The 60,948-nt window shown below is 47.7% G+C and overlaps 3 protein-coding genes across 3 annotated transcripts; 1 reads left to right on the forward strand and 2 right to left on the reverse strand.

The window, feature by feature from the left end:
* Positions 1-2,566: 2,566 nt before the first annotated feature.
* Positions 2,567-6,355, reverse strand: LOC122387335. Its single transcript, XM_043377446.1, has 2 exons — positions 4,824-6,355; positions 2,567-2,940 (listed from the first exon to the last, which is right to left on the reverse strand). The coding sequence occupies exon 1, from the start codon at positions 5,917-5,919 to the stop codon at positions 4,858-4,860; it is 1,062 nt and encodes a 353-aa protein (XP_043233381.1). The 5' UTR covers positions 5,920-6,355; the 3' UTR covers positions 2,567-2,940; positions 4,824-4,857.
* Positions 6,356-9,389: 3,034 nt separating this feature from the next.
* On the forward strand, positions 9,390-13,010 carry LOC122387336. Its single transcript, XM_043377447.1, has 3 exons — positions 9,390-9,837; positions 11,062-11,174; positions 11,622-13,010. The coding sequence occupies exons 1-3, from the start codon at positions 9,510-9,512 to the stop codon at positions 11,739-11,741; spliced, it is 561 nt and encodes a 186-aa protein (XP_043233382.1). The 5' UTR covers positions 9,390-9,509; the 3' UTR covers positions 11,742-13,010.
* Positions 13,011-32,628: 19,618 nt separating this feature from the next.
* Positions 32,629-57,459, reverse strand: LOC122387333 (keratin-associated protein 10-6-like). Its single transcript, XM_043377444.1, has 2 exons — positions 57,296-57,459; positions 32,629-34,419 (listed from the first exon to the last, which is right to left on the reverse strand). Exons 1-2 carry the CDS (start codon positions 57,426-57,428, stop codon positions 32,882-32,884), a joined length of 1,671 nt encoding a protein of 556 aa, XP_043233379.1. The 5' UTR covers positions 57,429-57,459; the 3' UTR covers positions 32,629-32,881.
* Between the last annotated feature and the right edge of the window lie 3,489 nt (positions 57,460-60,948).

A 60,948-nucleotide genomic window follows, 5' to 3' on the forward strand; every position in this document is an offset into this window, starting at 1 on the left:
TTTCTGAAATTGACATCACTAGTCCCTACTCTCTCTTCTCTCTCTGAAGAGTCGGGGGGGGGGGGGGGGGGTCGAGCCCCGTATTTTTTTACATTTTTTATGCCATCCTGACGTTTTTTGCAGTGGCCGAAATCTGGGGAGAAATCGAAATGGGGGGGGGCTATGGCTACGAAGGTCAGTCCATGTCGCTGCCCAAGTGGCCCACCAGTCAAAATTCCTTAGCCGAGGCCCTGTTACGAGCTGCGCCAAACCGGGCCGGGCTGCTCATGCTCAGACTTGTAAGCTATTTAGAAAATCGCAATTCGCTCTCGCTGGTAAAAAAAAAACACGCACACATTTAAAAGATATTTGGTGAGGCAGACCGAAGGCCTGACGCCTGACGTCTGGCGTCTGGCGTCCCATACGGTCTGATCAGGCCGAGCGTCCGACGTTCAACTTTGGCCTGAACGCCTGATTGGGCCTGATCTGGCCTGATGTGGCCTGATGTGGCCTGAAGCAATCTCATAGTCGGAACCGGGCTTAAGACGGATTATTCAAATGCCAAATGTTATATAACATTGAACTTGCAATGAAACAGAGATTAATATGTATTTTTGAAATTTCGAAAAATACGCTATTTTTGATATATGACATCGAGTTTTCTTTCATTTGTATTTTTTGGACTTTGGGACCAAATTTTTTTGAATTTTTATTTCTTTAAAAAGATATTTGGCTCGTTGTTAAGAAGTATGCAAAAAATTAGGGAGGTGTTCTTTCTATAAATGTATTTATTTTACGTCACGATAACGGTTTCGAATAGTGATTTCGGGAGGGGAGCTTACAAATGGCGTGGTAAAGCTGCCTAGTGACATCACGGGTTACTGAAATTTCAATTCAAGTCTGAGTCATCAGAAAAAGTGAAAAGAGGGTTCACCGTTCATTCAACCCTCTTTCCTATAAGCGCGAGGGTGAAAAGGCTGCTTGGTTCTGACATTGTTTTGGACGCCAATGACCATAGCTGTCCGAGATGAAAGTTACAGGACGCATACCTACATGGTGTCCTCCAGAGGTCTCACAACTTGTATATCTGGGAATTTTTCAAGGTTACATGAGGTCAGGTCGGTCACGTGACATCACTGGTATAAATCAATGGGGAAATATAAAAACTGTTATTTTGGCGCCGAGAATGATCTAAAACTATCCCACGTACATGGTATCGTGATTTCATGCACTCCTTGCAAAGTCCAATGCTTTACTTTTGCATTGTTAACCTTGCGTGACGTCATTTATGACGTCACTAGGGTCGTACGAGTTTTTCGTCAATAACTCCCGATCAAATCAAGCTAGAGAGTCGGGAAAGCCACCAATGGACTCGGGAAGACCTTCCGAATCGAATGATATGCCATATGATACCCTTTGCCCAGCTTCGTGACCTGAGGGGCTCTGACCTGACCTTGACCCGAGGTCAACTACTTAAGTTGACTTCACCCTAGCAAAAAGTATACCATTCGATGCACCTTGACTAGACCAACACAATGATGCCAAAATCGCGGCTCTGCGGCCATTTTTTGCGAAGTTATTTACTAAAAACCGAACCCGTAACTTCAGTCACGTGACCTGACCTGACGCTACCGGTTAACCTGAGACCTTAAAATCGGGTACCAATCGCTGCGACTTGTAACGGCACACACGCTCGTTTTTTCCGCGAGGCTCTAGCTCTATTATAGCGAAACGGCGTGCTGGGGTCGTATCAACCCCTCCGAAACCCATTTTGTTTGCGGGAAAATGAGGAACTTATAGAAAGAACACCTTTCTAATTTTTTGCATGTCGATTTGCAATGACATGAAGATTATTTTGAAAAAGTAAAAATGTGAAAAATTTTGGTCCCAAAAGTCATTAGAGGCAAATGAAAAAAGCTTAAGGCTTTTGCTCAACAATGAAATTTTCTCTTTGGAATTTTTAAATAGTAATATTTAATGAGTAATATTAATAACTTGAGTAATATTAATTTTTGATTCATCGCAAGCTTAGTGTTGTTTACTTTTTGTTGGTTGCTTAACCCGTTCTTGAGTTATACCTAGGCCATCAAACTCACCGTTACATACCGAAGTGAAAAAATGTAATGCAATATAACTCAAAAAGTGTAATAAGATGGCGAAGTACTAAAATGAGCAGCATTATTGAATATCGTAGAAGAATAACCTTATGCTCACTATCTTTAAACAATCCAAAAATTAGCCTTAAATCAATGAATATATTTCGGAAACATTCCTTCTTCAGTTCAAAAAGTTAACTATACAAGCCACAGAAATGTACAAATAATTGAACGTCACAAAAGCGCCGAATACACTGATCCCACCAACGAATATTAGTCACATTCTCGTGCCATATCAATATAAGTAGAACGGCCTCTTTTAATCAACGCAAGACTAAAATAACAGGTATACATAAGGTAGCGTAACCAAATACAACTGTATGAGATCACTTGTGACCCAACGAATAACTATGCTAGTCATCTTAGAAACACACAATATAATTACAACTAACATGCAAGGTGTACACAACCAACTACTCGATAGATCGATTGTCTAGCCAACAAACTAGCCATTCATCCAATTGTTCAATCAACTAGTTACACCCATTACATTCAGTCATGGAGTCGACAAACCATTCAAATATCCATTCCAAATCATTCAATCAAACGTTTTATCATACAATCAAGCAGTCATTCAATCAAACAAACAACGATTTTATCATCCAATCAAGCAACCCTTCAACCATTAAATCAATCAGACCCACAGTCGTCCATTCAACCATCTATCAATCAACCATTCAATATTCCATTTAATCATACCTATAATCAACCATTCAATGATTCATTCAAACATCGGCATTTAATAAAACATCTAACTAAGCATCTCAAAAGCCAAAAGATCTAACAGTCATGAGGCTATCCCAACATGAATTATAAGTGGAAAACAATGGGAACGTTTTTGGTTATATTACTTTAAGTTGGCTACACATGTGTTTCGATATACATCTTTTTCAAGCCATAAAGACAAAATAAAATGTAAATAATTCGCCTAAACATCAAAGTTGTCAAAATAGTTTGCGGCACAGATTAAAATTCAAATAGCAATGCTTCACACCCGTCGCTTCTCACTTTGCACTTCTAGTTTTTAGATCGTGCAAAATAAGTTCAGCCGTAAATCTGCTCAGTTTCACTTTTCCTGCATTACCATTTAGATTGTCAAAGATGTGAATATAAGCTGCTTCTACAGCCTGCCTATGCTTCTTTGTCAAACCCCTACTTAACACAGACATATCATCCCAGTTGGGGAGATGTCCCGCCTCATCTACGTGTTGCACAAGGGCGTTGGACAGACGGTGGTACCTAAGGTCACTCTTATGCTCCTTTTGCCTGGTTTTAATGCCCCTGTATGTTTCACCGACGTAACATTTATCACATGCACCACAAGGAATTTTGTAAACGACACTATCCTCATTAGTAGAACCTTTCTTCTTCGTTTGCACAAGGTTTTTAATGGTCAGGCCCGCTGGGGATGAAATATTGATAGTTTCCCTTACAAAATTGTCCACAGTTTCTACTTCTTTTGATGCTGGGACTGAGAGATACCTCCTCTTGCTATTCCTTGTGGCGTTTGAAGCTCTAGCTCGTATTTTGACGGCCCTCTTCTCTAGCTGACATAAAAGACCTGGCGGGTACTTGAGTCCAATAAATACTTCTTTAATGTAGTTCAGCTCGTCCCTGATAAATTCTTCTGAGCAAATGCGAAGTGCTCGAAGATAAAATCCCAGCACGACTCCAGTTTTTGTTCGACTGCTGTGCGCCGAGTAGAAGTGTATCAGGTCATTCTTGTTGGTGGGCTTTTCCCGAGTGGGCAACCCGAGTCTCTGGCTGCTCGGTTCTGCACGAACCGCGAACTGGAGTCGTGCTGGGATTTTATCTTCGAGCACTTCGCATTTGCTCAGAAGAATTTATCAGGGACGAGCTGAACTACATTAAAGAAGTATTTATTGGACTCAAGTACCCGCCAGGTCTTTTATGTCAGCTAGAGAAGAGGGCCGTCAAAATACGAGCTAGAGCTTCAAACGCCACAAGGAATAGCAAGAGGAGGTATCTCTCAGTCCCAGCATCAAAAGAAGTAGAAACTGTGGACAATTTTGTAAGGGAAACTATCAATATTTCATCCCCAGCGGGCCTGACCATTAAAAACCTTGTGCAAACGAAGAAGAAAGGTTCTACTAATGAGGATAGTGTCGTTTACAAAATTCCTTGTGGTGCATGTGATAAATGTTACGTCGGTGAAACATACAGGGGCATTAAAACCAGGCAAAAGGAGCATAAGAGTGACCTTAGGTACCACCGTCTGTCCAACGCCCTTGTGCAACACGTAGATGAGGCGGGACATCTCCCCAACTGGGATGATATGTCTGTGTTAAGTAGGGGTTTGACAAAGAAGCATAGGCAGGCTGTAGAAGCAGCTTATATTCACATCTTTGACAATCTAAATGGTAATGCAGGAAAAGTGAAACTGAGCAGATTTACGGCTGAACTTATTTTGCACGATCTAAAAACTAGAAGTGCAAAGTGAGAAGCGACGGGTGTGAAGCATTGCTATTTGAATTTTAATCTGTGCCGCAAACTATTTTGACAACTTTGATGTTTAGGCGAATTATTTACATTTTATTTTGTCTTTATGGCTTGAAAAAGATGTATATCGAAACACATGTGTAGCCAACTTAAAGTAATATAACCAAAAAAGTTCCCATTGTTTTCCACTTATAATTCAATTTGTCTATCTATATCAACTATCCCAACATCTATCACGTCTCAGTCTGACAGTTCACACTAATCACAGAACTGCCCAAGATGCGATGTTGGTGTTTAGGGCTGGTCGGTATGTCCTTATCCATAGCGACTCTGCTATTTTTCTGTCTCTGCTGGTGTTGCATGTCTGTAGGATCTTGGCCGCGATGTGTTGGGGCTCTGGGCGACATCGAGGGTGGTCATCTCTGAAGTGGTCGCCCCACGGCGAGTCCATACGGTGGTTCTTCGCGTCCCGTAGATGTTCATTGTAGCGAAGTCGTATGTGACGTCCGGTTTCGCCGATGTAGCTCCGGTTGCACAGCGTGCAGGTAAGTTGGTATACCACTCCGGAACTGTGGCACCGGCCCTGTAGTCCTGCAGCACACGAGTGGCAGCGTGAGCCACCAGGACACGGAGGTGGTTTCAGGGCCGAGCGCACCAGCTGGTTCTTGATGGTCTGTTTGTTGGTCCAGGTCACTCCTAGGTTCTGTTGGCCACTCTTGTGTACGATGGCCTGTACGGTTTGGGCTAGCTTGTCATCGATGAAAGGTAACACGAGCCTTGTTACCGGCGTTGCTCGTCTTCTTGGTCTTGGTCTTGAGGTCTGGCAGCAACTGGTGGCTCTGCTGATGGTGCGCATGTTGTAGCCGTTGTTCAGGAACAGGTCTTTGATTTTCTCTATGCTGCGTTCACGAGCGCTGTTGTCACTGGAGATGTTGATGGCACGTCGTATTTGGGAGTGCAGCACAGCTCGCTTGGTTTTCCACGGGTGTGCCGAGTCAGCGTGTAGTATGATACCAGCCGATGTGGGCTTGATGTACAGCTCAGTGGTGTACTTTCCCGTGGGTTCGACTGTGATGCTGGTGTCCAAGAAGGGAATGGATGGCGTCTTGTCAGTCGATTCGATGGTGAACTTGATCGATGGATGTGCGTCGTTGATGTGACGGAAATACTCTTGAAGATTGGCAGAGCCATGGGTCCACACTCCGAGTACATCGTCGATATACCTCATGTATAGGTCGGGTTTGTGTGAGGCACTGGTGTTGAAGTCCCGTTCCAAGCTGTCCATAAAGATGATAGCAAGCGGTGGGGCCACACGACTACCCATGGCGATACCGCTTGTTTGGCGATAGTATTTTTCGCCAAATCTCAAGAAGTTGTTGGAAAGGCAGTGGTTCAGAAGGTGGATGATGTCTGTAACTTCCAGGCCGAAGGTGTTGATGTCTTGATGGTGAATTTCGAGCAGACGTTTTGCACTCTCAGTCGCTTCTTTGTAGGGGATGTTTCTGCGTGTTGCTGAGTGGGCTGGAATAAACTGAAGGAGTTGGCTGAGGATTCTCTCCAGTAGTTGGGATATTTTGTCCAGTGGGTCACCACACGCTGACACAATCGGGCGCAGTGGAATGCCCGGTTTATGATCTTTTGGCAGTCCGTATAATTCAGCAGTTCGTGAGCTTTGTGGGAGGAGCGCTTGGATCACATTCTCATCAAGTTTGCCTTTAAGCGTCTCCTTGATGATCCGCTTCGTGGCAGCTTCTGTCTTGTTGGTGGGATTCCTTGGTGGGATTTCTACCTTTCATCGATGACAAGCTAGCCCAAACCGTACAGGCCATCGTACACAAGAGTGGCCAACAGAACCTAGGAGTGACCTGGACCAACAAACAGACCATCAAGAACCAGCTGGTGCGCTCGGCCCTGAAACCACCTCCGTGTCCTGGTGGCTCACGCTGCCACTCGTGTGCTGCAGGACTACGTGTGCTGCAGGACTACTCGACGCTCCCTACCCCCTACCAGGTCCGGTATGTCGGTGGACCTGTGACCCCCCCCCCCCCGCAAAACTTTCGCCTAGAACCGCCGTTGAAGACCTCCAATACATAACGAGTCACCACCCCTCGCCCGGCCGAAAAGTCGGAGTTGTTCAGCCTATGAGAGCTTTACTATGCACTTCTCTCGAAGTTAAGTTTTTTTTTGTATCAACGTATTATTCAACCCATTCGAGATGTTCGTCAGTGATGTAATCCGCATCACCCCCTCTTTGCGTTCGTCAGAACAGAACCTCCGGACTCCGAGTAGTCTACTCTCACCAAGTTTCGTAGAACTATTTCCTTACCGGAACTCCTGCCTCACTGTCCTGCGAGGGTTGGCTTTTATCTTCGAGCATGATAGTTTCTAAATCCAGACCTAGTACATATATTGGACGTTTACCCGAGCAATGCTTCTTGAGGGACTGTTGTCCCGTTCTTACCTCATTTTACTCGTAGGGGAAGCCGGGGGAAGCCCGGCATAGTAAGCTCTTTTTCATTTTTATTACATACCATACGTGCTGTATAAAATGTTGATATCCTGCTAGCTAGCTAAGTTCATTGGCCGTGTTTTCCCAAAAATTCGGTTTCGTGGAATAAGTATAAGGTTGAGAAAATCGAGTTTTAAAAAAGTGCTGATTTTTCTGGGGTAAGCCCGGCATAGGGGTAACGCCGGCCACCTCCCCAGCGCTTTACCTGCAACGAGTTGATGAAACCATTATGTGTTTTCCAAATATTAACGGAAAGTGAAATATTAAGGTACTGATTAGCTCTGGACATCTTAGAGTTTATGTCATAACTGGTATTTTAGCTAGCGTCTACTACATGTACAGTACAGGTCGATGAAAATCGTGATGCAAAATTGACAAAAAATGTGTATTTCAAAATTCCTTAAAATTTATTTTTCTTTTTACCTTAATGCATCATATTGCATATCATTCGACTCGGCTGATGAAGAAGAACACAACGACACCATTTTTTGAAGCTCTAGCTTCATTGTCTGTCGCGTTATCTGCAAAAACGTAGTTTGACCCTAGTTGACCTTACGTGACATGACTGGCTTTGTCTATGATAACATGTTTATTTTCGAAATTTATCTTTGATCTAGGTGTAAACCAAACCTGCTCAGTACCTATTATCTCATGGAAACAGTGGTTTAGTGGCATTGCTCTCGGTTGGGGGTAAGCTTGGCCACTCGCCCGGTGTTACCCCAATGTGCTAATTTTTATTTTAGAACAGCGATATTCGAAAAAATGTCAAGCCAGCCTGCCTCGTCACCCCTCACTACAAACACTTAAACGGTCCTTACATAACATTTGTATAAATATTAGTACTGTATGGTATAACATTAACCCGCGCGGGGCTGGGGGGTAAATTTTACCCCCCCCCCTCGCGAATTTTTGCGATATCTCAAAAACGGCGGCGCGCAGCGCCGCCACACTTTCAGTACCTTTTCTTACATCAATTTGACACGTTCCCTGAAAATTTGAGCGAAATCCGTCGGAAATTTATTGAGAAATTGACGTTTTAGTGACGTCATGTTCGCCATTTTCGCCTCAAAAACGGCAAAAGTTCAAACGCCGCTAACATCTTCATTTTTAAAGGAATCAAGACGTAACAAAAAAGGTTATACGTAATTTTACTTTGTCTATCAAATGGTTATCTCGTTTTTTTTTTGAAAATTTTGGATTTTGGCCTAAATTTTTCAAAAAACTGACTTTTCTGGGAAAATCATTATAAAATCCAAAATTTTGAGTCTATCGAAAAAAACGGAATATATGTCAGCGAAGTGGTCTATGTGCACCTACATACCAAATTTTAGAAGAATCGGTTCAAAAATGTGGGAGTTATTCAAAATTTTATGACGTCACGACACACAATTTTTTTGAAAAAATGGCTTTTTTGGAAGTTCTAGACCTCGTACGGAAACAAAAATAGCACCATTCGATTCGCCGTGAAAAACTGCATCAGATAGACACCTTTTTAGGCCTTAACAGCCAACTTTAAAATTTGACCTCACTTGACCTGACCTTGACCTGACCTCGACCTGAAATTCATCCAGAGGTGGTCCATATCACTTATTGAGTGTGCCTATTGAATCCTATGAGTAAAATGACCCATAAAACATGTGTCGCACATGCCCTTTTCTATATTTTGTTTTTTGGTGACCTGACCTGACCTGACCTGACCTTGACCTTGACCTCTGAATGATATTGTATGCAACGGATATTGTCTTGGTAGCCTAAGAACACGTTTTGGGCGATCAGTCTCAGTCCATGACTCCATTCTTCGGCAACTACGGTGCAAGGCCGATACTGTAGAAACTTGCAATTTGTACCCTTGACCTGACCTTGACCTTGACCTCAAACTTTAAATTAAGTACATGTTTTTATTAGTTCGTGATGAGAGCTTTCGATTGGCGTTTGAATTTTCCAAATCGGACCATTAGTTCGGGAGATAACAGGGGGGGGGGGTAAAATTTACCCCCCCCAGCCCCGCGCGTTCGGCTGGAGACCCCAGCCCCGCGCGGGTTAACAGTGCAACATATCTCACTTTTTAGCTAAAAACCCTTAAAATATCATTTTTGCGCTATAACTTTAACAATATGCAATTTTTGTCAGTCTTAACTTTTTTGCTGGCGTTACCTTAGCTGCCACGCTGAAAGGACAAACAGTTGAGCATTTTATTGTGAATAATTTAGCCGGAAACGGGGTGGCCGGGCTTCCCCGCGCCCGGGCTTCCCCCGGCTTCCCCTACTCGGTACCTACTCGGGACGTGTTGGGCAAAATCTTGTCGGTGGCTGTGGCTTTCGTCCTGTTTGGATGGTGATGGTCTGTCTGTGCGAACTGCCAGGTATGCGCCGTCGCCGGCCGATGCCGTGCGGTTCGAGCTGGAGATGGCCGAGGTGCCGGCCGGCCGGCCGGCCACGCGGCCCATGGCAATCCCGCGCCGGCCGGCCGGCCTGGCGGCGCCCGCCGAGAGCGTGCTGCTGCGCCGGCGGTACCAGCTGAGTCGCAGTGCGGCCGCGGCCGAGCTGGTGCGGCGCCACCACTGCAGCTCAGAGGACGAGGACGAGCGCGAGCACCGCCGCCGCTTTGGCGAGGAGGGCGCCGCGGCGTGCGACCAGTCCGATGGCGACCAGGTGGACGGCGGCGAGGCGGCGCACCACGGGCACATCCGGCGCCGCCAGGGCGCCGAGCCGCCGGCCCCAGCTGCCTTCAATGGTGAGTCAGGGCGCCTGAGCCGCCAGGGCGCCGAGTCGCCGGCCCCAGCTGTCTTCAATGGTGAGTCAGGGCGCCGAGTCGCCGGCCCCAGCTGCCTTCAGTGGTGAGTCAGGGCGCCGAGCCGCCGGCCCCAGCTGCCTTCAGTGGTGAGTCAGGGCGCACAAAATGTGCTTTTTAGGGGAACGGGTACTTCCCTTGATATAGTTTTTGTTGTGCTTGTGTTGGCACTGGCGGATCCAGGGGGGGGGGCGGCAGGGGCTAAAGCCCCCCCCCCCCCCACTCGAAACTCGACAGGGACGGCAATATAAATTAGCCCCCCCCCCCCTAAATGTACCGGGATTGGTCATTTAAATGACTAATTGCTGGTAAGTTCCAGCCTTCGATAGTGAAGTTCCTGAGGTTCGGCCGGAGTAAGATGCCGCAGCTAGCCAGAGTAAAACCAAATACGGCCCAGACTTATTTTGTTGGCTGAGGCAGACCTTGCCAGTTCTTCGGCCAGAGTGAAAATGCTGGAGCCAGCCAGAGTAAAACCAGATACAAACCAATTTTGCTGGTTGGGAGGTATCTGATCAGCTAATAGAATGGATAAATAAAACTATTCCTTATCTTCTCAGACTCGCCTTTTCTTCAACCAAATTCTGTGTGAAACAGGTACGTTTCATCCTATGACAAAAATCAAGACATGTGAGCTGTCACAACTAAAAATTCATAAGTACCGCTGTCATATTTTTCAAAATTTGTGCGTCATTGAAGCACATTGGAACCTTACTATGCTCCGGCCCACCGGCTGTTTCTAAGCTCATATCCGGCCCGCACCCAAAAATGTTGCCAACCCCTGCTCTAGCTTGATCAGGGGCCAAACGGCAGGGGTGTCCAACAGACACCTCCCGGCCCGTGAAGGCTGCGCCAAGTACCGACCCGGCCGGAGTGGGCTAACTGGTCAACAAAAGCAATTTTAAGTGTTTTTAAAGTAATATAAAGCACGGGTCGGGTGGGCTACCATTTTGTTTTAGTTAAAAAGTATCGTTTCAGGGCTGTGACAAAAATAAGTGGCCTAAATCCGATGAGAAAACAGGATTTGGGGTACCCTAGGTTTGACTCCTGTCATGAGTTGCCCCCCTCCCCGCCCCTAAACGCAGGTCTGGATCCGCCAGTGTGTGTTGTTTTTTTTTCGACTGCCTCGTGCTGCTGACTGACGCGGCTACCATGTGTGTGTGGGCGCAGCCGAGCTGCCGGAGGAGGCGCGTGGCCCGGCGCTGGCGTCCAGCCTGCCCGTGGAGCTGGACGTGGGCCAGGAGCTGCGCCAGCTCGCCGACTCCCTGAGCCTCTCCCGCTCGGTGAGTGGGCCGCCCGCCGACTCCCTGAGCCTCTCCCGCTCGGTGAGTGGGCCGCCCGCCGACTCCCTGAGCCTCTCCCGCTCGGTGAGTGGGGATCGCCGACTCCCTGAGCCTCTCCCGCTCGGTGAGTGGGCCGCCCGCCGACTAGTCTGACCTGGCCGGGCCAGTGGGGCGCTCTCCACGGACCGAGAGGACCGCGCTGTCCGAGGATGGGGCTCTGTGGGACGTAGTTACGTACCTTGGGGTGGAGCTTCAAATAGAGTGTTGGTGAATCATTCCCTTTTCGAATAGTTTTATTTTTCAATCCATGCTATTTACCGTGACAGTTGTTATCGTCCATTTCATCTTCCTTGGTGTGGTTGGCCCTTGTTGCTGGTCCATTCAGCTGCCATTTGGCTATGGGCCGCCTGAGAGCCGGCTGACTGACACCGCCGCGGCCGGCCGCAGGCACCCGGCGCGCTGCCGGCCCGACGCCACTACATCTGGACGCTGATCGGGCGACCGTTTGAGTTCGGAACGGTCCGAGGGGCGACGGCCCGGCCGCGGCCCGCCTCTGGCCGTCCGTGAGCCGCCAGCTCGCCGGGCCGGCGACCAGGGAGCGGCTGCAGCACCGACCACTGCCGTGCTCAATGTCTTGCCGCGCGCGGCCCGCCAGTCATCAGGTGCACGCGCCGCTCGCTACTTTTGCCAGTGAAGAGACGTTATGAATGATCCTCCACAGTTTCGCTAGGGGGAGCCCAACGCAGGCGTGGTTTTAGGGCTGCCGGTTCAGTGCCTCAGCGCTCCCGGAGATTACGCTGTGGTCGCCTTGGACAGTTTGAGTTATAAGTTGGATCGTTGTGCAGTGTGGCTCTCCCGCGATCGGTTTGAATGCTGAATGAACTACGCATTTTGGAGCATGTCCGCAATTTCATCGGGTAGCTAACTGAACTCCTGAGATCTCACTGGACGAACTATGGCACACAATGTGTTTGGTGTAGTTTCTGAAATAGATACCGCCTAGTTGGGGTTTTCATGCAGTCGCGATTGTACCGTCATAGCCTTGATCGAATACTTGACTGTTTAATATATCGGTAGCATCAAAATTAAGAATGACTGATAGAATACCTCAACGCAACGACTCAAATGAATATGCAAATAGCGATGTGATGTGTTTGTGATTTAGTTAACAACCCGTGTGGTGGATATGACCGTGCTGCTTATGTCCCCGCCAATTGTACATAGCTGGCTGCTCAGTGAGCTGACGCCGGCCGCTAACTGTACAAAGTTTTCCGTCGGCGCCCGCTGGCGCCGTCTGCAGCGGAGCCCGCAGTGTCCGCCTGCGCGGTTTAGACTTTAGTTCCATCTGGCGCCGGCCGGAGCCGGTCGCCGCCGGCGCCGCCGCTGCTGGCGCGTCGGCCGGCGTTCGGTGGTCTCCGGTCGCGCTGTGACGGCGATTTCCCGGGTGCCTTTGTCGAGGTGCCGTGGACAGTGTCCGTCCAGCGCGGTACACAGCGGCCCCAGCGCCGCCTCGGAGCGGCCCGGTTCACCGCACAGTCTGTTCAGATCATGCGCGGTCCGCGGGTCTCCAGGTCTGAACGTTGGCCGAGTGTCCTTGGCCGCCCCGTCGTCGCCATACGTGGTTGGACCGTTGGCTCCCTCCGTGTGCGCCGCTGGTTCCCTCCGTGTGCGCCCGGCCGGCCGCCGTCAGTCTCGCGGCGCGCGCGCCTCTGCGTGCCGACGGCGGCGGTGCGCCCTCCCAACTGGGACGCCGCCGTGTTACGTTTGACCGATATCACCTGTCTATGCTGTTGGGCTGACCATACCATGTTGATGAAATAAACTCGAGCTGAGGGATCTCACCGCCTTGTCCCAATCGGACAGCGCTGTGCGCACAGGCCAGATAGGCGGCCAGATCCCGAAATACCGTTATAGTTCATTTTTCCCAAACATATCCGGCTTCAGAAGAACTATCGAAACTGTTGCGTGAGTTTCGGCAAGTTCTGCGTCTGGGCCCGTATTCACGTCGACATCTTACGATCAGTTTTCATCGTACGATCGATTTGGTATTCATGTTGACCATCTTAACTTTTTATCGTACGATCAGTCTGGATATTTAGGATACTTCTAATTCACGTTGACAATCTTAAGATAATTTGGTATTCATGTCAAAAGTCCTAGGATTCATCCTACGACCCAACTTTAAGATGTCGTAGCAGTTCCGAAGATTTGATTTTTAGCAGCATATTCCGGGACGACATAGAAAATGGATCCTCCGTCAAATGATACAGCAAACGAAATATATTCAAACAGTTATTAGTGAGCTATTCTTAACATTATAAAGGTACCACAGATTTAGTATGCTTCAAAGTTATTATGGAAATTATTTTACCATTAGGTATTATGGAAACTATATTATTATATTACAAATGATCATATGAAGAATAAATCGATAAAATATGCATTTTAACCCTCGCCGGCACAGGGGGGGGGGGTTGATGCAACCCCCCTAAAGTTTTTCGCGAATAACTCGCGTAAAAAGCGGCCGATCGCGACGAAACTTTCAGTACCCTCGCATTGATCAATTTTACACCTACCCTGAAAATTTTATGACCCTGACCCAAATGACCTTTGACCTGTGACTTCTTTTCCGAGACCATGTTTGGCCGGAATCGCGATTCGGCGTATGTCGGCTCGCATTAGCCGCGCGTTTGCAAGCTTTTCGTGGTTTCAAACGTTCAAACATGTGATTTGATGTTGCTCCCATGCATTAGGGTGGGTGTCAAGGTCACCTGAAGGTCATTGACCTTTGGTGACCTCATCCAAAGTACTCCAGGCCTTATATGAAGGATTGTGTACCGTTTTGACAGTTTAAGACGAGAGGCGCCCATTGCGAAGTCCTGAAGTCCATGCTACTGAAAGCCCGATTTCAGGTGTTTGACCTGACCTTGACCCGACATTGGCTGTATGCATTGGCTGTAAGCAGCATGCTGATTGGCTGACGATGACGTGGCTGCATTCCTGTGCAAGGCACGCATTCCTCGGAACGAGAAATGGAAGATCTTCGTCTAGGGTGATCGTTGAGCCGTAAAAGCTCCTGATTTGTGCTAGTCTCAGCTCAAGCTACGAAACTGCTATTCCAGTTCAAAACCCCATGTTAAAAGTGAACTATTTCCTTTAATATTTTTCAATGAAATTTGGTTGATATTCATTTTTGCTCACTCTCTAGGTACCATGCAACACTACTTGTATGCCAATTCATTAACTTTTTTGAAGGTGGAGCAGGGAGGGTCCTTTTAAGCACGAACCACCCTACTAGTCGGTCCCCAACGGTGCACCAAATTTGAGCGCGTGTGCAATTTTGCGCGTGCGCACGTGCCAATTGCGTCACAATTGACTTTTGCTCGGCACCCTCCTAAGCGATTCCTAAAGGTGTACCAAATTTAAGCGCAATCGGCCCACACTGAAAACTTTTTTACTCCCGGCTGGGGGGTAAACCCTCGAAACGGGGGTATATCTTTAGGGGTCACCCTTGAAACGGGAGTTACCAGTCAGAGTTCTGCAATTTACCCTTCCAATTACTCTCCAACTTGCTCACCTCCCTTTAACTACTCTCGATTCGAGGGTCACGTACTCCCTGATCTGGGGTATATAACCCTCAAAAAGCGGATCTGTCGTTTTTACTCTTGATTCGAGGGTCACGGGTTCAGGTCGAGCGGGTACCCGACCCTCGTTTCGGGAGTAATTTTGCCGCGCATGCGCGGGAGGAACTGCGTCGCCACGCCATATTGTGTCTCGAGAGGCGTTGGTTGTGCAGCAGTGCTCAGCGTGTTGGTGCGACAAAAAGCGGTGCAGCAGTGATTCAATAGCATCTAAGCAAAGGAAAAATGAAGGCTGATCGATCAATAAGCACGACAAATTCATCCCATCATTTCAAAATACAAAAGCTTGCCAAGAAGATGGAAGATGCTGAGGGGCCGTTGGAAGGACGAGAGGTGAGATTTTTAATGTGTATTGTATCCAATTGAAACTCTCTCTCCCTCTCTCTCTCTCTCTCTCTCTCTCTCTCTCTCTCTCTCCCTCTGTCCTCTATCTCTTCTTCTTTCGGTAGTTCTTTGCCTTTGTCTTTCTCGTTCTCGATCCCCTACGCAGACGTTTTTCTCCACGACAAAGGGTTACCCTTTCCATTTACCCCCTGTCGTTGGGTAATTTTTACCCCATTATAAAGGGTAAAGAACGGGGGTAACTCCTTGTCAGAGGGTTAACGCCGGGGGTAACTCCCTGTCAGAGGGTAAATGAAAAGGGTCTACCCTCTGTGCGAGTGTAATTAAAAGGGTTTACCCCTGGATCGGGGGTAAAATCGAAAGGGTTCACTCCCTGTGCGAGGGTATCCTAGAAGAGTTACTCCACGGTGGGGTGTAAAAAACGTCTGCGGAGTACGCTACTCCGTAACAGCGGGTTTACCCCCCAGCCGGGAGTAAAAAAGTTTACAGTGCAGCCGTTCTCGAGATCCGGATGCGGCCTATTGCGCGTGCACACGTGCGAAGTGCGAACAGGGTCACAATTGACTTTTGCTCGACAACCTCCTGAGCGATTCCTAAAGGCGCACCAAATTTAATCGCAATCGGCCTAGCCGTCCTCGAGATCCGGAAGCGGCCTGCTGCGCGCGCGCACGTGCAACCGGAGTCACAAATGACATTTGCTCGGCACCCTCTTAAGTGGTTCCTAAAGGTGTACCAAATTTGGGCGCAATCGGCCTCGCCGTTCTCTATATATGGAAGCGGCCTCCTGCACGTGCGCACGTGCAAACGGGGTCCCAAACGACTTTTGCCCGGCACGCTACTAAGCGGTCCCTACCGGTGTGCCAATTTTGAGCGCAATTGGTCCAGCCGTTCCCGAGATCTAGGAGCGACCACTGCACGTGCGCACGTGCAGTAGTACCCCTAACGTGACACATGGAAATGCATTGCCCGATGAGTGCCTACCAGCATGCCAAGTTTCAGCGCAATGGGCACGATAATTACATAGTTATTGTAATTGCTACAAACATGACATTTCTTTATTATGCACGTGGCACGTGCAGCCATGGTCACCCACATGCATCGAGAAAAGTCGTGTCCTTGGCAGAATGGATGAATATACCCTACAAAGATATTTCCTAGTAAATCGATCCTGTGCTTACTCAGACATAATCCTCTCAAAAACGTAAATTCAGCAGAACGACTTTGGGTTCTGAGGTGACTCCCTTGGCTTCGCAAGAGCCACATGACACGGCGATCACCCAGGTGCATCAAGAGTAGTCAATTACGAGGTAGGAGGGATGGGGCTACCAAACAAAAAAGACCGTGGTTCAATCGGCCCAACGGTGGCCGAGATAAAAGCTTCTCAAAAGCGTAATAGGGCGGGCCGGTCCGAGCTGTACCTACCACTCATACTGATATTTTCCCGTTACATTGAAAGCTCTTTTTCGTGCTCGCTCGCAAGAAAAAAATCATAAACAACAATTTCAATACCTAAATATACAATTCATAAGCATAGGTGACGTCTTACGACAGCTCAGTGAGTAGTCGTATCTTCCCAATACCTTCATCATTAAGGTCTTACGATCATCTTAAGATTCGAGTTAAGATGTCCCGACGTGAATCGCACTTACGATCGATCGTACGACAAATGTCTACGACCAAAATTTTGATCGTAAGATAAATCTTAACTGTTTGCGATGCCAACGTGAATACCAAATTATCGTACGACAAAGAGCGATCGTAAGATAAATCTTACGAAAAATTCCGACGTGAATACGGGCCCTGGTCAAGAATTTCCAACCGCTAAAATCCTCATTTTCGATTTGTGCTAGATGCCTAAAAATACATGGAGATTGTGCCTGCCAAAATGTGCATGCTATGTTGAAGCCACTAGTTGTAGGGGAGACCCGGGAGGTATGAGCCCCTGGGAGGAATGGGCCATCGTAGTTTTGAAGAAGTGTTGCGCATTTTTACACATTTGACCGAGTAGACTGGTACACTGAAAACAATTTAACCCAAGGCTGGCGAGTAAACCGGTGTTTTACGGGTACCCCTATCCGCAACCATTTTTAACCACCCTCCCAGGAGTAGTGCTAGGTCCCATTGCGGTGTAGTCGTACTTGCTCTGAGCGGATATAACCGCTGTCAGCGAACAAGTCCGCTGAGAGCAGGGACGACTACACTGCAATGGGACCTTACTGTACTCCTGGGAGGGTGGTTAAAAATGGTTGCGGATAGGGGTACCTGCAAAACACCGGTTTACTCGCGGGCCTTGGGTTAAATTGTTTTCAGTGTAGCAGCCATTTCGTTATACAACCCACGTGATTTCCAAAATCTTCCTCAGTCTTCTTTGGCAATGAGCGGTGATAATGAGTTTTTGCCCTCTTCAAGCAAAATACGGTACATACAGAAAATTCGTGATAAATTTGAACCAGGCTCGTTTTATTATATTATATAACCAAGCTCGTTTTATTATGTCAGACCATTGCTAACATAAAGTTTAAAGCATGCAAAGTAAGACTGGCATGGTGTGTCAGAAGTGGAAATAGCCGCACGGCTTTAGTTCTCTAGCCTTGTCAACAGATAGCAGTACCGCAATATGGGCGGCGGATCGTGCAATTGACGTCAACTTTTCGGTACCTGCTAAAAATTGAACGACGGAGCTTGTCATGTAAAAATGAAGTAAATCGGTCCACAACTTTTCGAACAACAGGGGTATAAAGTGAAACACCCTGCCAGAGCGGCGGCGCGGCGGCCGGCGGCGGCCGTTACGCGCCGCCTGGGAGACTGCCGGTGCGGGACGGTTCCGACTTTGCATTGCACTAAAACCTGTCAACTGCTTGGAATATTTATTATAGCAAAATTTTCAATCAACTGAGGAATAATCCAAGGGAAGGATGCATGTATGTTTGTGTGCATACTGTACAAGCCAAGGAGCTGCATTAGCAGATACTCGCTAATACCTATTAGATCCAGCCAAGTTCAAACGCATTCCGCGGGATGTGTTTCTGATGCGTCAACAATATTTATCGTTCGAGGACGGATACAGTTTTAACGATACAAAAAATATTTTTGCACAGCTCTATTCCTTGAATAATTCTCTTCAACGCCTTATTCCTAGTTAAGCGAATTAGTTCACCCTGGTTGAATAAGTAAGGCGATTTCGCCAAAAGGTCGCGGAAAACCGACCGAAAACGGCCGCGCTCAACGTTAATTTGGGCATGCAGACTCTTAAAAACCCGCATTGGGCGGATAGGGTTTCCCAGGTATTCGCTCCAAAACAACATATCTTTTGACCCCGTCTTGAGTTGAGATGTTCGTTTGTCTGGCCGCTATGTCTGTGTAGCGCGTGGAAATGAAAGAAATGTTAAAAATGTGGCAAAGAATAGTTTAACCTTCCAGGCGGTGAGGGGATATTTTTCCCACCCCCTCCTTTAGTTTTTTTTTTATATCTCCAGAACCGCTGCGCCGATCGTCACCAAACTTTCAGTACCCTCCCGAGAATAGCTATTGCACATTGTGACCAATTTTTTTTTCCAAAGGCTATGACAAGTTGGCCGCTAATGACGTCAGACTTACGTCATTTCTGCCATTTTCGACCCAAAAAACAAGTGTCGCAGGAAGAGCTGTCAGGCCTACAGCTTTAGAGATGCAGAAAAATGTTTCAGACATAAAAGGTGAAGAATTTAAAGAACTACAAAACCGTTATCTTGGATTTTTGAAATTTTTGGATTTTGACCCCATAAAATCAAAAAATGGATTTTTTTTTATAAAATAGCCGAAAAATTCAAAACGTTTTTTGAATTTCGAAAAAAAACGGAATATATGTGATAGGTCCTAACTCTTTCTATCTACATACCAAATTTGAGATCGATGCCTCTTTTTTTTGGCCAAGTTATAGCGAAAACACTGCTCAAAATTGATAACGTCAAATTTCCCAACTCAATTGTTAGCAATTCTAGACCTCGTTGCGCAAAAAAAGACCACCATTAGACTCCCCGTGACGAGCTGCATCGAATCAATACCCATTTTAGGCAAAACTATCAACTTTTAAATTTGACCTTTTTACCTGACCTTGACCTGACCTTCACCAGAAAGTGACCTAAACCGTACCTGATGGTCTTATAACCAACACCATTGAGCTGGAAATGAAAAACTGGCCATAAAACGTGCATCGCACAACCTTAGTAAAGTTGGGTTTATGTGGTGACCCTTGGTGACCTGACCTGTTACCTGACCTGGTATGACCAGTGACCTCTAATAGCAACATATGTACTGTTTTGTCTGTTTCGCAAAATCACCAATGGAAAGACAAATCATAATAGCACTGAGACGTATAACTTTATTCATTCATATTTCTTCGTTTCGTATTGTAAAAGTTTCAAAGTTTCAAAAGTAAAAGGTTTCATCCTGAAACAAACAAGCCGTCAGTAAGATAGGAAATCAACACCGCTTTTAATCAAGAAAGGATATAGAAAAATGTAAATGATCAAATATAACAACAAAATGATATAACTTACTACAGTGACGAATATGACAAAATCCTATTCAAATATGAAATCAAGAAAACGATGCAAGAGAATTTGAATTTTTGGCTCAACGTCTCGTGACGGAGCGAAGACGAGCTGTCGTACGAATATTCGTTATACATGTACTAGACAACTGACGCCCTATCGCAACAATTTTCGACAAAATGCGTTTTACTCGGTGTTATAGCGCATTCCCTAGAAGACCCGTGAACGTTGAAACATTTTATCGTTGACCTGACCTCTGACGTCATCGGTGACCCCGAGGTAAATGAAATTTGTTTTTTTTTTCGACAAATTTGACAGACTATCGAACGCCGTTTGAATTTAACGGATCCGTCCAGGAGTTTCGGAGATACGGGGGGGGGGGCCAAAAATGCCCCCTCCTCCCACCGAGCGGAAGGTGGCCGGGAGGCCCACCGCCTGCCGGGTTAAAATTGGGTATCATCGGCTTCCTTTCGTCACCGGCAACACGCTCGTTTTTATCCCGCGAAGTTCTAGCTCGACCAGGGGCCAAACGGCAAAGGGGGGTCCAACCGCCCCCCCCCTACACGCTAGAAGCTGGCAAACGCTGCACACATGCGAAGGTTAAGAATGGTCGAAAGGGGATATGTTCACCTTGAAAAAGTGGAGTGGATGGTTCCAAAACACTCGGAAATAGTCGATAATATCTAAATGGTTGGCTAAACGCCATTAATGGCCGAATTTTGATGAAAATGATGAAAAACTAAATTTAACACGCCCACCGACGGGGGGGAGGGGCGGATATCCGCCCCCCCCTGAGGTTTTTCGCGAATAGCGGGAAAACCGCGGCGCGAAATTTGGTACGACTATTCTCTCATCAGTTTTACACATGGTGTGCAAGGGAACCTCCTAACTTTTAAGGTCAGGTCACCAGGTCACTTTGAATGACCCAACCTCAAGTCACTTTTTTGCAAAATTGTCACCGTGCCAGAGCTACAATAGATGTCGGAGGCCTTTGAAAGTCGCAGGATGTTATTAAGTCATTAGTAGCTACAATTTGTATCTCTCGGAATTTTGATATCGATGACCTAAGGTCAGGTCAATTTCTCGACCTCCCCATCACAAGTCAATGGGGGGAAAATCAACTCCCTGTTTTTACCACTAAAACGGGTCGGAATGGCCCCACATATCATACATGACTTCATATACAATCAACCTTCACTACCTTGAGGTGTGTTTTGCTGTTGGGCAGCTGTAAAGTCATGTGACGTCATCAAAGGTCACCAAAGGTTTTTTGCAAATAACTCCATACAGGTACAAGATGCAGCCGCGCGGATGGTCTCATTGTGTTCAGCTCGTCAAGACGCATCGATTGTATTTGTATTTGTATTTGTATTTACATTTAAGAGCGATCCACATACAAAGTGCGTGGCGATTACTGCTCAGAATCCGTATCCGCGGTTGCTAATCTAATCATTCAAAACAGTTGCACATTCACTCACGTCAAAACAAGGACAAAACACTCTCAGGACAGCCTCATCGCTTTTACCCACCCCTATCCTATTGGTCAGCGACGATGTGCTGATTCATCGTCCACGATTGCGGCTTTAACAGCGCGGGCGAAGCGGGCGGGAGGCAGCTGCGACAGGTGAGGTGGCAGGCTGTTCAGCAGAGCTGCAGCTCGATAGCCAAACCGCCGCTTGCCCGTTTCCAGCCGTGGACGGGGAAGATGGAAGAAGTGATCTTGTCTGGATGGTCTCTCGCGGATAGCGCTATTAGCGACGAACAGGGCTGCTAGTTGCTCAGGTTCACGGCGCTGTATGATCTTGTGTGCGATGACAAGGGTGTGGAAATCGGACATACCGCGCGGGGACAACCACCCGAGTTTTGTTCGCAGGTCGGAGACATGGTAAAATTTACGGTGGCCGAAAATAACTCTAGCGGCGAAGTTAAGAATTTTTTGGAGTCGATCGAAATTTTTTTGGGACCCATTACCATAAACTGAAAGGCAGTACTGGATACGCGATACAACGAGTGCCGTCACGAGCGTTCGAATGATGCCATCTGGGAGACAGTGGCGCGCATGTGAAAGACCAATCAACAGTCCCGTACACCGGCGGCAGAGTTCAGAGACGTGTGCGTCCCATGACATAGTGCTGTCAAAAATGACGCCAAGGTTCCCGACTTGTGCGCACGGTTGCAACGCTGCGTTGCGGAATGGTACTCTAAAGTCTGGTAATTTACGAAGATTTTGACGAGTGCCAAATGCAATAAGCTGTGTTTTACTTGCGTTAACTTTGAGGGCGTTAGCGCAAAACCAGTCGTTGAGAGACGCGAGCGAGTCCTCCATGCGCGAGATGAGAACTTCGAGGTCCCGAGCTGGACCGCTAACCAATACTTGAGTGTCATCGGCATACTGAAACACTTTTGCGTCGCCCGCGTATAGCGATAAGTTGTTAGAGAAAATGGTGAAAAGAAGCGGCCCTAACGCAGAGCCCTGGAAGACACCCATGGCATTAGAAAGAGGCCTAGACAGCACTCTACGTCCGGATACATCTTTCAAAGACACGCTCTGAGTGTGTCCATGTAGATACGCGGCGAACCAGGAAATTTCAATGCCGTGTAACATCAGTTTTTGCATCAGAAGATCGTGGTCAATCACGTCGAAACATTTACTGAGATCGAGAAGGCATAGCATTGACAAATCCCCCCTATCAGTGGCGGCCAGGATGTGTTCAGTGACAGACAGCAACGCGGTTTCCGTGGAGTGCCGGGGGCGGAAGCCGTGCTGGGAGGATGCCAGAAGGTGATTATGGGAGAGGTAGGCGTAGAGCTGCTGATGGACAATGCGTTCAACTACTTTCATGATTACAGGAACTAGGGAAATGGGTCGGAAGTTTGCGGGGTCTGAAGGGTTACCAGACTTGAACAGAGGGTGATGAACTATGGAATGTTTCCATGAATCGGGGATGTCAGATTGGATTAAGCAGGTATTGATAATATGCAGGATGACACCACCAATAGCGGGGAATCCGAATTTCAGCATGCGGACACAGACGTTATCGGAGCCGCAGGCACTCGATTTACGCATGCTGAAAATAATCCGCTCGAGCTCCCCCAGTGTTTTCTCACGAAGTTGAAAACTGCATGCGCCGACACGGGTGAGACGCACATCCAAATCGGTGGGAGTGTTTTGGGCTCGGATCTCGTCAGCGACACGAGGACCGACAGATACAAAAAATGAATTTAAATCATCGGCAGATAGATCGGGCTGGACGTCTGGGCCGTCCTTCTTCGCGGCTACCACTGACCTGATGCACTGCCAAACTTTGTTGGGGCCCCGCTCCCCAATTTCCCTCCGTATCTCTATTCGCCTGTCTCGACGCACTGCCGCCCGGACTGAGCGGTTTAGGTCTCTGTATTCGCTCGAGTTGCGGCCTAGATGGCGAAGCGCAGCGCGACGTTGAGACATGAGGTTACGGGTGGCGGCGGAGACGGGAGGAGCGGTCGGGTTACGGATAGACACACGCTTGATTGGGGCATAGGCATCAAAAACAGGTACGAAGAACGACAAGAAAGCATGCCACTTGTCACTGACAGTTTCGGCAGAGAAGACATAATCCCAGTCGACATCGAGTAAGTCGTGATACAGTGCAGGGTGATCTAGGCGCTTAAAAGAGCGAGATGAGATAACGGCGGGCTTTTGACGCACTTTCGGCACATTGACAATCACGTCGATGATTTTATGGGGACTGAAGTGACAATAATTAACGCTGGTGTCACACACAAGTTCGCGTTTGTTAACAATACATACATCCAATAGAGAGCCGGAGGTAAAAGTTGGATTTGTTACTAGTTGATCTAAAGAATAATTCGATAAGAAGCTGATCAGATGTTGAGACGCGCGGAAACTCGGCCCCTTCAATAGGTCACAGTTGAGGTCCCCGCAGAGAACGAACGGAACTCTGGGGTAATCGATGAGGACCCGCTGCAGCTGGGCCTCGAGGTCCGTGAAGTCTGCTTCCGGACAGCTGACTGCTTCCGGCACTGGGGCCCCGAACGGGTCTCGCCGTGTAGAGTGCCAAACACCGGCCAGCGACCACCGACGGGACGATCACACTGCTGAATCTGCCAGACGTGCATACGACCGGGCACATCTGATGGCGGTGCGTGACCGACTAAGCAACGACACCACTCGTGAAGTAGCCGAGACCATCCGGCGCAGTCTTCCCGCGTATCTCATCCGCTGTCGATCACGCCCCCTCAGCCCTGCGGAAGCGGCATGTGGACCCCGCCCCGCATCGAGGACTCTCCAGTCCAGCCGGCCGACCGACCCGCCCAAATTGCTGATCGGCGCCCTAAATATTCAAAGTATCAAACCCAAGCTTCAAGAGCTGACCTGCGAACTCGCTCGTCGCAACTACGACGTAATGGTGCTTTCCGAGACCTGGCTACGTCCGTCTACCCCGAAACGCCTCCTGGTCATTCCGGGCTACTCGCTCAGTCGTGTGGACCGCCCAGATGGCAGCGGTTATGGCGGCGTAGCCATCATCACTAAAAACAGTTTGACGTCAATGACACTGAAGATCCCCGGCAGCGGGAGCTCCGAAAGCAAGCTGGAGTCGCAGTGGGCGCTGCTGAAGCTGGACAAGGGCCAACAGATAATCATCTGCTCCCTTTATCGGCCACCCCGACACTCTGAGGCTGCCCTGCTCGCCGATTGATATACATGATGACCTTGAGGTCACGTGATCTGAGGTCAACCTTTGACCTTGACCTTTCGAGCGTTCCGGCGCGTGCGGCTCTGACGGTATCTGCATTCGTACCTTGATGCTTTGTTTTGATGCCATCGGCCCTATTCTGCTCCACATACTACATAGTCAACACCTGTCTTACCTCATGTGATTTCCCCGATTCCTGGAAACACTCCCTGGTTCATCCCATCTTTAAATCTGGTGATCCTGGCGTAGTTTCCAACTATCGACCTATCTCTATTGTACCAACTATAGCTAAAATCGTAGAGCGAATAGTGCAGCGACAACTTTCTTCGTACATGCGTAGTAACCATCTTCTCTCCTCGTCTCAGCATGGTTTCCGACCCCACCACTCCACAGAAACTGCCTTGCTCTCTGTGACAAACCGTATCTTTTCTAGTATGGACCGTGGCCACGTCTCTCTTTTGTGCCTGTTAGACCTTAGTAAGTGCTTTGATGTCATTCCTCATTCCCTACTGCTCTCTAAACTCCAACTCTATGGCATAGATCCCGACTGGTTTACTTGCTATCTGTCAGCCCATACCCAATCGGTTTGCCTTGCTTCTCCTTCCGGCGAAAAAGTACATAGTCTCCAGTCCTCTACCAAACACCATGGAAGTGTTTCAGGGATCAGTCCTAGGTCCTCTTCTGTTCACCATTGTTGCCAATGACCTCAGCCTGCACGCGCCGGACGCTCATGTGACTCAGTATGCTGACGATACCCAAATCCTCATTTCAGATTCCAAACAAATTATTCCTAACCTCATCCAACGCATTGAGACTTCCCTATCTTCACTTGCATCGTGGTTCCATGCACACGGACTCAAGCTCAACATAACCAAGACGGAAATCCTTCTCCTCGGCACTCAACAGAACACCCGCAGCATCTCCCCTGTCAGCGTACGGGTCGGTGGCGAGACTGTGCAGGAGAGCCGATGCATTAACCCTAGAACGCCTAGGGGGGGGGGGGTTGTATCAACCCCCCCCTGAGGTTTTTTCGAAGTACACGCTAAACGGCTTGTCGTAGCGGGCTGAAATTTTCAATGCCCTCTGGGGCAACCTTTGCGCATCTTTTGCCGAAAAAAAATTGATCGGGTCATGTCAGGTCACGGAGTTATGACGTCATAAGAGGTACAGCCTCCGGCCGGATTTTCACAAACTGAGTGCCAACGCCCGAGGTTTCCTGCCGGTGGTACAGACATCGGTTGATGGATCGTGATGAAACTTCCCATGCATGTTGGGGCAAGTATTGGCTATCATATGGTATAAGAAATTTGACCGGGTCAGGTCAGGTCACGGAGCTATGACGTCACAAGAGGAACAGCGTCCGGTACTATTTTTGAAAAGCGCCCGAACCACTATTTTGCTAATTCTTGTCACCTCAATGGGAATATGCAGCAATATTAGCTTCTATAGGGAGCAAATGGACCTCCCAAATCCAAAAATACAATCAGATTTCAAAAATTTAAATTTTGATTTTTCGAATTTCTGCCGCCGACTGTGACCTTGCCGACTTCCGGCGCTCCCAACGCGCCATTTTTAGAGCTAGGGAAACGAAATACATACCAAACGATAGATAATTGATCAAGGAACACGATAGTGAAGGTTTCAAGTCGATATCTTCCACCGTTTTGCCGCAATCGCCGCCGAAAGTTGAAAAAAGTTTATTTTTCCGAAAATTTGACCTTTGACCGGTCAAAAGTAGGTCAAATGTTGACCTAGGACCAAAAAATATACCACCAATCGCGAGATCTCGTTGAGAGCAATCCGTTGGTTTTTTCCGCTAAGCTCTACGACCTTCCGTTTCGAAACGCCAGGGGGGGGGGTCGTAACAACCCCCCCCCCTGGTCGTTCGTGTTATGAGAAATGGCCTGGTCGTGCGAGGGTTAAGAACTTAGGCGTACTTTTTGACCATCACCTCAGCTGGGACGCACATGTCAACGACTTAGTGCACAAATGCGTCGGCCTCCTCATCGGTCTCCGTCACCTGAGACACTTCCTCCCGCGGCACGTCATGTCGACGGTAGTGCAGGCACTCGTCATCTCGCGCGTGAGATATTGCATCGCCGTGTAAGGCAACGGATCAAACGGAAACGACGCCAAGCTTATGAAAATTATTAACTTTGCGACCAGAGTCATTACAGGACATAGAAAATTCGACCATGTATCTCACGCGCGGGATGACCTGGGCCTGCACACGCCTCACCAGATGGGCGATCTCCAAACGGCAGTCGCTGCCCACAAAATGCTTGTGCACAGAGAGCCTGAGGAGCTCGCTGCCCATTCGTGACGTTTTCCTCCTCAAGAAACTGCGACAGAGTAACCCGTCAGGACCGACTTCTTCGCCCGCCCTCCGTGAAAACTGCGGCGGGGAAGAGGTCTTTTATGTATCGCGCCACATCGCTTTTAAACACCATGCCCATCGACCTGTTGCGGCTCCGGCCGACTGCATATAAGAGGGCTGCGAAGGCATTCATCTGTGATAACTGATAGTTTGACCAGTTCAGAGTGTGTGCGAGTTGTATGTTTCGAATGGATGTGTTGCTTGTGTGTGACGTGTGAGTGTTTTGCCTCTTGACTTTGCGTCCTGATTCATTTGCTTTTATCCTTTTTGACAATAGGCTCATAATAGCCACAGCTATTTATGTGGAGAGCCCGCAGACGTAAAATACAAATACAAAATACAAATACGAGGTCAACACATTCGATGCGGATTGACGAGAGGATCACGATGATGCCCTTACTTTGTTCCTATCTTGACTAATTCGAAATTTATTTGAGAAAAACTCTCGCCATATCTAGCGCCGCCATTTTGACTTTTTTGACCCTTGTGACGCCATCTTTGACCTGACCTGAAAATGACCTTTGTAAAAATTGTAGACCTTGTCCGTGCGTATCCGATGCCGTTTACCGCTTGTCGCTATCTTGCTTCGTTCTCGAGATCTCAGGGGGGCGGTCATCCGCCCCCCCCCCCCTGCCCCGTCGGTACGAAGTTGGCGCAGAATCCCCCCACCGCGCGGAAGGTGGCCGGGAGGCCCAGCGCCTGCCGGGTCGAGTGGGAAACTGTAGAGAGAAATGAACAAAACCGCCATTATTCCATCAGAGCTCCCTAGAAAGGCGGTCTACAATAAAAGGGAGCAGAAATCAGAAGAAGATATAGACAAGAAAGAGCAAGGAGATAAAGTTAAGATGGATATATATTAAATTTGAAAGTTAAGAAATTCCCCTCTGATGTTAATTATGCATCGGGTGATAGTCGATGCTTTATGTTGTTTGAGGCTGGTCAATCTTGGTTCATTGAATCGGCTTTGCTAGGTTGAATGACATATTAACCCGCGACCGCCTGGGGGGGGGGGGTCGGATCCGAACCCCCCCCCCCTCCGTTTTTCTTGAATAACTCATGAACCACTTTCGCTATCTACTTGAAACTTGGTATACCTTCTCCCCCATCAATTTGACGTCTCCTGTGCAATTTTTAAGAAAAATTTCCAAATTTTTTTAGATATATCGATTTTAGTGATGTAACTACATGGCGTTTTTAGTCAAAAAGTGGTAAATGTTTAAAAAATCGCCAAAAATCAGGGTTTGAAGCAAATTGCAAATTAAGGACATGAAAAGACGCAGCTAAATGAGTTCTTTAAAATGGCTACCTCGGATTTTCCATAAAATGCGTTTTGAACCCCTAAAAATTCAAAAAACTATATTTTTTGGAAAACAGCTAATAAAATCCAGAATTTTGGGAATTTCCAAAAAAACGTAATATATATTGTAGAGCTCTATTAGAACATTAGATGCCCCAAATTTCAACTTTCTATCTTGATTTTTGACCCCCAAATTGTAAAAAATAGCTCCAACATGCATATGGCATGGTGACGTCATAAGCATTTTCGTGAATTAGAGGCACTTCTGAACATTGCATGTAAAAATAAATGGCACCACTAGATTCCTGGGACAAAGCTCGTCTAGATAAGTGCATTTTTATGTCAACAATAAAAAGTTGAAAAATTGATTTTTTTTCTTAGCCCTCGTTAAGTTATGTATAGCATTAACGATTTTTTATGCTTTCAATGCACACTTATCACCAGCACAGTGACTTGGGGTCACATATACCCATTACCATCGGATTCGGCGTGAAAAATAAGCCATAAAACATGTGTCGCACGCCCATGTAGCAGAAAGTGAAAACCGTGACCTTTCGTGACCTGACCTGACCTTGACCTGTACTTAGTATGACCCCTATACGCACATGGTACCTTCACTAGGCCTTTGAGGTCATTTTTGGTGAGTTTCGAGCAGCAGCTATCGATTCCGCTGTCCGTAAGCCGATTCATGCAAAACCCCTGAATTTGACCTTTGACCTGACCTTGACCCGAAAGTTGACTTCAATCTTAAAATCTTAAGAGTGCTTTGGGAAGGTCTCGTAGAGACCTCTCGAACGCCGCCTCGCGGGGCTCGATACGACCATTGGTTCTCGAGATAACAGGGGGAGTCGGATCCGACCCCCCCCCCCCCAGGCTGTCGTGGGTACGGAAATAGCCCAGGCGGTGCCGGGTTAACCCGCGCCCCAGTGGCGGTCTCAGCCAACTTCGCCCTAGTGGGGGGGGGGCATATGTTACCACCCATCTCTAACTCAAAAACTAAGAGGGTTAAAAAGACGCGGTAAAAAGCAACCGATAGCTCTCAATGCGTACGTTTGAAAGTATTTAGGTCATTTTTCATCTTAGAGCAATATTGGGGTCACTGGAGGTCATCAAAGGTCAAAATTTGCCAAACGTCATTATGTTTTTCAGAAAACATGCATTTATCTCAAGAACTATGATAGCTAGAAAAATGCATGGAAAAGTAATCGACAGCTCTTGACATCTTCTTTCGATAAGGTCATCATCAAAACTGCCCTCAGGTCAACGGTTTAGTCTCCAGAGGGCAAAAACTCCAAAAAATAGCTGTTTTTACTAAAAGTGTTTTTCGACAATAACTTTTGACTAAAAAAAAGCCACGACATTTCTATTGCCAGAATCGTGTTCCTCTCGCCGAGACGCATCGAATGAACTATAATTTGACCTTAAAAGGTCAACTTAATTTGACCTCAGGTCAAGGTCATGACCTGACCGGAAAAGGTCATGTTACGTATCAGTCGATGCGTCTCGGCAAGACAAACACAATGAGACCATCCCCAGCGTTCTATCTCTTTCCAATCGAAAGTTATTGGCAAAAATCTGTTTGTAGCCTCAAATGACCTCGGATGACCTTTCTAGGGGCTATCAGCTAAAAAGACACCTTGGTCGTCACGGGTGGTCCAAATCATTGTGATTTTGAAATAGTTGGACTGTTCCTATGCGTACACACGGATCTATAGAGGCATTTTCATTTTTTCTCCATTGACTTATAATGGAAAGGTCACGTCACTGACCTGACCTTAGGTCACGGATATAAAAAATCCGAGATATACAAATTGTAGGCACCCATAACATCATGCAATCCACCAAGTTTAAAATCTCTCTGACAAACACTGCAGGCTGGACATGATTGCAAACTTTTTTAGGCTTGGTCAGTTAACTTGACCTGGTGACCTGACCTGACATGACTTGGGGCAAAAATTTCACACATTGTCCAAAATTGATGTACCAAAAGCTACCCGAAGCGACGCGGAGCTACGCGCCGCGGTTTTTATTTACACGCAAAAAACGCGACAGGGTGGTAACATATGCCCCCCCCCCCCCACTGGGGCGAAGGTTAATGCTTAAATTCCTTATGCCCTCGAGTGTCATTTTATCTGATCATTCCGACTGAGTTCAGCGCCACTCCTATTGGTCCTTAACCTAAGAGTCGTCCATCTCCATTCATTGTACCCCTTTCACGTCTTACATACTCCTATTATTTATTTGCGCTGCCCATAAAGTCTCCCTCCAGTAGTGTCGGTGATCAAAATAAAAGATTAACCCCCAGGCGGGATAAATGTCCATTGAAATGCAAACGTTCTCGCTAACAAGGTCTTAAGTGTCATCTTCTGTCTGCTATCCGCCATCTAACAAAGAAGCTAAGTAAAAAGTCACCGGTGGCTACCATGCAGTCCCATCCCAGGCCTGCCTCAATTTAGGGCCCGTCGGCCTGCCGAGTTACCACTAACACCACAACATACACTGCACCGACACCACGTCACTCGACGTCACCACATCTCGGCCTAACTTTTACGGGGGGAGCCCGTCGACTCCGAGGACTTAACGCTGCGTATCCCGCTGATTACGACTTACCGGCCTCACTAACTTTTACAGGGGCTCTCACATCCACCACCTCTCATGAATACCCGGCACCACTCCACGGATTGTCATTAACTTCCTTCAAGAACATAAATACTCTCAAACTATGGTCTCCTCAAATACCTCGACTGCCTCGATTTCAGAACTACTCTAATCTCAAAACTTAGGTACTCTTTACGTCTCTACTTCTTCCGGATACCTACTCCCTCTTTAACTCTTGATACCTCGTCTACTAAACTTCCTTCACTGTTACTCCAATTTAACCCTCGCCCGTATTGGTGTTTTTCCAGCCGCGAACGTATAAGGGAGGGGGGGGGGGTCCGTTGGACCCCCTTGCCGTTTCGCCCCTGATCGAGCTAGAGCTTCGCGGAAAAAACGGGCGTGTTGCCCGTGACGAGAGAAAGCCGATGATACCCAATTTTAAGGTCTCAGGTCATTGGTTGACCTTACAGGTCAGGTCAATGACCCAAAAGTCGGGTAAATCGGGACTGGAGCAGATCAAATAACATCGTTTTTCAGACTGCTTTAGAAATGGCATCGGCCACCCGAGAGGATCAACGTTCAGTGATACGATTCCTAGCTATCCAGGGCTAGCCGGCGGCTAACATCCACGCCAACTTCGTGAATGTGTACGGGAGCCATGCTCTTAGTGATTCCGCAGTTCGGAAGCGGAAGAAAAAATTTGGGGAGGGGAGGGAGAGCGTGCGCGACCTGGCACGTGCAGGCAGGCTGAGGACGATGGTCACAGCCACTAACGTTGCCAAAGTGGAGGAGATGGTGATGGCCAACAGAAAGAGTACTGTCCAGGCGATAACAGAAAGCCTATACATAAGCCTACGCCAGGATCATTAGAGACCATCTCCTGCCAGTAATCGCCAGTTGCCGCCCCGAGAAGGCCCGTGGTCGGTTCATCCTCCACCAGGATTGCGCGCATCCTCACCGTGCCCTCGTGGCGAGGGATGCCCTGCAGGCAGAGGGCATCGAGGTGCTCTAATACATTCCTGCCCGAGGCTGGGAAAATTTAATGGTGTCACCGAGGTTTTAAATCGAAAGTACCTCGGGCCTACCGGCCCTCGGTACTTTCGATTAAGGTCCTAGGTCATTGGTTGAACTTCCAGGTCAGGTCAATGACCCAAAAGTCGGGAAAATCGGGACCTGTTACAACGTCGTTAAGTGTGGCTGCCATTGTTTTTTGGGGTGCTGATGACGAATATAATGTTAATATATGTTATATATTGATAACGAATAATGTTAGTTTTGATCACTGATGCATTCATGCCTTTAGGCCAGGTCGGGTCAGGTCAGGTCAGGTCAACCAGTAAGGGTATTCGTAGTAGGTGGCAACCGCCTCTGACAGCTTCGTAACATTTTACGAAGGCACCAAAACTTCTTCGTAAATGTTCATATGGTTGCTAAATTCGAATTCAGCTCCAAAAACTGGCTTAGAAACATGTAGAACTCGAAAAAGTGAACCGAGGTCATCAAGGGTCAATGATCTCTCTCTCTCTCTCTCTCTCTCTCTCTCTCTCTCTCTCTCTCTCTCTCTCTCTCTCTCTCTCTCTCTCTCTCTCTCTCTCTCTCTCTCTCTCTCTCTCTCTCTCTCTCTCTCTCTCTCTCTCTCTCTCTCTCTCTCTCTCTCTCTCTCTCTCTCACTCTCTCTCTCTCTCTACCTCTACCTCTACCTCTACCTCTCCCTCTCCCTCTCCCTCTCCCTCTCCCTCTCCCTCTCCCCCTCCCCCTCTCCCTCTCCCCCTCCCTCCCCCCCCTCCCCTCTCTCTCTCTCTCCCTCCCCCTCCCTCTCTCTCTCTCTCTCTCTCTCTCTCTCTCTCTCTCTCTCTCTCTCTCTCTCTCTCTCTCTCTCTCTCTCTCTCTCCAGTTACATACAGTCGGGAGTGAACCGCTATAACGCCGACTTGTCTCGTATTTAGCATTCAAGAAAATACATTGACGGCTCAGAGCTGAATCTGTTATTCCGTGACCCGCCGCGATACTACAAAAACTTCATCATATGTGGGTAACATCCCTGTTCTTTAGGAATATCCTAGCAACTAAACTAAAACGAAAAATGGTAAATAGGTACGTAATTTTGCTCTACGGGTAAACTTCTGGCATTTGCCCACCCAGCGAAAATTCGTTATCCAAGGCCCTACAGTGAATTGTGCAGCCGTAGTTCACGCTTAGCACTTGCTATCTAGACTACCTCACTCATCCCCTCAGATGCTTGACTGTTACACATTTACGGTCGCAGCCGCGAAGACAGCATTTCTGACCGATTCTGCACTGTTTATCCGAATTACAGCTATGTTTCTCAAACTTGCAGATGATATCTGGATGATTAGGAGGACATTTTCCCGGGCGTGTCACCGGTCTGACTGGGACGCACTCGCGGCCGCAGCCCCTGGGGCAGCACTTCTGGTTGGACTGACACTGGGCGTCTGACGAGCACGAGCGTTCGGTGATGACGCAGAGCCCGGGTCGCCTGTTGGGCGGACACAGGGCCGGTCGGTCGTGCACGCAGCGCGCGCGCTGCCGACACGGTGGCACCAGACAGGGCTCCACCTCCACTCGGCACCTCCGGCCGGCACGGCACGGTGGCTGGCACGCCGGCCGACACTGCTTGTTGCAGCCGAGCGAGCAGCACTTCTCGCCCGGCCGGCACTGCTGGTCGGAGCGGCACGCGTCGTCCGTGATGACGCAGGGTGTGAGCAGGTCGGGGGCGGCCGGACACTGGCCGGGCCGCGGCGGCGGCGGCTCGCAGCGGCCCGTGCCGTTTCGCACCACGCACCGCTCGCCGGCGCGGCAGTCGACCACTGAGCACGGGTCGATGGGACGGCACGCCGGTGTGGGCAGCGGACAGTCGGCTCCCAGACACGGCTGCCGCGGCAGCACGCACTGCTCACCGGCCCCGCAGGCCGGCACGCAGGCGCTCACGCAGTTGAGTTTGCACCCATAGCTGCAGCACTTTTGGCCACTTGGACATTCAAAGTCGTTTGAGCAGTGGTCAGTGGCGTTCGCCGGACACAAGATCACCGGCAGGAGGTCGTTGATTGGACAGGTGCCGGGTTTCGGCTCCATTTTCTTGCACTTTGCCTCGTAGTTCTCCACCACGCACTGGAAGCCGGCGGCACATCGCACCACGGAGCACGGGTCCTTCAGCACACACTGGGGGACGGGCGGCGGCGGCGGCGGGCAGTCCAGACCCAGGCAGGCCGCCGACTTCCTCAGCACGCACTGCCGTCCGGGACCGCACTCCGGCAGGCAGGGCGGCGTGCAAACATCCAAACACCCGTTGTTGCAGCACTTCTGATCGCCGGGACATTTGACGTCCTCGCATTTGGTGAGCGGCCTCTGGCAAATAGCTCCGGCTGGAAGACGGTTCACGGGGCAGGTGCCGGGCTTCTTCAGCAGCTGGCACTGCGGCGGTGGCTGTGGACAGGGCGCCCGGACGCATTGGATGGTCGGCTGGATGCAGCGCTGGTCGGGGCCGCAGGCGGGCCGGCACACGGGTCGGCAGCGGTAGCGGCAGCCGTCCCTGCAGCACTGCTGGCCGCTCGGGCAGGCGCCGCCTCCACGGCACGTGTCATCCGACGGCGAGCCGTCACAGGCGATCGAAGACTCCTGCTCGTACGGACAAGTTCCCGCTGCCGGCTTAGTGCAGGGGAACAGATCACAGATGGCCGGACACGGCACATTCTTCAGACAGCATCTTTGGCAGGTCCGACTGAGGGAGAGCTTAGATGTGCCTGAAATATACGGTCAGACTCACGTCAGACTCACAGGTAGGGGAAAGTGGGGTAAGACAGTCAGGGATTACAGGGCCTTTTTTAACGTTAACTGGGGGGGGGGGGGCAAATGCCCCGCACTCAACAGAATTGCCCCCCAGTCGTCGAGATTTGCCCACTATAAAAATGGGCATTAACCCTCGCCCGCACATGGGGGGTTGCTACCCCCAGGTAGTCTTTCTGCTCTGCACTCAAGATTTTTAGAGCTAGAAGGCTGAATTTTCGTATAGCTGCTCCTCTATCCTTTTTTGATGTCCAATGAAAATTTCAAGTTTCTGTGATTTTTGGTTTCGGAGATATGACCTTGTTTTTCAGGTCATGTCATGACCCAAATGGCCAATTCTCAACATCTTGCGTTTGCCATGGGTCTTGTGAGCTTTTGACACCTTGATTTCGGACTTTTTGCCAATCTTGCCTCCCACCTATCATGGAACATGTTGTTCGACGATGTACAGATGTCAAGGTCAGGGTCAAGGTCAACCTAGGTCATCTAAGATAATTGCGTTTTAGGCAAGCTGAATTTACTTTTTGTGAAGTTTTTTGACTGCATTTTTTGGTAAAAGCTTCTCAGATCATGATTTCATGTAATATGGACACAAAACAATCAGTGCACACATCAGTATACACACAGACACACACAGACATACAAACACATATCATTGACCTTGACCTAACTTGACCTGAAATGACCTCAGCAGCAAAAATCTGGTCGGGTAGTGTGACAAAGAGGTTCTAGCTGGCTTGGCACCAGAAAACAGCATCGTCATCGGTATATGATAAGCAACGCACTTGATATCCAACCCCCCCCCCCATGTGCGTTCTAGGATGGGAAAATGGTATGTGCGGGCGAGGGTTAAAGGCCCAGATAAGGAGAACCGGATTTTTAGAACTTATCCATACCTTCAAAACTCATGGAAACGTCTTAAATCCCTCAAATTTTGAGTACCCCAGTGCGAAATTCGCCCCGACGGGTTGTCGGTCGTACCCCAACCACATTTCACACCACTATGAACAATAAATGCACACACTGAAATCGCTATTACCGATAGGCTCATCCAATCAAGTTTCGATAAACCCGTTCATCATCATCTCCTGCGGTTTCGAACACGCCTTGGGTGCGGTAGACCGCGCCCAAAGCCAGGGCCCCGGTAACGTGAGGTAGCCGAGTCGGGGCAGCGTGCGCTGACCCAAGCCGGGGCCGCGCGTCCTCCCGGTGTCATGTGATAGCCCGGGGCTGCCCGGGGATGCGGTAGACCGCGCCCAAAGCCGCGGCCCCGGCTTGGGTCAGCGCACGCTGCCCCGACTCGGCTACCTCACGTTACCGGGGCCCTGGCTTTGGGCGCGGTCTACCGCAGGTGGCTTCTGCTCATACTTTGTGGTGCGGTGGTGGTGCGTCGGGCTGCGCGCTCTGACTTCGGCCAAGAAAAATGCGTCAGCTGATCATTGTCATTTCTGCCACTTTCATGTGGTGAGATGGGGTCATAACTTTAGAGACGGCTGTTTCATTCAATTATTTTACATAAAATGATATTTCAAACCATAAATTAATGTTCGACAGCCAAATTAAAGAAACAATAACAATACAGGCTTACAGTTTAAATTCGACATTGTGTTGTCTACGATTAGACAGCTGATAACTCATTCCCGTACGTCGTAACTCTATAATGACCTTTGCTTATTGTCACATGTGCGCCGCATTCGCGATTGTTGCCGACGCCTGTTTGCAGGTCAGCCCACTACAGTTTTTTTTTCACTTTTATTGAATACACATTGTCATTCGTCATGTGCTACATTGCGGTGTAACCTTTCTTACATCAGCAAACCTCCGACACAGCACTCCATTTTTTAGCGTGTTTATCTGTTGTACCACTCCATTTTGCAATACAGAGGTGAATAAAACTCAAAAGCTGTCACCTACGCGATGTCTAGCTGTCACCAATTTTTTACAAGTAATCTTGAAACAGAAGGTACTTTTTGACGTTTTCTCATCACCTTTTTAGGCCTAAAAAATTGAAAATAAGGCTAGAATGCTATGAAACTGACCTTTCAAACTTCGGACTCTGGGACCTTTCAAACTTCGGACCTTTCAGATTTCGGACAACGCATGACCACATTTCAGTGACATAACACAACAAAAATAAATCACTACCATGCAACTTACCTATAGGTCTGATCGACGTCCTAGCTCGTCCTGGCTTCCTGATCCGACCAGTTCAATCAGAACTCACGAAAGGATTGTCAGTTGTCACTGATTCACTTGCCTTTGCTTCAGTAGTCAGAACCAATTATCAACGCTCCTACCAAGTTTCTGGGACCGATGGTCATGGACCTCACCCCAGTTGTGGCCCAGATGTGACGTCCCCCGTCCCAGTCGCCCGGTCCTTCCCTACTCCGGCGGCCGCGCCGGCCGCGCCGGTCCCCGCCTCCGTTCAACCGGCGACGAGCGGGGACGAGCTGTCGCGCTGTCGCCGTTTTTCCTGCGTTGTCTATGGCGCTTCACAACGCACCGGCTGTCGCACCGGCGGGATTTTTCAGCTCCAGCTGTCTACAAAGAGATGACGCTGTTAAATTTTTGTGCCGTGGTCCATAGCGGCCCTCTATGGGAAGACAGCGCTGATTTTAGCGGAAACGGACTAGTTATATATTTTAAATGCATCAACCGAGATGCTCGAATCTGTCTCTTTATGCCTATGGCTGTCACCTACGCACGCAGGCGAGTAGCAGGGTTTTTTCACCTCTGTTGCAATATCTAACTCAATGTCTCTCTCTATTCTAATACGCGCTATGAAGTGGTCCAGGCTAAGTCTGCCGTCCTTATTTATAATATCTTTACACACTACAACCACGTGATTCAGTAGGCTGTTTCGCATGCCACCCAGCAAAACCGTCTTCTTCGTTAACTCGCAATTAGCGTAAGCGCCCAGAGAGTCCAGCCACTGTTTGACGGTAGTCCAGAATTCTCGCACATGATAACATTCCCAAAATCTGTGTTCTATTGTATCTCGATAAGTCTTGCACCTCATACACATATCTGTTTCCCTGACCCCTATTTTACAAAGGAGAATGTTTGTGGCCACGGTCCGTGTCAGAATTCTGTAGTGTAGCATCTGCAGCCTAACCGACGGGGTTGACCTATACAAACAGATGTAACTTTCCCCCCAATCGACATCTCCAAGTTGTATCTCCCACTTAGCTTCCCAACTGTTTGAACTTCTCTTGTATTTACTGGCAACTAACCTATCATAGAAAAGTTTGGCACCACGATTAGTTTGCATAACAAAAGCTACGTATGGATGCCATACCGGCCTTGGGTGCTTAATTTTATTAGTTTGACTTCGCCACCTTCTAGTTAAGCTCTTTACTAGCCCCTCAAAATCTAAATACGTGCCTTTAATATGAAAGCTGGCCTTGAATTGATCATATGTCTGAATCTCGCCTGACGGTGTAAGAATATCGTCTACAATACGCAGCCCTTTTCTTCTCCACTCCAAAATCTCACTTTCGTGAAACTTAGTTTCATTTGAAAACCATAAATTGCAGCGACCTAACTCTTCACAGTCAATGTCAATAGTCGATGTCAGAGCCGCAAACGCGTTACATGTTTCCTTCCAAAAGGGATTTTTTATTCTAGCAGCCAGCTTTTGCATTGAACGAGCATTCCTATCCCAAATAAATTCATTGTTACTTATATCATGCTCGAACAATGTCTGCCACATATGAAATTCGGCAATATATCTTCTAACCCATGTTACTTTCAATGCCGCAATTGAAAGTAAGTTTATAAATGCTGCAAGTTTATAAATGCTCTTTCTTTTTATTTTATCCACCTTACTACCCCATATAAAAGCAAAAAACTCTTGCCTAAGCTTTTGAATGAATGCATCTTTTGGTTTTGGAAGGGACGTAAATATATGCGTAAACTTAGGGAGTAGTAAAGTTTTCACAATAAGTATTTTGCCCTTAATAGTTAGCAGTCTCCGCTTCCACTGTTTCATTGTAGCCTTCACCTGATTTAGCTTATTTTCAAAGTTTTCCTCGAAAACTTGTTCGTCGTCATTTGCGAAATACACACCAAGCACCTTAAGCTTTTTGACCCACGTGAAATGCAATTCATCACAAATTGTACTTTTATCTTCCACGTTAGCCCCGGCCCAGAATGCTTCAGTCTTGTCTATGTTTGGCTTGAGTCCCGAGTACTTTGCAAAAACTCCGAGGTCATGAAACAGAGCTCGACAACTGTTGACACTACCGTCGAGAAAACATAATGCATCGTCTGCATAGCATGATAACTTATATTCTGTATTGCCCACCAAGACTCCTATTATGCTTTTATTGTCCCGTATTTGTTCCAGCAAACATTCCATCATTAAAAGAAAAATATAACAACTCAACGGATCTCCTTGCCTACATGACCTTTCCAAAGCGATTTTGTCTGAAATATGACCATTGTACAGAAGTCTTGAATAAGCGCCGTTGCATAACAAGTCAAACCATTGCAATATGTAACTTGGAAAATTCCTCGCCTTGAGTGTTTCTCTCACGAAAGTCCAATTTACGGAATTAAACGCACCTTCATTATCAAGGCTAAGAAAAAGCGCCGACCGTCCGTTCTCTTTTAAGTATTGCAAGTATTGTATTGCAGCCCACTACAGTTGTTATACATATCGAAAAACCGATAAACTTTTAGGCGAAAAAAAGCCCTATTTTAGGCCCATTTTTGATTTTTTTTGCGATATTAGGTAAAAACAGAAGCTTCTTATCCTAGGAAAAATAAATGGGAAATCTTTGGAAGGTGGCACACTACCTTTAACCCGGCAGGCGGTGGGCCTCCCAGCCACCTTCCACGCGGTGGGGGGGGGGGGGCATTTTTTGCCCCCCCCCCCTCGTATCTCCGAAACTACTGGACGGATCCGGAAAATTCAAACGGCGTTCGATAGCCCTGTCAAATTTGTCGAAAGAAACCAAATTTAATTGACCTCGGGGTCACCGATGACGTCACAGGTCAGGTCAAAGATAAAATGTTTCACCGTTCACGGGGCTTCTAGGGAAAGCGCTAAACACCGAGTAAAACGCATTTTGTCGAAAATCAGCGATAAGGCGTCAGTTGTCTAGTACATATGTTGCTATTAGAGGTCACAGGTCATACCAGGTCAGGTCACAGGTCAGGTCACCAAAGGTCACCAAGGTCACCACATGAACCCAACTTTACTAAGGTTGTGCGATACATGTTTTATGGCCAGTTTTTTTTTCATTTCCAACTCAATGGTATTGGTTATAAGACCATCAGGTACGGTTTAGGTCACTTTCTGGTGGAGGTCAGGTCAAGGTCAGGTTAAAAAAGGTCAAATTTCAAAGTTGATATTTTTGCATAAAATGGGTATCGATTCGATGCAGCTCGTCACGGGGAGTCTAATGGTGGTCTTTTAAAATTTGTTAAAATTTGTTAGTCTAATGGTGGTCTTTAGCCCTCGCGGGCCCGGGGGGGGCGTTTTTCGCCCCCCCTGGCGAATATTTGCGATAACTCACGAACGCTTAGGGATAGGAAGGCGAAACTTTCAGTACCTTTTCTCCCATCAATTTGACATCTTCTGAAGTAAAAAATTTGGACCTAGCCCCCTTGATGACGTCACAAGGTCCATTTTTCTAGACCCCTGCACGGCAAACTTCGGCGTCACAGACGCAAACTTCAAATAGCTGCTAAAAATAGAGTTTTAGAGATAAAGACAAATTACGAGCACGGTTGTGTAGCGTTTGACCTTGAGAAAAATAGAAAAATAGTTTCGGTGACCTGAGGTCAGAGGTCAGGTCAACGACCCCGAAATGTGGTTTTAGTTTTTCGCAAATAACTTCGACAAAAATGGTCCTAGAGCTACGGCAGTGGTACCATCGCATTCGCCTTGTCAAGCCGCGTCGAATGATATATATTTTGTTCGGAAAAGGTCAAGTTTCATGTTGACCTCATGTGACCTCGAATGACCTCTGGTTGACCTTGACACATGAAAGGTCGTTTATGATGGATTTGTACCCGCTGATCACGAATCTGGCATCTATTTTCCTCTAAGCCTTCATTTAGAGCTTCCGGATGGCAAAATTGTCTTATTTGTTATTACTAACTTGAATCAGTGAAATAGCCTCTAGCAGGGATACTCTTCTGTGACCTTGACCTTTGAGCAGCCTTGTATCGTAAGATGAACCACAAATAGGGAACTGATAAGCCTCAAAACATTTCAAAACATCTTGGAAGTTAGCACGCAAGATGTGCGAAAAAGTGCCAAGTTTGAGGTCAATTTTGAGCGTGACCTTGACCTTGACCTTTGATTTGGAGGACATTTTCAGAATCCTCAGATTCTCTTCTTTCGTTTGACACCCAATTTTGCCGGTTTGATGCAGCCTGCCGTCCTCTAGAATGCTTACTTTGAGATCACTACACATGTGCCGGTTTTGGCCTTTGACCTTGACCTCTGACCTTGAAAATTGACCTGAGGTCAAAAATTTTGGGTGCATTAGAATCGTCTCGTAAGGACCTTTCGTTTGGTATCGCTTTTGTTTCCGTAGCTCCCTTATTTACGGAGTTAGACAGGGGGGGCGAAAAACGCCCCCCCCCCCCCCCGGGCTGCGGTGGTTGGGATTACCCCCCGGGCCCGGCCGGGTTAAAAATTAAAATTTTAAAAAAATTTAAAATTTGACATCATCAATTTTGAACAGTTTTTTCGCTATAACTTGGCCAAAAAAAGAGGTATTGATCTCAAATTTGGTATGTAGATAGAAGGCGGTAGGGACTATCACATACATTCCGGTTTTTTTCGAAATTCAAAAAACTTTTGGGATTTTTCGGCTATTATATTCAAACAATCTATTTTTTTATTTTTGGGGGTCAAAATCCAAAAAAAATCGAAAAACCGAAATAGTAGTTTTGTAGTCCTCTTGATTCCACACCTTTCATGTCTGGAACATTTTTCTGTATCTCGAAAGCTGTAGGCCTGACAGCTCTTCCCGCGAAACCTTTTTTTTGGTCGAAAATGGCAAAAATGACGTCACTCTGACGTCATTAGCGGCCAACCTATCATAGGCCTTGGAAATATTTTTGGTCACCATGTGCGCTAGCTACTCCCGGGAGGGTACTGAAAGTTTGGTGACGATCGGCGCAGCGGTTCTCGAGATATTTCGAAAAAACTAAATGGGAGCAAAAAAATGCCCCCCACCGCCTGGAAGGTTAAGTTTCCTCTCACTGTAAACGTCTTTTTGAACACAGCACGAAAATTCCTAGCTAAACTACTGAGAAAACTGATTGGCGCCATTGATTTCACCAGATTTCACAGACGATCAATTTCATCATATCTACTATACTATTTGTGAAATGAAACTCTGTATGTGTTTCTGTGTGTTTGCACCGTGCAGAGGGGTGCTTTGACGCCGTGCACAGGTCAAACGGTGCGGTCGATGGGGCTGAAATTTTCGCAGGGTGTCGATGACGTCACGGGCACGTGCAGTGTCGTGTTTCGAGTCCCGGGGGGTGGATGGTTCGCACGTGGCACGCGCTGGAAAAACGTGCTTTTTCTTCAAATTTTGCTCGGCTCTCAAGCTCGCTTCAAGGCATCGGCAGCCGGGTTCAATCGCCTTTGACAATAAAATGCATGACGATCGGCGGCGGGTGCCTCTCATTTGCAGATGGGCAGCTTATTTATTTTGCTAAACAGAGGCGAATGAAGGTGTTGATTTTCGGAAAATAAAGACAGTTTTCAATGCGCTTACACAAATGCACCGCGTTTGCCGTAGTGCGCCAAATTTGTTACGAGGTGTCATTTTTGCCGCAAACGCACAACTTTGTCAAATATGGTCCGATAAACGTGCAATTCGGTGGAAGGATGCATGACAAAACGACAAGTACAAATGCACCACTTTTGTCGCAATGCGCCACATTTGTCACAAGGCGCTATTTCTATCAAATACGATTAAGAAAAATGGAATTACACGAATCGGAGCAGGGTTAGGAACTATTTTTTTAGTTCATCAGTTTATCTGATAGTCTGTGACCTCACATGACCCAGTGGTAGTGGTATTATGGGTAGTGGTAAGGGTAGTAGTAGGGGTAGGGGTAGTAGTAGTAGTAGTAGTAGTAGTAGTAGGGTAGTAGTAGTAGTAGTAGGGTAGTGGTAGAGGTAGTAGTAGTGGTATGGGTATTAATAGGGTTAGTGGTAGTTGTAGGGGTAGGGGTAGTGGTAATGGTAGTGGTAGTGGTAGTGGTAGTGGTAGGGTAGTGGTAGTGGTAGTGGTAGGGGTAGTAGTAGTGGTAGGGGTAGTAGGAGGGGTAGTGGTAGTGGTAGGGGTAGTGGTAGGGGTAGTGGTAGAGGTAGTGGTAGAGGTAGTGGTAGGAGTAGTGGTAGTGGTAGTGGTAGTGGTAGGGGTAGGGGTAGTGGTAGGAGTAGTGGTATGGGTAGAATTAGTAAAAGTGTGGTACAGGCCGATCCAATGTGACGTGGTGACCTATACGACCTGGCCTCACCGAAGGTGACCTGGCCTGACCCAGTGTGACCAGGGATGACCGATTTGACCTGACTTGACCCCGTATGACCCAAATTTTATCCAACTAAGCCATCAGAATATTCCTTTATATATCTGCCTCCAGACGGCTCATCGGTATGAAGCAAACACCATTCGAAAGCAAACTGGCTGCTGCGTATTTTATGGCTACGCCGCGAAGCAAGTGGCGCAGCCGCTTGTCTACTATACTATTTGTGAAATGAAACTCTGTCTGTCCGTCTGTTTGCACCGTGCAGAGGTGTGCTTTGACGCCGTGCGCAGGTCAAACGGTGCGTTCGATGGGGCTGAAATTTTCGCACGGTGTTGATGACGTCACGGGCACGTGCAGTGTCGAGGTTCGAGTCTCGGGGGGTGGATGGGTCGCACGTGGCACGCACTGGAAAAAGGTGCTTTTTCTCCAAATTTTGTTCGGCTCGCAAGCTTGCTTCAAGGCATCGGCAGCCGGGTTCAATCGCCTTTGACAATAAAATGCATGACGATCGGCGGCGGGTGCCTCTCATTTGCAGATTGGCAGCTTATTTATTTTGCTAAACAGAGGCGAATGAAGGTGTTGATTTTCGGTAAATAAAGACAGTTTTCAATGCGCTTACACAAATGCACCGCGTTTGCCGTAGTGCGCCACATTTGTCACGAGGTGCCATTTTTGCCGCAAATTGCACAACTATGTCAAATATAGTCCGATAAACGTGCAATTCGGTGGAAGGATGCATGACAAAACGACAAATACAAATGCGCCACGTTTGTCGCAACGCGCCACATTCGTCACAAGGCGCTATTTCAACTAAATACGATTAAGAATAATGGAGTGACACGTGTAGGAGCAGTTTTAAGAACTCTTTTTTAGTCTGTGACCTCACATGGCCCAGTGGCAGTGGTAGGTGTAGTGGTAGTGGTAGTAGTAGTGGTAGGAGTAGCGGTAGGGGTAGTGGGAGCAGTAGGGGTAGTGGTAGGGGTAGTAGTAGGGGTAGTGGTAGGGGTAGTAGTAGGGGTAGTAGTAGGGTAAAGGTAGGTGTAATGGTAGTGGTAGGGGTAGTAGTAGTGGTAGGGTAGAAGTAGGGGTAGTGGTAGTGGTAGTAGTAGGGTAGTGGTAGGGGTAGTGGTAGGGGTAGTAGTAGTGGTAGGGGTAGAAGTAGGGGTAGTGGTAGGGGTAGTGGTAGGGGTAGTGGTAGGGGTAGTGGTAGGGGTAGTGGTAGGGGTAGTGGTAGGAGTAGTGGTAGGGGTAGTGGTAGGGGTAGTGGTAGGAGTAGTGGTATGGGTAGAAGTAGTAGAAGTGTGGTACAGGCCGATCCAATGTGACGTGGTGACCTATACGACCTGGCCTCACCGAAGGTGACCTGGCCTGACCCAGTGTGACCAGGGATGACCATCTTGACCTGACTTGACCCCGTATGACCCAAATTTCATCCAACTAAGCCCTCAGAATAGTTATTATGTTCACAATTTTCCTCTGCACGTTTCAGTCCATATCTCTGCTTCCAGACGACAGATCAATTTAAATCAAACACCATTCGAAAGCAAATTGGCTGCTGCCGCATTTTATGGCTACGCCGCGAAGCAAGTGGCGCAGCCGCTTGTCTATATTACTATTTGAGGTGACGTAGTTTCTGTCTGTAACCGAGGTCGCGACATGGTGCTACGTAGCGCGGGTTACAGATCACACCGTTGCACCTACCGCGCTGAAATTTGCGCAAGTTATAGAACAAGGATGGACAACGTGCCTTTGAGCGGTCTCGGCTCGATCGGATCGATAGCGAGCGCGTGGCGCGTGCCCAAAAAGTGCAAATTCGCGTCATAGACTTTACATGTATAAATCGGCTGGCAAAAACGGGCGAAAATGGCTAAATTTGCCCGACACGGGTCCGTTCCCCGTGCAATATCTCGGTAGCCGTGCGCCCGATCGGCACGGGGAAAACAGCATCGTGTAGAGAATCGAACGGGCAATCGAATAGTGTGTGGTGCAGGGGTGGCACGCGCCACGTGCAAGTGTGAGGGTAATTTCATTTCAAAAAGTGCCATTTTAAACGGATTTTGGATTTTATTTTATTTTCCCGTGACCATCAGACTGAGAGAGTTGAAACAACGTCAATTGGCAAGAGAAATGTACCGCCTCTCATGGAAAAATTGTGAACAGCTAATTGATCAAAAACAATGTGGAAAAAATCGCTGAATTAAATGGTATTTGTCCATAATGTGCCACTAAAAAGTTACACGGGATTTGCTGCTTAACCTGATACGCTTGACAATTGAAAATGCTATCATTAGAAAGAGCATTCAATTCTCTCCAAGATCCAATCATCACGTTTGCATGACAAGCAACAGTATTCTTAAAAATATAAATGTTTTAAACCTCTGCAAAACGATTTTTAGCGAAAATTATCTACGCCTTTCATTTGTCTTAAAACTACGCACCTCAATTATAAAGCACATTTGACAGATTCTGAAGTGGAAAGCATGCCTATCAGACACGGGCACCTCGATGCGGTGGATATTTTTTCCACAAACCGAAACATTTATCCGTCAAAAAGCAATCGACCGAAATGGATAGATAACCCAACCGACACAAGAACAACCGAACACCCGCCGATCGGAAATATCCCTTTTCGCGTTGCGGAGCACGCGGGTCACCCTAGTTTGTTTACTATTTCACAGACTCAGCTCGTATTTGCCCATACCTACAGTTCCACAGTGATAGACGACTTCTCAGGAATTATGTCTGAACTAATTAATAAATTGCACGACGTTTAACATTGCCGTTACATCGTCGGTGTTCAAAACTTATTTTGAAAATATTATTCATATCTCCAATACAATGTGCGCCAACAGGGGCGGTCGCAGACTTGGCGTTTGGGGGGGGGGGGCAACTTGGCAAAGGGGCCCCTGCACTGACCCGGGGGGCCCGGTGCTAGCTTAAAGGGGCCCACAGGCGTAGGATGCAGAAATCCAGCCATGGCCAGTGAAGCGGGGGGGGGGGGGGGGTAGGGAGCGGCACCCGAGCGGAGGCTCATTGCCAAGCTTTGAGGGTGTACCATGTCGAAAAGGTAAGTTCATTTTGTTTTGAAGCATTGGTAATGTCAATAATTTACGCAACTGTGAATTGACTACCGCAAAAAGTAAAACCGGCTAACTTAGCCATTTTCGAAGATATCGTGCTAAAACTTTTGACAGTGGGCCATCGGTATGTGTTCAGTCACATGTGTTCCGTTTATTTTTTACTTGAGCACAAATGTAAGTTTTGAAGACCATCACAGTAGCAAATGCATCGAAAGATGGATAGTAGTGGGCAAAATATCCTGAATTTGTCGTGCTGCATCGAAAGTAGTGTAGTGTTAATGAGAAAAGGTTTTTTTCCAGATTATTGTGGGTGCAGAACACCACGGTGACTATAAATACAGAACACATTGTCTGCACCCACTGGAGAATTATTGTTGGTGCAACTGAACCCACTGCACCCATGGTTCCTACACTTATGCCCATGGAATGGATAACGCTTCGGCAATGCCTATCGCACAGAGGCTGCAATGTGGCCCTTAGAGTACAGTGTCAGACCCCCAGAGGCCGGCGTTGGACCCAAGGGTCAGCGAAGGGCCTCAAAGGCCCCAGAGGGGCCCCAGAGACTGATGTGAGCCCTCCGAGGCAAGTGCGTGACGCCCAAAGGTAAGTCTTGGGCCCCCATAGAACATAATAGGGCCATCAGTGGCCGGTGTAGAGACCTCATAGGCCAGTTGGGGGCATATAGAGGCCAGTTTGGGGCACCTCAGAGGCTAGTGTGGGGCCTCAGATGTCGGTGTGAGGCCCTTACAGACCGGTATGGGTCCTCAGAAGCCGGCATCGATCCTTTAGAAGCCAGTATGGGGCCCTCAGAGGCACATAAGGGTCAGTTTGGGTCCCAGAGACAGAAATGGGACCATCAGAGGCCGGTGTGGAACCTTTAGAGGCCCGTTTGGGCCCTTAGAGGCCAGTTTAGGGCCCTCAGAGACCAGTACAGGGCGTGCAAAGGGCAGTTTGAGACCATCAGAGACCGACTTGGGCACTCAGATGCTAATGTGGGTCCTTACAGGCCAGCATGTGGCCCTCAGAGTTTAGCGTGGGGCCCTAAAAGACCGGCATGGGTCGGCGTTGGACCCCGGAGGCCAGCCTCAAAGGCCAAAGATGGGCCCTCAAAGGTGATGCGGGCCCTAAGAGGCCGGCATCAGGTGTTCAGAATCCAGTGCGGGGCCCTCAGAGGCTAATGTGCGCCCTTGCAGCCCAGCATGGGCCTCAGAGGTCAGAATGGGGCCTGAAAGACTGGCATGGGCCGGTGTTGAACCCCAGAGACCAGCAGAGGGCCCTCAAAGGCCAAGATGGGCCCTCAGAGGCCGATGCGAGCCCGTAGAGGCCGGCATCGGGTCTTCAAAATCTAGTGCGGGGCCCATAGAGGCTAATAACTATGTGTCCTTACAAGCCAGCATAGGGCCCTAAGAGGTCAGTGTGGGGCCCTAAAAGACCGGCATGGGCTGGCGTTGGACCCCAGAGGCCAGCGGAGGGCCCTTAAAGGCGATGCGGGCCCTTGGAGGCTGGCATTGTGTCTTCAGAATCCAGTGCGGGGGCCTCAGAGGCTAATGTGGGTCCTTACAGGCTAGCATGGGGCCCTTAGAGGTCAGTGTGGGCCCTAAAAGACCGGCATAGGCCGGCGTTGGACCCCAGAGACCAGCGGAGGGCCCTCAAAGACCAAGAGGGGCCCTCAGAGGTCGATCCGGGCTCTTAGTGGCCGGCATCGGGTCTTCAGAATTCAGTGCGGGGCCCTCAGAGGCAATTAAAGGCTAGTCTTGAGACATAAATGAGGCCACCAGAGCCTGTGTGAGGCCCTCAGCCACGGGTTGGGCCCCTGAGACCGGTTTAAGGGCCCTCAAAGGCCAGTGGAGGGCCCTCAGAGGTCAACGTGGGTCCTCAGCGGTCAATGTGGGCACTTGACCGCCACTGAAGGGCCCTTAGAGGTCAGTTTAGGACCCTCAAAGACCGGTATGGGGGCTGTTAATAGCTGGCGTGGGTTTCTCGAGCCTCGTGACAATCGAATACGGGCCAGGGCCCCATACGCCCATGGGGGCCCATCGGTTGTTTGGGGGGGCCAAATGATATGATGCCCCCCCCCTAACTTGCCTTTGGGGGGGGGCATGGCCCTGATGGCCCCCCCCCCCTGCGACCGCCACTGTGCGCCAACCAGTTTTCTCAGTAATTCAGCTAGCAATTCTCGTGCTGTGTTCAAAAAGACGTTTACAGTGAGGGGCAAACTTAAGAAAAGCGAACTATAGTGAAAGAACTGTTAGTGAACGGAAAAAAAATTATCTTTGACCTGGCCTGTGACATCACAGATGACCCTGAGGTCAATTAAATTGGATTTCCCTTGACAAATTTGACGGCTTTCGAACGTCGTTTGAATTTTGCGGATCCGTCCAGTATGTACTTTCAGACTAGAGATACGAAGGAAAGGGGGATAGCCCCCACCAGATGGCGCTATAAATAGACCCCACAAGGGCGCGGGCTAACCCTTGCCCGTATTGGTGGTCGCGGGCCGCGAACGTATAAAGGGACCCCCTTTTGCCGTTTGGCCAATGACCGAGCTAGAGCTTCGCGGAAAAAACTAGCGTGCTACCCGTGACGAGAGGAAGGATGTTTATAAACTCATGAAGTGTGCGAAGGAAGAACTTGTGTGCTAAAACACATTTAAGTCACTTTTATATCGAAGTCGATTTCTGAAGGAACCGCGGGCCGGAACACGATGTAAGTCGCTGATACCAGCCGCGGACGTCAGATGATCGCGGGCCGGATCCGGCCCGCGGGACGTATGACGACCCCTGACCTAGAACATTAAAATCGGGTAATAATATCTGCGCCTCGTAACGGCGCACATGCTCGTTTTTTCCGCGACGCGCTAGCTCCACCAGGGGCGAAACGGTGATGGGGGGGGGGTCATACCCGCCCCCCGGAACAAATAGGTCCGGCGAGGGTACAGGAGATTATATTGTCATTCAACGACCGCGAAAAAAAATGTTCGGGACATAAATCAAATGATATGAAATGTTACAATTGTCGGCTCCCAAGTACAATAGCTTCACATGAATGACCTCATCTATCTGACTCCAGAAGTTTCGATCATCCATTCCATGCATAAAATTCGTCATTCACTTGATGGTCTGAGATTTCTCCATGGTTTTTTTGAACCACATTTGTGAATGTTTCAGGAGACGAAGATAGCGCAAACAAAGACTTGCGGATGAAGATTTGCGGGGGCGAAGATTTGCGTGGACGAAGAAATGCGGACGAAGATTTGCGTAGACGAAGAAATGCGTGGACGAAAAAATGCGGACGAAGAAATGCGCCGACGAAGAAATGCGGAAACGAAAAAATGCGCTACGAATATTTGCGCCTACGAAGAAATGCAAGACGAAGTAATGCGACACGAATACCTAAATGCGCCGACGAAGATTTGCGGACGAAGAAATGCGGACGAAGAATTGCGCGACGAAGAAATGCCATACGAAGATTTGTCCTGGAATCGTCCATATGGCATTACCTTAGGAAAAATTATAATGCCCGTCATAGCTACACAGACTAAACTCGGTTTAAAACGTGCAGCGATTGATAAGATAAACTGAGTATGAACGTAGAGTACCTACCTACCTCTACCTCGAAATTTCAATATCACTGACCTAGGGCTCTGTTGATTTTGCGACCTCAGACCACCAGCACTGCAAATCATTTATTTTGTCAAATTCAGGCTCCTAAACTTTTTGCTACCCAGCAACGCAAATTTAAGCATCAATCGGCGGCCAGCGCAGCATAGGGCATCTTTGTTATCCACGTTGTTTGCGCCTGCAGTGATACTGTACCGCAATAACCATTATCTTCATCTTTCACCCATAGATGGCAGTAGCAAAGCACCTGCAGCTATAATGTTCCGCAGTGCTCTTACAATACGAGGTGAGCATTGAGCGAGCGCGGTGTAATACAATTGTGGTGGCCTGGACCGGTGACCGCGGCCAAGAAATGGTTCGAACTTGACTGAGTAGCGGTATCTGATATCTCACGAGACCGTGTTGGGTTAGAATCGTGATTCGGCGTAAGTCAGCTCACATTTTCCGCGCGTTTCCAGTCTTTCTGTGGTTCTACGTTCGAACATGTGGAATGTTGTTGGCCCCATGCAATATGAAAGGTGTCAAGATCACGTGAAGGGTAGGTCAAGGTCACTGACCTTTGATGACCTTGGTTCACTTTTTCGAGTTTTACATGTTTCTAGGGCAGTGCTTGGAGCTGATTTCGAATTTAGTATTCATTTGAACATTTAAGAAGTATGTAGTGTTAGTGTCTTCGAAACATGTTACGACGCCATCAGCGGTAGTTGACACCTACTATGGATAACCCGTAGGAGTGACCATCGGAGTCAAAATCCGAACAATTTCGAACACTTCAACTCCGACTCTAGCCAAAACTATCAACTCCGACTGATTCCGGCGCCGAGCCCACAGTCTGCAGTCACACGACACTAAATTTCCAGCTTCTAAGAAATAAGCTATACGGTTGAGAGGACAACAAAACTTTGAGGCGACTTGACTGGGTGACCTGACCTAAGGTTTTCTGGTGTCAAGCTTGTTACACGGACTGCAAAATCCGTATTTTGGAGCAGTTTTGCCTGATGTTTTTTGCCAATTTTCGCGGCGCTTCGCGCCGATTCATGCACAACCCAAAAAGAGAGATTGTTACTATACAACGCCCCCTCCCCCACGTGGGTATGCAATATGCATTTCCTATGCAATATGCATTACCGATCAGACTAGTGGCATACATCAGCAATTATAGCCTGATAGAGCACTGGAGGTTTTGCCGTGTCAAATTGAATCGGACATCGGATGTGTATATAGGTAGGTACTTGGTGGGAAATCGGTCTATAACCATAAAAACTAGTTTCCTCAAACCAGTTGTTTTGCCACAGTTATGAGTTGTTATGTTTAAAATGGTCAGAAAATAACATAATGAATATTTGCAAAGAGGATTTTATTTTATTTTTACATAAGAACTGTTTTCCATCTTTCGTAGAGGCTACTTATATTGCAGCGGAAGCTGATTACGCGTTGACCAAGCATACTCGTATTACGTAGTTCAAACCAGCTGAATGCTGATTGGCTAGCATTTTTCCGTAAGGGAATGGATTCCTCGGTAAAGGAATGACAAAGTGTAGTCTATGGGAATGACTTCAGTCTTCAAACCTAAAATCGATACCGATATCTTTGGCTAGGGTGATCGTTGGGCCATTAAAGCTCTTGATTTGTTAATTCTTGTCTCAGCTCAAGCTACAAAACTGTTAGGCTTCAGTTTAAAACCTTATGTTAAAAGTGGCATATTTGCTTTAAACGTTCAATACATCGGACCGAAAAAGCCACGGTAAGAATGCCTATTTTTGGGTTTTCAGTCGGTCAGTCCGTCCCCTCCAGTCAAAAATCTGTGGCGGCGCCCCTGCGTAGGACGCCTACTGGTTGACCTGACCTGACCTGACCTGACCCGACCTGGCCTAAATCCATGAAAACATCAGCTTTGATCAAAACAAACATGACATTCCTGATCCAGAACCCGAAAAACTCACAACCTCAATTTACGAAGTTGAACTAAACATATCAAAAGTGTTTTCAGCGCTCTTAGGTGTCGTTACCAAAGGTTACTGTCAACAAGTTATGGGGGTCCATCATTATCTGAAATAACCCTAGGACATAAAGATAGGTCATATGTGCAATTTCCCAATTAAGTTCGTCACGTTTCCCTGCCACCTGTGTCCCGTTATTTGAGTGCATTATTAAGTATGTTTATATGAGTTTCGTGCAACAGAAGCGCAGTTCAATTGTCTCCCATTGACTTAGGTACCTCAAAAATCGCGAAATCAACAGAACCCTAGGTCAGTGATATTTAACCCGGCAGGCGGTGGGCCTACCAGCCACCTTCCGCGCGGTGGGGGGGGGGGGCATTTTTTGCCCCCCCCCCCGTATCTCCGAAACTACTGGACGGATCCAGAAAATTCAAACGGCGTTCGATAGCCCTGTCAAATTTGTGAGGGGAAACAAAATTTCATTGACCTCGGGGTCACCGATGACGTCACAGGTCAGGTCAAAGATAAAATGTTTCACCGTTCACGGGGCTTCTAGGGAAAGCGCTATGACACCGAGTAAAACGCATTTTGTCGAAAATCAGCGATAAGGCGTCAGTTGTCTAGTACATATGTTGCTATTAGAGGTCACTGGTCATACTAGGTCAGGTCACAGGTCAGGTCACCAAAGGTCACCAAGGGTCACCACATGAGCCCAACTTTACTAAGGTTATGTGATGCATGTTTTATGGCCAGTTTTTCATTTCCAACTCAATGGTGTTGGTTATAAGACCATCAGGTACAGTTGAGGTCACTTTCTGGTGGAGGTCAGGTCAAGGTCAGGTCAAAAAAGGTCAAATTTCAAAGTTGATATTTTTGCATAAAATGGGTATCGATTCGATGCAGCTCGTCACGGGGAGTCTAATGGTGGTCTTTTTTTTGTGCTACGAGGTCTGGAATTGCTAAAAATTGAGTTTGAAAATTTGACGTCATCAATTTTGAACAGTTTTTTCGCTATAACTTGGCCAAAAAAGAGGTATCGATCTCAAATTTGGTATGTAGATAGAAGGCGGTAAGGACTATCACATATAGTTCGGTTTTTTCGAAATTCAAAAAACTTTTTGGATTTTTTGGCTATTATATTCAAAAAATATATTTTTTTAATTTTTGGGGTCAAAATCCAAAATATTCGAAAAACCGAAATAGCAGTTTTGTAGCTCTTATGATTCCACACCTTTTATGTCCAGAACATTTTTCTGTATCTCTTAAGCTGTAGGCCTGACAGCTCTTCCCGCGAAACCTTTTTTTGGGTCGAAAATGGCAAAAATGACGTCACTCTGACGTCATTAGCGGCCAACCTATCATAGCATTTGGAAAAAATTTTGGTCACCATGTGCGCTAGCTGCTCCCGAGAGGGTACTGAAAGTTTGGTGACGATCGGCGGAGCGGTTCTCGAGATATATCGAAAAAACTAAGGGGGGGCAAAAAAATGCCCCCCCCCCCACCGCCTGGAAGGTTAAATTCCGAGGTAGAGGTACTCTACGTACATACTGTTGCTCTTATCAATCGCTGCACGTTTTAAACCGATTGTTTAGTCTGTATAGCTATGATGGGCATTATAATTTTTCCTAAGGTAAGGTCACTTGGACGTAGCCTGATGACCTAACCCTGAGTGACCTAAGTCTGAAAGTTACGCAGCATGTGTGAAAAGGATGTATGAAAAGGTGTGCTAAAAAACGACGGCGCTCCACAACGCCGTTTTCGAGACATTTACATAATCCACATGGGGTGTCCAAGCATCCCCACCGCCCGGCGCGGATTATTTTTTGCACCTGCAGAGCGCACCTTTGGGGTCCACCAGGAGATTGATATGCTCAATAACTATGCTGGAATGCATTCTGGGTGGCCTGTGTAAATTTGGCACTTTGAGCTTGCCAGCGCCCGCCCGCATATGTGACACAGAGTGCAACATCAAAAGGTTTGCACGTGCACCGTGTACCTCAGCACGCCTATTTGTACAGCACCTTAACCCTCGCCCGCACATGCCATTTTCCCATCCTAGAACGCACATGGGGGGGGGGGGGGGTGCCACCCCCTCCCCCGCGCCATTTCGTTCCTGTTGGAGATAGAGCTTCGCAGTAAAGACCAAAAGATTCTTTGGGAAGAGACAAATCCAATGATACCCAGTTTTACCTTCTCAGGTCAGTCATTGACCTTCCAGGTCAGGTCAAACTAAAAAATGATGCTGTTTTTGGGTCACCGTTGGATATCAAGTGCGCTGCTTATCATATACCGATGACGATGCCGTTTTCTAGTGCCAAGCCAGCTACAACCTCTTTGTCACACAACCCGACCAGGTTTTTGCTGCTGAGGTCATTTCAGGTCAAGTTAGGTCAAGGTCAATGATATGTGTTTGTATGTCTGTGTGTGTCTGTGTGTATACTGATGTGTGCACCGATTGTTTATGTGTCCATGTTACAGGCAAAGTGAAAACTCGGGCATTTTGCAAAATGCCTAGGCAATTTGCAAAATGCCTGACCGGCTAGGCATTTTGCAAAATGCCCAGGCAATTTGCAAAATGTCTGACCGCCAGGCATTTTGCGAAATGCCTAAGCAGTTTGCAAACTGCCTGACCCACCAGGCATTTTGCGAACTGCCTAGGCAGTTTACAAAATGCCTGGCGGGTCAGGCATTTTGCAAAATGCCTGAGTTGTGATTGATTTATTTTACCGTTTTTGTTACCACAGGCGTTGACCATGTCGCTCCCATGTGCCTGAGCCCCAAACACATTCAATGTTTACGAATATACCCACGTCTTGCGCCACTTCCGTCGAGATGGAACCACTACTGAATGGTGTAGATTGAGCCAACGTCTCCCTATAATTTTCGTATACGGAGTTGAAGCCGCTCGTGTGTAGGAATGCTGCGATGGGGCGCGGAGCATGGCACAGAGAAACATGGGCGCGGAAAAACGCGGCGACCGGCCGAATATTGACCCGACATTCTTCGTTTCACGTGCTTATTTACATCACGGCAAGAGAGGGCCGCAGCGACACGGGGTTGCCAGCGATCGATAGAACAGAGACAAGCGTATCCAATAAACATTTTTGTTAATCACGTGTCACGTGGAAAGAAATGGTCTATATCTTGAGAAATCAGCCATTTTTGGTACATTTCAGGAAAAACAGCATTCAAAAAACAATGGCAATGCATTGGAATGAGATGAGATACATTCCATAGACAACAAGAACATGTGGCTTTTCCGCTTTTCCAGAAAAGCAAGTTTTTGGTCATCCACGACCCATGTGCACACCTTTGTAATAAAAAGACGCTTAGAAATTACAAGTTTTACATGCAACAGGCATGTTCATCTTTACACAGTCTGTCACAATACATTGATAATGTAGACGTGTGGCTCGCCAACCAAGCTACCATACAACGAAAGAACATTCTTTTCTGATCAATATCCACACAAAGTATTTCCAGAGTTATCAAGGCTCTTAGATTAGAAACATAACCTGGTTTAACGTGTGTTTACCGATAAAACCGCGCCGGGCGCCCGGTAGCCGGCGCGGCGGCCGGGCCGCTCGCGCTGCCTGGGGCCCAGTGACATTGAACTCGGCAGCGCTACCCGGAGAATGTCTCACTGTGTGTCCTCCCACTTGGTGCGTATCGCTTGTGATTAACCCCTGTTGGCGGCACTTACAATGATGCTTACGCATCGTCGCTGGTGTGAGTTCGATGTCAGGCATTTTGCAAACTGCCTGAGAAAATAATTTCAGGCAGTTTGCAAAATGCCTGGTGGGCCAGGCAGTTTGCAAACTGCCTAGGCATTTTGCAAAATGCCTGGCCGGTCAGGCATTTTGCAAATTGCCTGGCCATTTTGCAAAATGCCTAGCCAGTCAGGCATTTTGCAAATTGCCTAGGCATTTTGCAAAATGCCCGAGTTTTCACTTTGCCTGTAACATCCATATTACATGAAATCATGATCTGAGAAGCTTTTACCAAAAAAAGCAGTAAAAAAAAACTTCACGAAAAGTAAGTTCAGCAAACACTAAAACGCAATTATTTTAGATGACCTAGGTTGACCTTGACCCTGACCCTAACATCTGAACATCGTCGAGCAGCATGTTCCATGATAGCTGGGAGGTAAGACTGGCAAAAAAGGCCGAAAGCAAGGTGTCAAAAGCTCACAAGGCCCATAGCCAACGCAAGATTTTGATAATTGGTCATTTGGGTCATGACATGACCTGAAAAACAAGGTCATATCTCCGAAACCAAAAACCACAGAAACTTGAAATTTTCACTGGACATTAAAAAGGATAGAGGAGCAGCTATATGAAAAATCAGGCTCCTGGCTCTAAAAATGTTAAATGCAGAGCAGAAAGACTGCCTGGGGGTGCTGGGTGCCGTGGGGTGGCAACCACCCCCCCCCCCATGCACGGGCGAGGGTTAAAGCGCGTATCCAGTAGTGTCAGTGTGCCAAATTTGGTGTGCCTAGGTCAAGGTTTTCCGGAATCGGAGGATGCCTCCGCAAAACATGTTTTTCACCCCTAGCAGGTGCATTCCGCACCCCTGATACCGAGCATACCATTATATTAGTGGTCGAACACTGGGACATGTGACCTGTGAGTTTGGCACCTGTGCCGCCCTTCGTTTGATTTTGATTGTCGCTTAAAGATTTTTGCCCTTTGGAAATTTCTCGGCACGTGGCACGCGCCACGTGACACTACATGATCTGGGACATGCACCATCACCTGTCTCAAGGCATTACGCGTCGAATGGTACCGCCAGCATCTTGATCCGATCATCCGTTTAGACGCAATTCCAATTGTATTGGCTCGATGACCCTTCATAGCACGTTTTTTGGCAACGTAAAATGGCGCCTTGTCGGCTTCACTATCTTCTATATTGTAGTTATAAATGGACAAGTATTGTATCGAGAGTACATGAACCTCCAGGCTCCACGAATCAAACTGGGATTGGATGCCAACCATGCCGCCGTGTAGTGGGTCACTGGGATTGGACCTGGACTGACCCAGGTCCATTAGGATTGTCAGCCCAGTTTATTTATACGTCCGCCTGGTTGACGCTGGGCTGAAAGCGCTTTAAAAATGCTTGGGCAGGCTCAAAAAGTCCTACTATATTTTGGCAACAACTTTCGAAAAACTTCAGTCTGTAAATCACAACTTCCGTGCACTCACACTGCTTGGAGAGACCGGACAGGGACACTCGGTACTCACGCTGTGTGGAGGGGCCGGGCTGGGACACTCGGTACTCACGCTGTGTGGAGTAGGGTGGGCTGGGACACTCGGTACTCACGCTGTGTGGAGTAGGGTAGGCTGGGACACTCGGTACTCACGCTGTGTGGAGTAGGGTGGGTTGGGACACTCGGTAGGTACTCACGCTGTGTGGGGGGACCGGGCTGGGACACTCGGTAATCACGCTGTGTGGAGGGGACCGGGCTGGGACACTCGGTACTCACGCTGTGTGGAGGGGACCGGGCTGGGACACTCGGTACTCACGCTGTGTGGAGTAGGGTGGGCTGGGACACTCGATACTCACGCTGTGTGGAGTAGGGTGGGTTGGGACACTCGGTAGGTACTCACGCTGTGTGGGGGGACCGGGCTGGGACACTCGGTAATCACGCTGTGTGTAGGGGACCGGGCTGGGACACTCGGTACTCACGCTGTGTGGAGGTTGCGGACTGGGCGGCGCTGGCCACCAGCAGCGCCAGGCCCAGCACAGCCGCCGTCCCCGCGTATCGAGCCATGGTGGTGCGGCGTCGGTCCCGCCGCGAGGCCGCTTTATACCCAGCCATGTGACAGATCCGGCCCAGCGATGTGACAGATCCGGCCCAGCGATGTGACAGATCCGGCCGTGTGCGGCTCAGTCGTCACAAGGAGTGACAGGTCGCCCGGACCGCTCCGTCAGCGGTCCGGGCGGCCGTCACAGAGAGCAGGGGTGTCAATGGCCGTCACAGAGAACAGGAGGAAATGTCACGGGGCGCCACAGAGAGCAGGGCGAGGTTGGAGTGTATCAGGGTTAACCCTCGCCCTGGCAGGGGGGTCAATGCGACCCCCCTAAGGTTTTCAAAGATAGCGTAAAAACGGCGGCGCGCAGCGCCTCCAAATTTGGCACAACATATGGGACAACCTTTTTACATATCACCTTAAAATTTCAGATCCGGGTGACCTTGGGTCAGGTCAACAGGTCAGAAAAACTGGTACAAGGTCATGGTCAAATTTATATTTCTTATGCACCTGTCTAACTCACAGTTTTGGACTGATATCCTTCAAACTTGCAGGATGTGCTAAGTTCACCGAGTTGTATAACATATAGTTGGTTAAAAAGCTTGAAAAATAATATCATTATGTTCCTGTCGAACAGCCGAGTCAAATGCTATGCAACATTAAGCCTTTCGACCATGCTTAACTTTCGCATGTGTGCAGCGTTTGCCAGCTTCTGGCGTGTAGGGGGGGGGGGGGGGTCGGTTGGACCCCCCTTTGCCGTTTGGCCCCTGATCGAGCTAGAACTTCGCGGGATAAAAACGAGCGTGTTGCCCGTGACGAAAGGAAGCCGATGATACCCAATTTTAACGCGGCAGGCGGTGGGCCTCCCGGCCACCTTCCGCTCGGTGGGAGGAGGGGGCATTTTTACCCCCCCCCCCCCTGTATCTCCAAAACTCCTGGACGGATCCGTAAAATTCAAACGGCGTTCGATAGCCCTGTCAAATTTGTCGAAAAAAAATAAACTTCATTTACCTCGGGGTCGCCAATGACGTCACAGGTCAGGTCAAAGATAAAATGTTTCACCGTTCACGGGTATTCTAGGGAATGCGCTATACCACCGAGGAAAACGCATTTGGTCGAAAATCAGCGATAGAGCTTCAGTTGCCTCGTACATATGTTGCTATAAGAGGTCACTGATAACACCAGGTCAGGTCACAGGTCAGGTCACCAAGGGTCAGCAGTCAGCACATGACCCAACTTTACCAAGGTTGTGCGATGCATGTGTTATGGCCAATTTTTTATTTCCAACTCAATGCCATTGGTTATAAAACCATCAAGCACGGTTTAGGTCACTATCTGGTGGAGGTCAGGTCAAGGTCAGGTAAAATAGCTCGTCACGGGGAGTCCAATGGTGGTCTTTGTTTTGCGCTACAAGGTCTAGAATTGCTCAAAATTGAGTTTAAAAATCTTACGTCATCAATTTTGAACAATTTTTTCGCTATAAATTGGCCAAGAAAAGAGGTGTCGATCTAAAATTTGGTATGTGGATAGAGGGTGGTAGGCACTATCACATGTACGCCATTGCTTTAGAAATTCAAAAAAAAAAAAAACTTTTTGTTTTTATAGGCTATTATATCAAAAAAAATCCATTTTTTATTTTTTGGGGTCAAAATCCTATGTGGGGAGAAGGCGGTAGGTATTATCACATATACACCGCTTCTTTGGAAATTCAAAAAAACTTTTTGTTTTTAGGTTATTATATTTAAAAAATCTATTTTTTGATTTTTTTTTTTTGGGGTCAAAATTCAAAAAATTCAAAAATCCGAGAAAGTACGAGGGAATGAAGCGCCATGCTATGAAAAATAAATGATGGTGGGGAGGAAACAAAACATTGGAAAGAAACAAAGACCAGTTGTTTGAACGCGTAATGCAGCCCAGTTCGTACAGCATAACTAAAAATGATTATATAATTCTCATTTCACTGTATATTTACGTGGTATTTAACAATAAACAAAGGTCACACTTGGTATGCTTATTGCCTATTGGGTGAAACCTCTGACGGTGAAAGGATTTTGTCATATGCCCTCGGGCTACAGAGATACAAGCCGCTACACTTCTGTTTTTTTTTTTAGCAGAATTGGGCGTGTATTGCAATCTTGAAAGATCTATAGCTTGAACATTCCTGAAGGTATTAATTTCAAACTGGAACGTATACATAAGGAGTTATACTGGTAACATTGGGCAGTTTTTATTGTTTTGTTATTGTTTTGTTTTGTTTATTGTTTAGTTTTTATTGGGCAGTTTATATATATATATATATATATATATATATATATATATATATATATATATATATATATATATATATATATATATATATATATATATATATATATATATATATATATATATATATATATATATATATGTTACAGGCAAAGTGAAAACTCGGGCATTTTGCAAAATGCCTAGGCAATTTGCAAAATGCCTGACCCGCCAGGCATTTTGCAAAATGCCCAGGCAGTTTGCAAACTGCCTGACCCACCAGGCATTTTGCAAACTGCCTAGGCATTTTACAAAATGCCTGACCCGCCAGGCATTTTGCAAAATGCCTGGGTTTCCATATATTCCACCGTTTTTGTTGACTACAGGCGTTGATCATAAACGTTCCACTGTGACTGACCCCACAACATTTCGCATGTGTTGTGGGCACATGTGACACATTCCACGGTCACGAATACAGGGTGTCACGAAATTGTTGCGGGATGTTGTACTTGTGTCCCGAAATGTATTGCATCGTAGTTGCGTCAGTGTTCTCAAGCACCTCGCTGACAAGTTATCAGCGGCCACATGGTCTGTCCCGGCGGCACCTGGTGAAGCTCAAATAGGTCTCTGTAGCCCATCATGCCCCAAACGAGAATCCCCAGTGCCCAGTGGGTGCTTCACCGTCTCGACGGTGCAGCGCCTCTGAGCTGCTGTTGGCCCAGAACTGCTTGTCGGGACGGTTAGTGACTAAGAATAGCTCTAATAGCTGTTTTCACGACGGGCTATCCGGTGAGTGCACCTAATTTGACCAAATCTGCACCTAATCTCTTTTACAGCAAAAATCTTTATTTTATGAATTTATTTCAGTGTTTTAACCGATGATGCTCTCTGATAATATGACAAAGGAGGCATATAAGCAATTAGTACAACCCTAGCTGATACTACTAAGAGACACACTGAACCTAATTTGACCAAAATGCACCTAATCTGCACCAGATGTGAACCAAATGTGTACCAGATGGCCGTCGTTAAAACAGCTAATATCGCCTCACGGCCTCATCATTGGAAAGTCTGAATCTCTAGTTCTGAATGGTCCAGATTTGGTGGGTTTTGTCGAAATCCAGCTGCACCACTTATGGATGACGGTAAATCAGGGTTGCAGCCTGAGGTTGACCGGCTTCAGCTTCAGGGTAAAATCTTCAGATACCGGGGGATGGACGATTTAGACGCCGAGTGCCCTGGTCCAAATGTCCTGGTGCTGGACCCGTTCAAATTACATCCCGGCACTCAGGAGGGGCATGAAGGGACAAGACCGCGCCAACCGCGTATCAAGATCGTGACACT

This window comes from Amphibalanus amphitrite, unplaced genomic scaffold (assembly GCF_019059575.1).
Source record: "Amphibalanus amphitrite isolate SeventyFive unplaced genomic scaffold, NRLGWU_Aamphi_draft 000282F_arrow, whole genome shotgun sequence".
In the NCBI taxonomy this organism is placed as follows: Eukaryota; Metazoa; Arthropoda; class Thecostraca; order Balanomorpha; family Balanidae; genus Amphibalanus; species Amphibalanus amphitrite.

Excerpts from the sequence above, each read along its gene's own strand:
- LOC122387333 (XM_043377444.1), bottom strand. The coding sequence starts at position 57,428 with ATGGCTGGGTATAAAGCGGCCTCGCGGCGGGACCGACGCCGCACCACC. Across the intron at positions 34,420-57,295 it reads GTCCGCAACCTCCACACAGC|GCACATCTAAGCTCTCCCTC; the intron begins GTGAGTACCGAG and ends CGTATATTTCAG.
- LOC122387336 (XM_043377447.1), top strand. The coding sequence starts at position 9,510 with ATGGCCGAGGTGCCGGCCGGCCGGCCGGCCACGCGGCCCATGGCAATC. Across the intron at positions 9,838-11,061 it reads GGCCCCAGCTGCCTTCAATG|CCGAGCTGCCGGAGGAGGCG; the intron begins GTGAGTCAGGGC and ends GTGTGGGCGCAG. Across the intron at positions 11,175-11,621 it reads CCCTGAGCCTCTCCCGCTCG|GCACCCGGCGCGCTGCCGGC; the intron begins GTGAGTGGGCCG and ends GGCCGGCCGCAG.
- LOC122387335 (XM_043377446.1), bottom strand. The coding sequence starts at position 5,919 with ATGGGTAGTCGTGTGGCCCCACCGCTTGCTATCATCTTTATGGACAGC.